Here is a 72,089-nt window from a genome sequence, read left to right on the forward strand (position 1 = left end):
AGTGTAGTCTTCTTTGTGAAGGATTTTGAGACGATTCTTGCAGTTATCTTAGGAGTGGCAGGGTAAAAAATAAGGGTTTAATGATTGAGCCCAATGTGCCCGGATCATAAATAGATACGATTGCATGTAACGTCAGAAGTAGCTAAGTGATAATCCATGCATAAAACAAACCTTCACTAATAACTGCAAGTCATTGCACATAATTATAGCACAGTGCTTGAGACTCGTCCGGTGCTGTACTTCGCCACGTTGTACAAGCGGCAGCCAGCCACAATAGAATCCTGGTACCCCGAGTACACAGTCTGCGGACTCTAGCATTCGCCTACCTGCAACAATATGCCTTTGGTATTTGATTACAAGGACGTTAGAGGGGTCGTGACTGCCATACGTGTAATGCTATTTTGTATACCCTACACCCATTTAGTCTGTACACAACATAGAGATATACTGAAGGGGATGTAGTTAGTGTACATCTCTATACGGTACACAATGAAGGCTGCTATTTGTTATTCACACTTGCGATTTTCTTTAAGTTGCAAAAGCTTGAGCTCTTCCAACATTAGCCTCTTTTAGGACCCTACATACCTATAATGAGTATAGGGAACAATTATTGTTCGCCGCTGTTTTAATGCAAAAATCTACTCTTCATATAGGCACGACTGATAAATTGCTATATTTTGTTAGCCGCCTTCTTTCGCACAGAACATACGACAGTACAGGCCAGATTCTATACAGCAGTAGTGTTAGGTGATGCACCATCAGAACTCGACTGTGTCCATAGCAGTACTGTCGTTTTCAGTAATGAAGGGCCTCATTTCTTGCAAAAATAAAACAAAAATGACCCCCAAAACAAACAAACAAAACAAGTGAAAACATCAACATTTGTAGTGGTTTGCATACGAGTTGCAACTTTGTCTAGAAAAAAACAACAACTTTGAAACGCTGTACAAATTACTGTATAGGCTTTAACACCTCCGACACAATAATACGCGTTTCAGAATATAACAAAGATACTGTGCTGTAACCGGAGTTCTTACCTTCAACATACCATTCACCATACCATTACTATTTTGTTATATACCTTACCTGTATACTATAGTAGAAGTAGAATTTCAATAGGGAGAACGTCAATTCGATGATTTCGATGGTTTAAAGTTATTGGAAGCCGAGATGGAATGCAAGCTTAACATGGTGAGCTGAACAAAGAAAAAATGAAATGGATATTCTCATGTCAGAAAGTGATACTTAGTGCAAATAATTTATGATGACATTGAACGCTTCGAAATTGATATCTACTGAAGATAGTTTGTGGGGACGTGACATCGAATGGGCCACTAGATACCGCCCTCTTGTGACAGATCACGCTATCTCTCCAGCTACTTCCTGTAGCTGTTGCAACGGTGAATCGCAAAATGGATTGGGGGGGGGGGGGGGGGGGATATTGCGACGATTACTTATATGTATTCACAATCATGTCAGTAACCAGGCAAAGAGGAAATGGTACGTACGCGCACGACAGTTTGGGGCTGTTTTGTCTTATGTTTGAAAAACCAGTAAAGAGAGCAGTCTTATCGTACTTAGCATACAATGGTCATTAAAACTGATTATTCAAAGAAAGCGGAACTCTTGATCCTTTAGCTCTGTTTCCTTCTAAAGGTGGGGGAAAGCGGTACAGTAAGCGAGCAGAATATTTGTTTTTCTCCTCTACGTCCAGGTCTCGCGTTGAATCCTAGAACGACATGGCACGACCGAGCAAGGACATTTTCCGAATGTCATGTTTCGCCGCCGGATGCACTGGGAAATAGCGCCATGCACATTAACCATCTTGGCAGCAAGACTTCGAAACGCCATTTGCAGACTGTGCAATGTCACTGCCGGGGTCCGTTTCATGAAAGTCTTAGGAGAGACTTTCTCTCTCCTAAGTCATACTTAGGAGAGACTTTGCTAAAAACCGTTTCATGAAAAAGCTATCGCATAAAGCTATCACATAAACTCAGACTTAGGAGAGACTTTTTCTAGAAACCATTTCATGAACAAAGCTAGCACATAAAGTCTCTCCTAACTTGGCAAAGCTATCACATAAATCTAGGAGTGGTCAGGAGCACTCCTAAGTTTATGTGATAGCTTTTTGAGAGAGCCATTGTATCAAACTTTTTTCTCATTTTGGAGCAATTGACCCTAAATTTGGCATGTGTGACCACTGTCAAAGGTAGATATGCAAGATATCTTTCGTTGATATCGCATAATACGTTGTCATGAATGGCAATGGCAAATTTTCACAAAAACATACAAATTGTTGTGGATTGAACTACTGCCCTCAGTTTTAAAGCAATGCTGTTGAAATTCTGCATAGAATCAGATAAATGTAATATGTAGTTGTGCAAAACACTTTTTTCATGTGTGGTGTGAAAAAATCTGTTGCCATGGCAACAAGTTTTTCTATACCAATCACACAAAGAAATATGTGAATTGACCTAACTTCCTTAAAATTCTTTTAACATTTGACCAAAAATTTGGCACATGACCATTACAGTATGTAGATGTGCAAAACTAATATTTGGTTGATGTTGAACAATCTGTTGCCATGGTAACAACATTTTTTCACTTAAAAGCATACAAAAATTGTGAATTCGCTAAATTTGTCAATCTTTGTGCATATGACATGAAATTTGGCACACATGTGACCGGCAGAGTACGTAGATGTGCAAACTTCATCTTTCGCCATTGTTGAACAATGCGTTGCCATGGTAACAGCAGACTTTGAATGAAAATCAATCAAAAATATTGTGGATTCTGCTATCTCTCAGCTTTTGAGCATTTTGCTTGAAATTTGGTACATGTGACCACCATGATATGTATAGTTGTGCAAACTTCATCTTTCACAGATATAGAACATTGTGTTGCTATGGTAACAGCATTTTCAATGAATATAATAAAAAAGGTGTAGATTCAGTTTACTCCTTCAATATTTAGCATTTTACTTGAAATCTGGCACATGAGACTGCTAAAGTACATAGACTGATGTGCAAATTTCTTCTTTGTTCTTTTTCACACAATGTGTTGCCATGGTAACAGATTATTTTGAATGAAAATCATTCAAAAATACTGTGGATTCAGCTAACTTCCTAAGCTTTTGAGCATTTGACTTGAAATTTGAAACATGTGAAAGTTATACTATGTACTTGTGTATATTCATCTTTCGTTAATACTGAACAGTGTGTTGCCATGGTAACATCATTTGTGAAAATCATAGGACTTTCCAGTTTATTCATTTAATTTACTCAGTTTTTGAGCACTTGACTTGCAATACATATATGACACATGTGACAAACAGATTTTTTGAATTAACAAAACACTTTATTCAATGTTGAACAACGCATTGCCATGGTACAGCTTTTTTCTTTTTTTGATAAAACCATATAAAGTTAGCGCTGGTTGAACGAACTCCCTCAGTTGGAGATGGGAGTAAAAATCACAATGATACTTCTAATTTCAGCAGGTATTCTTTGTTTCGTACTTGGATTTGATTTCACTCATCAATTGCCACAATGGGAAAACATTTCATTGAAAGACGCAGTGTAGGCCGACAATGATTCAATTACACTGTATTCAATTCATTCACTGCTATCAATTTCATACTCATTAATATCAATTCCTCACAATTTAACTACATGTCATGTGACAGATTATGTAACTGCACAAACTATTTCATGTATTTCATTCTAGTTGCCTGATTCATTAGAAAATCTGATCTTGAAAACATTATTTCATTATTCAATGTCATCATAATGACAGCACAATTATCACAACCACATTGGTGATACTGGTAAGAGTCCTTGTGAAATTATTATCACTCACAGTATTTTCTGGTATTACATTCTACTTGATTTCTACATTATAAGCTATGCTTGATTTTATCTTTCTAATCAAATAATAATTGCCCGCATAGACATAATTTCTATCTAGGTTACATAAATATTGCCTTCACATGCCTGGAAATAATAACAACTAGAAATGTCGCTATGGCGACTGGTATGCCTCCGCCATGATGCATGATTCTCCTAATAGGTCTAGATAGTGCATGTGGACGATGTGTGATTACATTTTCACAAAAATGGCTAAATATTAAAATGACAAGTTTGTCACAAATGTGTTGAATGTTCACCTTCCTTGACCTAGGTTTAATTGGATGAATAGGAGAGCATGTATTTGGGATTTAAGGACTTTAACTTGACTTTGACCAATTCATACGTTTATGCATTGAGTAATTTCCAAGGTATGGAGAAAAAGTTCAATTTCTGTATTGAATAGTAAATTGTTACCATTTTCATCTGGCCTTTGACCCTAAAATTCATAAGATAATCCCTGTCAGGCAGAACATGCATAAATATGTAGAAAGTTTAAAAATAACATGAGCCACTTCCGAGACATGGAGGAAAAACTTAGTTCAGCAGTTTCACTTGATCTTTGACCTTTTGACCTTTGAGGCAAAAAAAAGAAAAAAAGATCTTTCCAGAGAAGCTCTATTAGGTTATACATGCATACACCAAGTGTAAAAAAATAATCCTGCTGGCATTGCATAAACATGAGGGAAAAAGTAAAATTTTGAAGTGTTGCCCTTGACCTTTTGACTCCTGACCTTTGACCCCATGAACCCAAGATTGTCTAGATAATCACTGCCAGTCAGTACATGTATGTTCCATGAAGATACCTCGAATAATTTCCAAGGTACGGAGAAAAAAGTGAAGTTTTGATATTTTTGATTGACCTTTTGACCTTTGACCTTTGACCTCATGACCACAGACTTTCACCAGAGAATCTTAATTGGGTAATACATGAATACAGTAAGTTTCCAGAAAATATCTTCAGGCATTGCAGAGATATGGTGGAAATAGTTAAATTTTATGTATTTGACCTTGAACTTTTGACCTTTGACCTTGAGCATGTGCACCCAAAAGTTGATAGGCACAACTTCACCCCCTAATACACATACATGCTAAGTTTCATTAGGATACCTCAAAATGTTTTTTAGTTACGCTTGCCACAAAATTCATTACGGACAGACAGAAGGACGGACGGACAGACGGAAGAACAGACGGACGGACAGAAGGACAGACGGACGGACAACCCAAAAACATAATGCCTCCGGCACCACTTCGTGGCGGAGGCATAAAAACAATGCACTGCAATGTTCACTGATGTATTTATGTTTGGATCACTTATACATCGACAGATCTTTCATAATCATTTGTATTATTTTCATGCTTTATTAATCAAATTATGAAAGCAGCTGAACTTCACACAATGCTATCATTGCAAATATTTTGTAAGCATAAAATAATATGTGTTGCAATCCACCTTCTTTGCACTCTAAGGTTTCCTATATCAGAATATTAATTATGATATCAATACTAATAATAATGACCTTGTCTACTGCACAATAGCTTTTAATCATCAAAGATCAGAAATCAGACTCTTATGTGCTGACTGATACAGAATTTGCATTTATCCATTTTAAAATGCTTTCTTACATTTTACAAGGCCTATAAATCTTTTTTTTTTTCAGAGTGCTTCAATTCACCCATTTGCTTTTCACTGAATCGTTTGCACGCTTAATTGTTCTGTTCTGTTTTGTATTGTAATGTTTTTGCTTTTTCTTTTGAAGGGGGATTTTTCTCATTTCTGGTTTGGTTAATACATGTACCTGGCAAAGCACTTATGCCATCACCTATGGACTCGTCTATGACAAAACTCAGTGAAGTTCAGCAGTCAGACTGCAATAGTCTGATTGCAGCTTCATATCTAACACTGCAATTGTGACTCTGTATCACAATATCAACAGAAAGTCACCAAACATGGATTTCTGGTTAAAGGGCTGGTAAAGTTTTGGTTGAGACCTGGTTTCAGATTGATAACATTTCTTCTCTTTTTTTGGGGGGGGGGGGGGGGAGGAGGGGTGATATAATAAGAAACCTCTTATGAAATATGAAAGACCATTAATTCAAAGAAGAATTCAATGTTTATTTGATGAAAATTGGTTTTGAAATGTTTGAGATATCCAAAATAAAGGAATTCTAATAAAAGGTGGAACCAACCTTTTACTAGAATCGCTTTGTTTTACTCTGCTTTTGGATATCTCAACCATTTCAAAACTAATTTTTGTCAAATAAACATTGAATTCTTCTTTGAATTAATGTCTGTAGCACTTCAATAGTGGTTTCTTAGTATCTTGCAAAAAAAAAAGGGCCAATCCTGTTTCTGAAAGAGCACTCTCAGTTTTAAAATGATGTACAACTGAATTCAGATGGACTCTCCTATGTATTTGAATATTAGAAAGAAAGCACACACTCTGCAAAAGCATAGCTAGCAAATAGGTTCTGAAGTATGTGGTCTATCTTACCTAGCTATGTTCTGTGCAATAAATGGGACAAAAACCAGGATATAAAACTCTAGAGCAACAATAATGAAGGAATTATCAGATAAAGTTGAAATTGAACATGCCAATTATGTGAACACAAAATAGAAAAGCAGACAGAAAACAATCAAGATGTTGTTAGGTTCTGTAACATTACTCATGTCATTTGCAGCAAGTGCATAAAATTTGAAAATCTATCATGTGTGTAGGTCTAGCGACAATAGACCTATTCTTATTTTCCAAATGATGTCCTGAAAGACATAATATTCGCACTCCATTTTAGGAATTTTTGTTGTGCAAGAAGCTTTTGTCATAAGGATCTATTACAAAATCACCATGACATTTGCATTCATGACTTTCATTACAGTGCTTCAGGTACATGTCAGATCCTCACATCTAATGCAGCCACCCCCCCCCCCCCAAAAAAAAAATGTATACATTGCATACCATTAATTTTTGAAGGATTGAATCCACAGCGGTCAAAACCAACATATGTTATATTCAACCTGTCTGCATCACCTTTGGTAAGCTCCATGCCTTGAGAATCTATATGAAAGAAAATAGAAAGAAAGGACAAAAGAAATAGAATATGGAAAAATAAACAATACTGGTTACATACTGAAATATTGTGACATGCAAATCACATCCCCTCACCCTGACATTATACAGAGTGGGTACATGTGGGTGTACAGTTGAATGAATACACACACGACTACCACACATATCATTACACAGAGCTGCTTGTCAGCAATTTCATATACAGTATATTAGCAACAGTTTAACAGCATCAAGGAAAAAAAAAAACAAAGAAAATCGTCTGGGTTGTCATACACAAGAATTAGTGTATCAGATTCTTCCTGATGAACAAAAAAGGTGTGACACAGACTCAAAATGAAAATGTGATTGTGACTTAAAACACTCATCTGACATAATGTCATTCATTCATGTCAGTAGAGACTTATTTGACTTTTTTTTTAGAAAGGATTGTAATTTATGTCAGGCAAGCTGGGAATTCCAAAATAAACAGAAAGATGATTCAATGGGTTATGCAACAAGTCAGCTGCATTGCTATGTCAGTGCATTAATCAACTCTTGTGAGCTGTACTGAATTCCCAATTGTGGCTGATATAGACATAAACATTAAATCAACTCCCAACTGGGGTGTATGAATGCACCAATTTCTTCATTTCTCGTGTGGAACAGTTCACATATAGAGGTGACATTGTTTGTCCACCAAGTCTACAATAATTCCTAAAATAAGAAAGACCGAATTACCTGTAACTGATATGTCATCAACAGAGGTTGCCTTTTTTCAACTGTTACTCAAGTTGTTTATTTTGTAAAATCTTTATACTTTCAAGCTTAATTTGAGAAATGCATACCTGTGTTCTGTCGTAGATAAGATGCTGCTATACAGTTCGTAGTCCAATTGCAGTCTGACTCTGACCTGGGTGAAGTTCAGCTGCAGTTGTCAGTCCCAAGGGCTTGGTGAGGTTCAGCTCTCTTCAGGCCTTTGGGTGTGCAAATATAAGAACAGTTAAATACCATACAAACAGAAACATCGGATGCACAAATGGGATAGTTGGAAAATATTTGAGATGACTGTACATCTTTATTAAAACAAGCAATAACAACAAAATGTTCATTAATGAATATCAATTTTGTAAGATATATTATGTGAACGACAAGTTGTAATTGCCAGTTTTCAAAGTTTGAATCACTATGTAATGAGCCCCTGTTAACAAATTGTAAGAGTATGAGGTAATTTTAGTAATGAATGAGAGGGGAAATTGATAACAAGCATTCACTTTATTCAGTTGGCAGCAGAATTATGAACCCCCCTTGCATTATGGACACTATGGCAAAATAAATAACATTACAATTACTAAATCATATACAAATGGTGAACAGATAGTTTATGACAAATGCCTACCTGATCAATAATCTTTGATTTGCATATAGTTAGAAACTTTGATCATTCATGCATGAAGAGATAAGGTCAAATGAGTGCATTATGGTCATTTCAGACCTTTCTGTGATCACTGAAGCATGACATGATATGGTCTGATGATAACGATTAATTTCTTTTGTTCTTATGGAATTTTAAATAGTATCTTGCCATTCTATACATAACTCTTAGCATTTCATTGGGTTATATTCATTTTGACATGACTTAAACTTTGAATTATCAATATCATGGCTTAACCTCTGTACAAACTCTATGGTGGCAACTTTCACTAGAAATTAGTTCAGTTACATATTTTTGTACAATGAAAAATGCCAATTGAAATATTAAGAATCCTACATCAAATTCCATCATATTGTGTCACCTATCAAAAGATTGAGTGAAACCATATTCAACGAAGCATTTCAGTGATCACTGAAAGGACTGAAAATGACCATAAATGTGCCCACTGGACCATATCTCTTTATACATGAATGATCAAAGTTTGTAACTATATGCAAATCAAAGGCTACTGATCTGTTTTTTACTTGTAGCAAACTATCTGATCACCACTTGTATGATTTAGAAATAATCTCAGTTATAATGTAATTCATTATGCCAGAGTGTCCAACATGCAAGAGAGGGGTTGAATAATTTTGCTGCCAAGTGTAGATGATCAAGATAACATGATTTCTCAACTTGCTTCAATAGCTAAAATAGCTAAAAATAATCATTTAACACACCAGATGAAGATGGTGGAATATCCATGACACTGTCACTTGACTTTTCCATTTGCATCTTGCCCCCAGTCCTTAACTCTGAAGTGGATGAAGTTCACATGTTGTCTGGTCCTTGGCTGTTTGGAGTTTATTCAATATACAAGAACAGTTTACATCTTACAAACAAAACAATAGTGCAGGACATGGGACATTAGAAAGTATGTTAGAGATGGGTGCTTTGCCTTTGCTATAACAAGCTATAGCAATCAAATTGAAAAGCCCTACCATTGATTTTGAAACACTAAATTCACTAGTATCTACTGATCCATAAGCTGTAAATAGGACTTTTCACAGTTTAAAATGATTAGCTATGTCGAATATTCTTGTTTCAAACATTGTAAGAGCATGAGGTTGTTTTGATACTAGAAAAGGGAGAGGGTAAATAAACAATCATAGTAGGGCCTACAATATTAAGATAACGTGACTGCTAAAGTTTGTTTCAGGAGCTTGATACATGTAGACATGCAGGTACCCCCCCCCCTTCCATGAATTATCTCTTTTCAATTGGATCAGTATGTAATATTCTACAGATAGTGAAATAAAAAAAAAATGCAAAAAACAGTTGTTTCTAGAAGGGTCACTATTCACTGGATAAGAATGTTTGTTTTCAATTACCAAGATGGACATTACAGCAAACATTGTTTTCAATATTTCCTGTCTAACACTATTCAACTAAAAATCCAGAGACAATTTGATGTCCAAATGTAAATAATGTTGCAATTGTAGTATTTGAAAATATACAGATATGTTGTCTGCTAAAATAGTATTATAAGCTAAAATACTTGCATTCTGTTGAAGGTGACCATGCTGGTAGATAAGTCTCGACGAAGTTCAGTAGCAGTCTAGCTGTGGAGAAGATGGAAGTTCAGCAGTTTGGTTTTGTGTTCAGTGAAGTTCAGCAACTGACTCTGGGCTTTATGAGATGCAGAAGTCTGATTGTAGCAGTCTGACTGATGTTCCATATCTAACATTATAATTAAAAATGTGAATACAAAATAGAAAGTGTGTTTTCAAACTGTTGTTTGATTATACAAGATTTTACACACAATATCTAGAATCTGCATGAAATTTGAAATCAGTTCACATGTTTTTGCAGTTTAAATATATAAAGGACCTTATATTATTATTTTTTGGGGGGATGATTAAAAGACATACTACTAGTATTTGAGTTGTCTCAATTCAACATGTGTAAGCCTATAGTTTGGGGTATTATGACATCTTGAGGTTCTAGATCTTGTTGATAGGCATCCACGTTGCAAGGTCTACATCTACCTAAGATCTGGTAGGACCAGCTGTACTGTGGCTTCACATTCGGGTTGATCACAGTTACAGCCTGAGATGCAGCCACAGTCTGACTCTGATCATCAACTGTTGTCTTGTCATCATCATCAATTAAATTGGTAAAAGAAGTTGTGTAAGCGATACTAGCATCGGAGTATGGACCTATAGAATCTACTAACTGCCTAGATAGATAGTGCCACTATTTAGAAGACCTATTAACTTCCTTACTGATGAGTGATAGGCCTACTTATGTTATGATAATATGTTTAAGAATACCAAGGCTATAAAAGGGTCTAGTCTGGTTATACTTTTGGTATACACTGGTTAAGTAGTATCTAGGTCAGTAGGTGCTACTCGGGATCACTATACCACTGGATTCTAGATCTATAGACACCTGGTAGTATAGCAGTAGAATTCTAGAGGTTCCATGCCAATGAATTTAGGTAAACATCATTCTCTATCTTATTGTGACACATGCATTGCGATTACAGTGCTGTATGCATTTAGAATTGTGGAAGATATCTTTCAAGTCTGAACCAAGATCTGAACCATGGTTTCCAATTCATATTCTGTGTAGACCTGGATCTACGTACTACTACTAGGCCCTACTACTACTACTAGATCTAGTTAGTCTAATCACTGTCGGACTCTCCAGATAGTACTACCTGCCCTAACCCCAGGGCACTCCCTGTTATTGTTGTACGAAGTGCTTCGCGTTCGGGCTGGTCGCTGTTATTATAACCCCTAACCCCTAGTATTTTACAAGTTTTTGTTGTAGACCTATAGTAACGTTAGATAGTAACATTAGGACTTGTAAACGTGACAATGACACAGGTAACGTACAGCTGGTTCTCTGAAATGCTAACGCTATAAGTTCACGTTAGGGCCTAAAAAACATTAGGCTTAGGCTAGGCCCATAATTCTGTTGGACAAAATAACCTAGATTTTCTAGACTGAAAAAAAAACAGATTTTTCCTGTCGATTTGACACAAAACGGAAAATTTGTATCACTTCTGAATACTATCCACACAGCTAGTGACAGTGTAATTATTCAATGTTAGACACGTCTTCAAAAATATAGGCCTAAAAATATTAATAATAAAATGCAGACCAATTCTTATGAAATTTCCGGTTTCTTCTTCGCTCCCTTCACTATTCAGGCCTTGGTAAGTTACCTGCAATTGACCCACACATGAACAAATCGGGCAATTGCTCTCATGAAATATCTGCACGCTAAATATATCATAAAAATCAACCCACAAACATTTCACTATTTAATACTTGTAGAAGTTGTAGTAGTAGACCCTATGCCCTACCATGCTAAGTAACAAACTACCTATTGTAAACTCAGCTGGCCATTTGGTCATTCAAACAAACGGCGATGTGCCTACGTGGGACTATTGTGATAACGCTACTACCGGTAAGATTAGATCTACATCTAGCTAGCCCTTGGAGAATTGTAGACGATTCGAACAAAAATATATCCAAATAATATCACATTATGAATCCACATGCATTACTCTTCAATTGTAGACAGCTTTAAATATACTCACTAATAGAAATATGTACTGGTAGCGGTGTAGAATGCAACTTAGCCTCTAGAATCCTGCCTCCGTCGTAGATCTGTTGCCTCTGCGCTGTATACACTGTGTGTATACGTGCTATGTCTATGTAGCGAGTGCTCAACGCATGTACTAAGGGAGAAAAAGTTAATGATATGCTAATGATATGTTAATTAGTATTACCCTCGAACATGACGATTGAAAAAATTAAAGTCTCTCCTAGCCTAGGAGAGACTTCGTGAAATGGTTTTCACTTCTCCGTGAAAGTCTCTCCTAGCTTAGGAGCGGCTTGGCCATTCTAAGATTTATGTGATAGCTTTTATGTGATAGCTTCATGAAACGGACCCCCGGTGGTAGTAACCCACTTTAGGTGTTGCATGTAATGTGACTTTTCTTGGGGATGTAATGACAGCTCGAAACGCGGGTAGGAGAAACTTCTGGCTTTGGAACTAGACCGAAAAGTCGGGTAAGCAAACGCGGAAAAAACTGGGAGAGAGAGAAAAAAAAAATTAGGTACACAAAGAAATAAAACGCTCTATCGATATCGAGACACAGATCTTTAACATATCAATTCTTTTTATGTACCCGGAAATAACTGGATACTCCTTACAGCCAGCGGAGATTGAACAGTGTTTATTGAACACAGATTAGCGACGCACTAACCAACATCAACGGGATGTACGTATAGTAGGGTGTGGCAAGAGATATCAGGAAGAAAGTAGAATCCGTCTCCGAATCAGATGTTAATACATCTGATCCCGGTCGAAAGGTACGGCACGTTCATTCTCGTACGTACTATACAACATATCTCTCTCACTGTTTTACGTACATAAATATAAAGTGAGCTGTATGTTCAGTATTTCATTTGTAAGAAATTGATCTCAGATTCAAATCTTCGTAGAATTATCTAATCTAAATAAATTGTCACCACAGCAAAAGGTGAAGAAGGTATCAAATTATCACAACAGGCAAGACAACAGGACGATCAAACTGCTCTCTACGTTCAGACTGGCAGAGTCGCTTGGAATATTAAATGTTCCGGAAGTCGTGTGCTTGGTCTCAGCTAAGCAAGGATAGTAAAATTTGACGGGTCGGATTATTATTAAACACAGGTTCCGTAACCCGCTTTCTAGGAGAACGATATTAAATCTGACTGCTCTGATATAGACAGCGACACAAACCACACCCCCTCCCCCCCCCCAAAAAAAAATAAATAAATAAAATAAAAATAAAAATAAAAATCGGCTTTTTATCACACTTGCGCAAAAAAACAACCAGACAACAAAAGTTAATGTCATTCTATTGCAAATGCAAATCTGCTACAATACAAGTACCTGTAGTTAATGATTTTTGTTTTCGCCAGTCGATTTCTATGCAGATAACAAATCATGTATAATTTTGTGTGTGTGTGTCTTGAGTCTTTTGTACATGTTTGTGGTTTAAGGGACAAGACCAGTACAAGGGTGCAGGGGTGCAGGAAGATAATTGGGGTGGGGGAAGTAGGGTGGAGTAGGAGGAAGGGAGGAGGGTCTATATACGTGTACAAAGTGTACATGTAGAATGATACAAAACAGAACGGAGAGATTCTTAATATGGATTACACGCGTACAAACTGATGTTTATTTCGTTCACTTTAATGACTGATATGATTATGTTCGAATGGGAATATTTCATTCATCGATCTGCTGATTAGTATCAACGAAAGGTTTTGAGTAGAATATGTAAATTTGGGCAGGAAGGGGGTGTAATAGTTTTATAAAAGATTCAATTACCAATCTTATTATTGTATTCTTTGACAAGATATTCTATGATGTGTATAATCTCAAGTGTAAAGTATACACATGTACTAATGCATAAAATAGAGGTGAAAAAGCCCCCCCCCAAAAAAAAAAACAAACAAAAAGTGTTCATACAGTACTGATAGAACAAGCACCGATGACAGAGGTAATAATGCTGGTGACGTCCGCAGGCTTTACTTGACTAAAACGAAAAAATGCCCCCCCCCCCCTTTCCTTTCCCTTAATCCACGAGCATCATGTTGGACCCTCTTGTTTTTCTTCATTGTATTAGTGTTATTCATTATTGGCTGCCAAACAGTCAAGCTTTGACCTTATTCTTGGCAATCGTTCTATGTATATGCAAATTAAGATGTAACTCATGTGATTATATTACGGGTGCATATACTTGACGACAATTGTTGAAAATGCATTGTACATGTAGTCATCTTACTGTTATTTTGAACAATGTTAATAAAATTGCAGAAAATTGGCTTTCTCGTAAGATAAAAATGTCACACAGAAAATAAATCAAATCAAGTCAAATCAAAATGTTGAATGTAGTTGTTCGTCCTGATGTAATGCAAAAAATGAAAATACACCTGTACATGAATATTTCCATTGTCACTGAAAAGTCCAACCTGATCAGGGTGCTCGAGTCTCATGACTAAAAACAACACCAAGCATGAGACACTATAAATAAATTTCTTCCATTTATTACTGCCAGGACTCAAAATCATGGCTACGATTATACATACACAGTTTGTGACTCCAGCAAACCAATTAAGAGACTCAACTATTGGAATAAGGGACCTTCTGTAAGTACCGGTAATAAAAACAAAAACAACATTATTCATTATTGTAGAGGGGCCGGTGCAACCGGGTTTGGGGGGGGGGGGGGGGTGGGGGGTTACATAACACATAGGAATACATTGTGTCTTATAAAAAAAAAAAAAAAACATGACAGGAAAACTTGCATATCCAAGTTCCTGCCAACCTTGAAATGCGTGACATAATGCCCTCTCATAAGAACTGTGACACAAACTTCCGCACAAAACTTCACAGTAGTACAGTTATACTTGTACCAGCAGATTCGCGATACATGTATTTGCATGTACGCGTGCGTGTGCGTTCCCCCATTAACACGGTTTCATATGTATCCGACACAGCTTTAAAACCCTTATGGGATGAAAAGTGCCACTGACAAACATCGCTACACAGAAACATAGACCCGGGAATATATAATAGTGAATATTTTGCCGGCTGATGTGAGCTCTCTTTTTCTCTGGCACTGCGTGGAGGTTACATTAAAAGAATATAATTTCAGGGAATCGCAATTCTCAGTATAGCTATTGCCGTTAGGAGCAGTGCAATGCTTTTGGTTGAGAAGCTATCTTCGGGTCTTCTGTCTCAAGTTAAGGGGTAAATCACTTTCTGACAAACAAAAGATAGAAAATATGGAGATTAAATGACATGAAATATGCAATCTACTTCACATTCCAAATTTATGATACAGTGCACTGCCTTTATAACAAACAGGGTTGCAAGGAAATTCTTGTTACAACAAAGCAGAAATTCGGGGTACCATTTCATGAAAGTTGTCAGCACTGACAATTGTCAGTCTCTGACAATAACTGTAGTTACAGTCAGGGACCAGAGCATCTCAGCCAATCAAAACCCAAGGATTTGCTGAAAATTGTCAGAGACTGACAACTTGTCAGCACTGACTAATTTGATGAAACACCCCACCAGGTCCCAAAATTACCATCTAAACATGTGTATCTTTACATATATTACTGTTCGGCTATAACAAAAAACAAAATTTCGATATGATGAAAGAAAAGCACCAGTCCCGACGACTTCATTATAACAGGAGTGCACGGTGTTTACACCATAGGAAAAAGTGCTTCCTTTTCTTGATGCGAGTGTATTTTATATAATGGAAGGAAATGACCTTATCTAAACTTCAGAGCATCAGCTAGTCAGAAAAAAAAAAACCAATGACCCACCCTTAAACAAGAAACAGACAGACAAATTAACAAACAAAAAATATGAGGATTTGTCTGAGGGTCTCTGGCATTTTTAAGTGTGTGAACTATTTGTGATCCCTTAACCCGTTAAGAACGGCCTGATTTTGCCATAACACGTATTTCCCATAGACATCTGCCCGAGTATACTCAGGACTCTACCTCAACGGGTTAAATTGCTGAAGACGCATGGAGGCTGGGTTTTGGCAGGCAGTGAGAATGACGGAACAATTCGTTCAGTATTACACATGATTCATGTAAGCCTGCAACATTTATGTAGATTGCCTAATGAATGACCTAATGCTACATCCTCTGGAATTTACATGAAAGTACAGTGTATGCATATAAATATAAACATGTACACAAAATGCTATTATCAAATACACATTTGTCACCATTTACATATCTTAATACTCACATTATTTCTCTTGCTTTACAATGGCATCATCATTAACATCATGCTCCCATTGTTTGACCTTATCAGTACATAATAACATTTCAGAACATACCTGCCCAGTGAGATAAATATCCTATCTGCTACGTACAATAGTCTCTGCAATTTGGGGCATAAAAGGTTACATCACACTTACTCTGGCAATGACACACTTTCTTGATGAGTGCCTTTTAAGAGGAGAAACATCACCATTCAAAAAGAAAAAAAAAATCCCAAATCACATAATTATAGCATTCCTTGTAAACGCTTGCATGTATCAATTTCATCCAATGATCACATACAAATTGGAAACACAAAGCCTTACGAGAATTGAAGGAATTCTACAGGATTACTGCAACACTATACGTAAGCGCTTGCTTTGAGTCATTCATAATCATAATTTTTCATTATTGTGAAGACCCATTTTGTATCACTTGGAGCAGAAAAACACGATGAGACATGAAGAGTTGATGGATCGGTAGAATGGTGTCTGCTGATGCCATGTCTCCTTCTTGTCTTCATCCTCGCTCACATATGACTTCTACAATCTGTGGAAAAGACAATACATACGAAATAGAAAACATAACAAAACAAAACAAAGACACATGGATTAGGAGTATCTAATTGAAAGATTAATCTAATCTATACATTCATCCTGTATTTGCTCTGTACTATAAAATAAGACATTTTCACTTTCCCATCAAGCAAACTTCCAATCGTACAGTACATGCACCCTTACTACAATCGTGAATACTTTTCTATACAACCCTGCTTACAAAACAAACAAACAAACATATATATATATATATATATATATATATATATATATATATATATATATATATATATATCATATACATATATATCATACATTTTCTGTCATCAATAACGGAATAAAGAAAGACTGTATGAAGTTTTATGCACAAAGCAAATGGAAGGTGAGCTGACATGCTACACTATGGGGTCAGAATTTGGTTGTTCCCTTCATTTTTCTGGTTCTATTCAACAAACTGATTTTTAGGGCGGACTTCTCCTTTAACTTTAAGAAAACAGAAAGGAGGCCAGGGGAAGTGTTTTCTCACTTCCTAATAAAAAAAGGCGAGCAACTGTGTTACATTAAAGTGCTATTAAATGAATATCTCACATAAGCAGAGTCTGGAATAATTTGGTGGATACATGATTATTTGTGTATACCCACAGATGAATCACTTGTACATGAAATTAAATTCACACACACACACACACACACACACACACACAAACACCAGAAATATATTTCAGCTCGCAGAAAGCCATGATATAATTTATGGTGCACTGAGATTTAAGAGTATGTGTAACATCACTAAATTTATTTGAATTTTCATAGATATAAAGACAATTTCTTATTTTCTTTGTCTGAACCAATCCACAAATGACATCAGATTTCCTAATAAATTCATACAGCTAAGAATATCAACAGGTCGATGAAAGTACTGCCACATGTATTACATCTTTTTTTATTAACATCCGGCATATAAAATAATATTATGCTTTTAAGCTGCAAGCTACATAAGATTCAGAATGAGTATAAGAAGGTTCTAAACATTAGACTGAATTTGAAGAGACTAAGCTTCAGAATACTGCATGTGGCCACATATTTAGCAAAGATTTTTATTTTTCGCTAACTATGCGAGTTGAGGGCTATGTGCAGATTTTTAAACACATGAAAATATCAATTCTAATCCCAACATGAATGCGGTGTGCACGTGTATATTTCTCTGTCCACTGTTGCACTCCACAACTGTGAATATAACAACTTATAATACTGTTGAGAAGTCCCAATTTGCAAAAAAAAATTAGACTCGCTAAATATATGGCGTATACATAAGACACAAGACTTTTTAACAAGGAAAAGGTCTCTTTATATTCTATTTGTTTGTTCGTTTATTTTTGAAGCAGCCACAAGCTGATATCATGGCAATCGTATTAAGACACCCGAACTTGCCTTAACACTACCATCACAAAAAAAAAATCTACCTGACATAAAATCCCTCATAAACATTTGTGAACATCAATTATGTAAGCTATGACTCCAGGTTGGTGCTGTTTTTGCTTGTGAAAACTATGTGCCATGACAGCAGAAAATGCTCTTTAAAAAAACAGAAAAGAAAAAAAAAGAACAAAATGTCCTCTTCGAGGCACCAAGGAAGCGCTTGGTGGTAAACAAGCTAGTATGTGTCCTACTTTGTCAGATTGAATCGCACAAAACATAATAAAAGTACATGAGTCATTCTTATATGTCAGGCCATTTAAGTATGAAGTATCGTCATGTATCGTCATACATGCCTGTATAAATAGACGCTTGTAATCTTTGGTCTAGAGCAGAAATACTGCCCATTCTACATATGTTCCCCTTCCGGGTCTATCATGGTTATCAATTACGTGTATTATAAAATGATGCAGCAGATCCCAACCACATGATTGGTTGAGAGCGTACACACGACCAGTCATATTTTTTTTGTTGCCAAAAAAGTAATTTTGCTTACGACCGATCATTAGCAAAGAATAATGACTGGTCATTATCACTTTCATATCATGATGCATGGTGGGTCTATGTAAAATGGCATCATTTTGTTTATTCGCGAAAATGGCTGGCGCACCGCAGAATCTTATAAAACCACAAAAATCTGCCTCATTACTCAATACACATAATTTTGTTTGGCATTAGTATAATTACCTAAACCTGGTACCATCGAAACAGTCAAAACACCCCAGCTATGGCCTCCTACGTGTTCGACTGTTCCAAAGGTAATTGGAAAGGTGTTGGTAATTCTTACTAATGCCCTCACTTATGCATATTTTTCATATACCATTAGTCATGGAAATTGTCTTTCATCTCAAAGAGACATTCATTTGGGTTTATATTTATTGGGACACAAAGAGTCCACAGTTTTGGTGTGACAAAATTAGGTGTGGAATATTCATACACCACGCTGACATATCAATGCTCCAAAAGACTATTGGAGAAGCATGTGAATGCGCATGTGTGTCTAGTGTGTATAAATGCAAACATCTGGATACACACACTGATTTGTGGGGAACTGTATTCTACACCCCATAAGTGTGACTGAATGAAGGCGATAACTGCACATTTTTGTTCTCAGTACCTCACAAATGAATGTAGTTAGAGTATGTTAGTACATACCTATGTGTACATGTATGTGTAAGGGTGTGTGTGTATATATGTGCCGATGCATGTGTGTATCCATGCATGTTTGCATGTGTAATTGTATTATGACGTGTGCGTGTGTATGTGCTAAACCAGTACTACTCACACTAGACTCCATGAGGGTTGCGTCCAGACAGCGGTGGACGGCACTGCCAACAATCTCATCCAGCAGGAAGTGGACCAACCTGACCGATGCAAATCAGATGCAAATTAGATGCAAATAAATGCAGATGGAATGGCTTTTTTAGATAATGGACATGGCAAATCAGATGCTAGTGATGTAGATGGTATAGTTTGACAAAATGGGAGGGGCAAATCAAATGCTACTGATACCAGATGGCAAGTGAGAAACTGTGCTATGCTAATAAGATGCAAATAATTATACGATGCAAAATATTTTACATGTAGATATCGAAAACCATTACACACAGATTTCATGTGTGCAGAAATTCTGCACAACCAGATGTATTTTCGAATCATCCTCCCAATTAATTTAAGGGAAGCTTCAATAATTAACAATGTGATGTATTTTTTGCAGTGCCTGTATAAGGCAGCTGAGATCTATATGATGTAGATAGATAGTTTCATATCATTTTTATTTTTCTTTCCTTTGTGACTGCATTCCCTCTGTAATTATTCTCCAAGATGTTCTAAAATCTTTGACCCCAGGCCTTATGATCTGACACAGTATTCACTTCCTTTCACCTGCCTTGATCTTGACACCAAGGCCCGAATTCACGAAGGTGGTGCAAATGAAACCATGGTTTAAACCATGGACAAAAACTATGGAGCGCCAAATGTCGCATGGAATATTTCTTTACGAAATTGGTCATTTTGTGGACAAAATGACCGTTTCGTTAACGAAATTATCATTTCGTGGACAAAATGTTTATTTAGTTACAAAATGTTGTCATTTCGTTAAAAATAATCATTTCATCGATGAAATGACTGATTTTGTAACAAAATATTCCATGCGACACTTGGCGCTCCATGGTTTTTGTCCATGGTTTAAACCATGGTTTCATTTGTACCACCTTCCTGAATTCGGGCCCATAAGTCCACAATAACTGAGCGATAACTCTATCCTCAGAGCATGCGAAAGTAGTACAGTAGAATGTCGTTTTAAATGAATTAAATATCAACAGCAAAACCCTCTGTACAACAGGGATATTTTGCAGGTCCTGGGTCTTTATCGTCACTGGAACCACAAGACCTCGTATCTCAAATTTTGGTGAAAATGACTCTTTTGGATTAATGGTCAGATAATCAGTTAAGTGATGTCCTGTCCAAATCCTAGGTGTCTTACCCTTAAAATGAAGCCACCACGGCATGTCAAAGGAAAGGCTCTCCCATTTGATACAGTGCTTTGGCTGCCATGTTTTTTTTGCTCTCCTGAACATTTGACATTTTGTAGATACGAGGTCTTGTCGCCCCAGCGATGTTATGTTTCTTTGTTCTTTGTGTTCTGATACAGTGAGGAACCTGATACAACGAGATAATTTTCATGGTTTTTCAGGTCCTTGTAAAAGCGAGGTGCCCCTGTTATGATGACTCGTTCTGGTCCCACTTACTTTTCGTCGGACACAAACCGCCAGAGGTAGAGGTTGAGGTAGTGTGTGTCCACCTGGATTTGCTGCAGGCCGTACCGTCCAAACGTCTTCAGCCTCACGCACTCCAGAAAAGTCTGCCAAAGGGCGAAAAGAGGGAAGACAGAGAGAGAGATACAAACAATCATACATCACAGGACAGATCATTAACATCATTCTACATAGTCTGGGTGCCAGAGGTTGAACCTTGTTTTACTATCCGCCCAATGTTTTTTGGTGAAATTTCTCATAACCCTCAAGGATGCAAGAGTTACATCATCCAGATTTGCATTCAGCACCCTCAAAATAGGATGAAACAATAAAAAAACACAAAGAAAACAAACAAAGCAGAACATTGGACAGACAGTAAAAACAAGGTTAGGCCCCCCAAAATGACTTTCGCACCCAGACTAAAATGTTCCTTGATAACTGGTGTACTTATGCCTGAAACAAGCATTAATGAAGAAAATTCTATACAGTGAAGAATCCTGCATTCTACAATAATAGAAAGCATCATTTATTTCCAGTGACCATCGTAAGCCCCATTATCTCGTGTTCACCACTCGTTTCTCCAAGATGGTCATCTGGTGTGAAAACATGGTGATATTCCCTATCAAATCATTTGTGTTTGTGCTGTCTTTCTCCATAATCTTAACCCGTTGAGGACGGACTGATTTTGCTACAACACGCATTTCCCATAGACACTTGCCCGAGTATACTCTGGACTCATCCTAAACAGGTTAAGCACTATCACATTTAAAATAAGAAAGGGTATTGAAAACTTATTTCATCATGAACAAGGAAAAGTAGAAATTACGCGGTGCGTAATACAGGGCTCGACACTAACGGTGGCCCGGTGGCCCGGGGCCACCAATAATGAAAGTCGGGCCACCAAATTTTAAAAAAGGGCAAATTTGGTGGCCCGCCTCGGGCCACCAAAATTTTTTGAAAAGTATGTCAATAAATTCGCAACTTTTTGCGCCGGAAATTAGCACTTAAATTTGTTTAAAGGATGGATGAAAAGGACTGAATGAGTGCCTGAGAGTGAGTGTTGCAAGTTTGTTGAAGTTTATTTATGAGCAGATATGTCCAACTTCTAATTCTTACTATCATAAAACTTAAATATTTGACTCATTAGAAAAAAGGACTTTTAATGTTTTTTATTGTTTTTCTTTCGGGACACCAAATTTTTCTCTGGGGCCACCAAAAATTTGAAATTAAGGATTTTGGTGGCCCCATCGGGCCACCAAACAAAAAAGTTAGTGTCGAGCCATGCGTAATATATGTCCCCGCCGGAAGTAGCATTTTGTAGCAAAATATACAATATAGGTAAAAAATCAAGGTCAAAGGTCAAAATTCTGTGTAGAAGTTTTGAAGCCCTCACCTAGTGCCATCACATAAAGCAAACGGAATCGAAATCGGGTTAGAAATGGTGAAGGAGTAGCATTTTGTAGCCAATGTACAATATAGGTCAAAAATCAAGGTCAAAATTCTGTGTAGAAGTTTTGAAGCCCTCACCTAGTGCCATCACATAAAGCAAACAAAATCGAAATCGGGTTAGAAATGGCGAAGGAGTAGCATTTTGTAGCATTTTGATCACACACGGACGCACACACGCATGGACACACGGACATACACACGTACGGAGCCCGTTTCATAGTCCCCTGCTCGAACTCGTTCGGCGGGGACAATAAATTATGACATTTACATTGTTGTACAATCAACATACTACATCGTATATCAAAAAAAAAGAAGAAGAAGAAGAGCTGTGATGAACATTCATTCTCTTTTAAAGTAATATTGCTTTGATGCAAGTTATGTTAAAAGAATTCAGAATCACATGATTTTTTTTTGTAAAAAAAAATATATATAATGAAGTCTTTTTATTAATACAAAGCTAACTTGTTACACAAAATCCACAAAACAAAAACTAAGAAAACCCAAGAAACACCTTGAAAGTCATTACTAGGTAGAATGTAGACTGTATGGCAAGTTTCCGATCTCATTCTTCTTTATAGAGAAATATTTTGTCAAAAGCACACGTTGTAAGTATACAACATATTAATGACCAAAATTATATTACAAGGAAGAGACAAATGCTGAACTGCTTACAAGTATTTTTGTAAGTGGTCATCAAATCAATGGGATGGGTATTTATAGAGGTATGGGGGGGGAGGGGTGGTTGGGATGGCATAACTTTGAAAACTGGTCACAACTGCCAGCATTTTCGACCCCGAGACCTTGTGGTAAAGATAATATAATTATGCCACGTCACATGAGCTATAGCAAGATGGAGGTCGAGAACCACATATGAGGGCTTTCGGACGACAAGAAGATCTCGTTTCTAATCGTGCCTCTGAGAGCTGTTCCAGAGAGGAGCTGGAAGAAGAGCCGGATGTGCCACACCCCATGATCATTCAGGCATGCATCTCTTGATATACATGAATGTTGAAGGTTTGTACATACACACATGCAGCTTATGCAGTATCTGATACGAGAACAGTTTAATGGTTGTAGGACAAAGATGGTCGGGCAAAGCTCTGCCTCTGAAAATGTGTTTTAGATGTCACCAGGACAAGTAGCGTGCACCGAAAATCAAGCAAAGATTGATTGGAAACACCTCCAGACCACAAACTGTTACCATTTTTCCCCCTAAAAGCATCATTACAGTAGTATGATTCTCTTATTTGCCATCAGATGAAAAAAAAGAAAAGAAAAGAAAAGTGAATTGCATCAGATGAAACTTCAACTCGTTTACGAGCGACATCTTTTTGCTGTGTGAAATCCCTCTCTGTCTGAAGAGGACTCTTACTGGTGCTACCAACCTTTAGGCTGATCTTGATGATCCCCGTGACGACGGACACTTTGGAGAACTCCACCGTGCTGAAGATCTCGATCCGCTCAGAGAAGAGCTTCTGGATATTGCTCATCAGGCTCGTGTCAAAGGTGGTACTGCAGGGTCAAAGGTCGAAGGTCAATGGTCAATAAGCTCAAAGAGAAATTATATACACAAGTTGTGACTGGATATTGGTATTAACAGTTCAGCTGCAATTCACTTGTATCACACCCAATTTCACTTCATTTTTTTTCACTTTTCATTTTTACTTTTCGGACATACACTCATGAGCAGATAGATCCCTCTTCGTAGACAAATATATGACACGCAAACATGACAGCTCATTACTTCTACGTGGACGTTCGTTGATATGAATGATCATCCCTTTGCTACCAGCATATTTTTTTGTCAGTCAAGACGCTGACCAGCAATTGCAAACTGTTCATCTGGGCAAGGAGGTTAGCGATATCCAGGATCCAGCTTGTTGGTGAGTCATCATATTTCAACTGTGCAGTAAACTGCAGTTTATAGTAGTCTGTGGAATTATTTACACAGACTCCTTTTCAAGCTTTTCACTGCACTGTGGTTTTGGATGCATTTCAAATGCACACCAGGAGGTAAAGCCAACAAATTAAAAAGCTGCTTCCTGTTGACATGGAAAACGAAATGATGGACACGACAAAATTCCTCAAACGTACAGTGACCCAGAGACTGACCCTTGATCTAACTTGTGACCTCCAAGGCGAGTTATTGTCTATTCATTTCTATCCTTGTCCACCACATTACACAATAACTATACACTCCTATCAACTGATGTAATGGCTTTGGATATGGCATCTTTCATTTATTTTTGTTTTGTTGTTGTGGCAAAAGTACAGTGACCTCTGACCTTGACCTTTGCACTTTCATCACTCCCATTTCAAGTAAATACTTACTTAATTCTGTCCATTCAGGCATATTACAATACCACTGAACATTCCTGTCTGAAATTACAGCTGAAAGTGCCATTTTCAACCATAATTTTGTTATAACAATGAGGGACTTGCCTACAATTTAATCAGTGCATCTAGACCTCATGTAACATCCACGGTCCAAAATCCATTGAATATGATATTTTTTAAAAAAAACAAGATCTGGGACACACACTGACAGGTAGACAACCTGAAAACACAATGACTGAGGCACCCTTTTGGGTCAAGGTATACAAGTGGGGTTTACTATTTCTGTCACATTTTGCCCAGGGGTATTGGGATTTTATCATCCAATTACTCTTTGGGTTACCTCTCATCAGTTCCAGTAATGCTGGCCAGTATCATACTTCTAAAAAGATTCTTGATACCCGATTGGTCAACTGTTCATCATGTGACAGTTGTTAAAATCTACCATTGCACATTGTCACTGTTTGGTGCGCAACTTTTTGTTGAGCAGTTTTGCGTAGTGTGCTCTGACATCATCCATTTACTTAATGCTGTTCTTTTCAAGAGGGTTTAATTTTCACAAATTTTGCGAATTACTGTGGGGCCATGAATCTAACAACATGCTAAAAATATACCCACTTCATTGCATAAAGTGGCGGAGTGAACAGACAGGCATTTTAGTGCCTCAGTGTCAAATAGCAATAACAACAATATGCGAAAATGTCTGCGACCTCCTCACTCGCGAAAATATCTCTACATGAAAATGATGGCTTTTACAGTATATTTACTCCCATAGTCCCACGAGAGACTTAAACTTGCAGTTTTGCATCACTGCACCATTGCACTCCTCTGATGTTGTAATATGCATTTTCCAGCATGCACTCAATCAGTTATATCAAGCTCTTCCGTTCTTTGCTACTGAACTGTTTGGCGCTCCTGAGAAGTGGTTGCCACTGCTGCAATAAAATAGTCAAGTCTTGGCTTGGACCGCACTCTTTGACGTCCAAGGTGTTGTGTAAAAGAATGGCAAATGGCCTTTACTCGTGCAATGAAACAAGATTCCACAGTCATGATCTTTTATTATATAACACCTAGATAGATCCTTGTCATTTGATTGGTTGTTTAATTTGCTATTGATCATTCGTTCCATTTTACTATTATGTCATCATTCGTGCAACTGTGGCTCCATTTACTGTGCAATCTTGGATCCATACGATTCGCTTCATGCACAAACGCTTGTGTCTGCATTGTGTATGCGACAGCGTGCTAGCGTAAAGCGCTCAGTGAGCACTCTCTCGATCTCAGATCCCGTACCTTCTCTCTTGTTTCTAAATTCATAAAACATTAAATGACAAGGATCCATTTTTAGGTGTTATATAAAACAAACAATAAATGTTTTTCATTCATGCGACAGATAGCTTATTTCATTCAGTAAAAGATGAAATTATTGATCCATTCAACTTGGCTGCGCCTCGTTGAATGGATCATTTCATCTTTCACCTCATGAAATATTCTGTCCATTGCACTCACAAACATTCATTAGTAGTATACTATTTGTATACATATACAATCCTAAATTCGGTGGGGCAATACGTGCCTTGGGGTGTAGTTCCTCTGGGTCCTCTGTTGCCGAGAGACGCTGAAGCTCTGAAACGTGCGCTTGCTGGAATCGCTGCTGTGCGCCTTGCGCGTCCCCTCCTCGTAGAGGGAGCCCACGTTGCTGTCAATCGCCGTGATGTCCTCAACGACACGCTTCATGACCGCACGCACATTGCGCGGCTCGATGGTGTTCAGCCAGTCTCGAGTCTCAACACTTTTGCGTAACATCTGAAAAAGAACAGACATTTTAAATGACTTGTTATTGCTTTTCAGCTACTTAACTCCATGTAGCGCGGGGGATAAATACGCCCCTCCTTAGCATTTTTCGTGGTAATTTTAAATTGCAAAAATTTGGGGGGCTAAAATTTCATGACTTTTTTCTTTCACATTGCGCACATTTCGAGACCTTTATCGCAAAAATTGGGGGCATGCTTGCTGAGATATAGCAAGTTTTTCGTGACCAATGTCACCCCAAAAGGCAGTTTCCAATGACCTTTGTGTGTACAATCAAGTATAGGTGTTACTAGATTAAGAAAAGGCACAATGGTTGAGTTGTAGGCACTAATCTGAAACACTGTCCTCGTTGGTTGTGAGATGACAGCACTCAGTGAGAGTCAGGTGAACGTGGGAGTGAAGCGGCAATTTACCTGAGATATCTGGAGGCCCTGCGCCTTGACGTAGTGGTTCAGAAGCTGTTGAGCCCCCTCTTTGGCCTCCGCACACAGAGTCGAAGTCTGGGACAACCCCCTGCTGTCCTCTATCATGAACTGGGCATTGCACGTACCAAGCTGGTGACAAGAAAATACAGTGATTTCCCTCAAAGAATTCATACAAGAAAAGATAAATTAACAGCTTCTAGACCAACAATTATTGATTTGAAATGTCTGTGTAACAATTTCTTCCTTTTTTTTGTTTGATGAATCTGTTATAAGGTACAAGTCAATTTGTTCAAGCACGACCAAAAGAAATGAAAAGCAAACAAAACAAGGAAAAGTAGAAATTACGCGGTGCGTAACATATGTCCCCGCCGGAAGTAGCATTTTGTAACAAAATATGCAATATAGGTAAAAAATCAAGGTCAAAGGTCAAAGAAGTCAAAGGTCAAAATTCTGTGTAGAAGTTTTGAAGCCCTCACCTAGTGCCATCACATAAAGCAAATGGAATCGAAATTGGGTTAGAAATGGCGAAGGAGTAGCATTTTGTAGCCAATGTACAATATAGGTCAAAAATCAAGGTCAAAGGTCAAAGAAGACAAAGGTCAAAATTCTGTGCAGAAGTTTTGAAGCCCTCACCTAGTGCTATCACATAAAGCAAACGGAATCGAAATCGGGTTAGAAATGGCGAAGGAGTAGCATTCTGTAGCAAAATGCACAATATAGGTCGAAAATCAAGGTCAAAGGTCAAAGAGGTCAAAGGTCAAAATTCTGTGTAGAAGTTTTGAAGCCCTCAACTAGTGCCATCATATAAAGCAAACGGAATCGAAATCGGGTTAAAAATGGCGAAGGAGTAGCATTTCGTAGCAAAATGTACAATATGGGTCAAAAATCAAGGTCAAAGGTCAAAGAAGTCAAAGGTCAAAATTCTGTGTAGAAGTTTTGAAGCCCTCACATAGTGCCATCACATAAAGCAAACGGAATCGAAATCGGGTTAGAAATGGCGAAGGAGTAGCATTTTGTAGCAAAATGTACAATATAGGTCAAAAAATCAAGGTCAAAGGTCAAAGAAGTCAAAGGTCAAAATTCTGTGTAGAAGTTTTGAAGCCCTCACCTAGTGCCATCACATAAAGCAAACGGAATCGAAATCGGGTTAGAAATGGCGAAGGAGTAGCATTTTGTAGCAAAATGTACAATATAGGTCAAAGGTCAAGGTCAAAGGTCACGACTGAAATTCTGTGTAGAAGTTTCAAAGCTCCCATGTAGTGCTATCGTATAAAGCAAACAGAATCAAAATTGGCTCATAAATGACAGAGAAGTAGCAAATTGAAGATTTTGATCACACACGGACGCACACACGGACACACGGACGGACGGACGGACGGACGGACACACGGACGGACGGACGGACGGACACACGGACACACACACGTACGGAGCCCGTTTCATAGTCCCCTGCTCGAACTCGTTCGGCGGGGACAAAAAAGGTGCTGAAAACGTTTTAATCTTACAAAAATGTTTTATGTACAGTGGCATCAAAATCTATTTCCTTTAAAATTGCTTTGAAATATGTTCATTCTCTTTGAAACCACTAATGTTTGAAATGTAGCGACATCAGTGTGCATATAGGTGGGAGGTTGTGAAGAAAAATTATGTGCCTTAAGGTGTCCCGTGAAGGCTTACCAGCTGGACGATGTGAGTTGTCTCAAAGTCCACCAGAAGTCTGGATAGGATGAGGATGAGTGTTGGAGGAGCCGAACCCTTTTCTCCTCTACCCTCGCACAGATTCTGTAGGAGGAAAGAGGAGTAGCCATAGCAACAAACATTATGATGCTGATGAGAGATAGCTGTAAATTACTGTACCCATATTTGCCATATATTTTGCGAGTGTGACATTTCTAAATTTTGTTAGACAATTTGCGAGTGCTTGAATTTTGCAATCAAGAACCACACTAATGGAATGTGAAAGAAGTCTTATCTCTCTTTGTGAGAAAAATTGTGAGATCCTACTTCCGATATGATGCACACTGTACTTGCGCTATGGGTGGCCGTACTTCTTCGAGTTGTTAATTTTGGACATATCAGTCTACTTGCAAAATTCATGGAAACAAAAATGTCGCAAAATATAGCACTTTTATAGAACCTCCTATGAAATATGTGAAAGAACATGATTATAATTCTTAGAGGAATTCAAAGTTACTGTAAAACATGATATATTCGCGGTATGAAATTTTTGCGAATTGGAGCCGACAGCCTTTTTCGTGGCATGAAATTTTCGCGAATTCAATGCATGTAGTGTAGACAAAAGCTTTCGTGTGCATTTTAATTTAAAAATTAAAATGCAAGCGAAAATTCCTTGTTTTAAAGTAATTTGATGAAAATTTATCTTGACGTGGTGGAGATATCCCCCTACCCCCCCCCCTAAAAAAAAAGCAGCCATAATAAAAAGCGACAGGCCACAACTTTTATTAGGATCACTTTGTTAGATATCCTAAGTGACTGGAAATAGGGTAAAAAGGGCATTGAATAGGTCCTGCTGGATGTTGGAACCGCTCACCCGACATGTCTGGAAGCAGTGTCTGAGGAAGTCCACCAGCAGACCCTCGCGCACCACCTGGGAGGGGTACGTGGTCACAAAGAAGGTCGCGTTGGCGAACGTGATGTCCTGCGCCAGGAACGCCTGTGTGAATGCAGCAAATATATATGTTGATGGTCATAAAGGCAGTCCAGATAAAGCAGGAATGTGTCTTGTGTGAAGGGTCTGCGATGCAAAATATGAAGCTTATGTTCTTTAATCTCATCAAGGGGAGACAATAGTGTCATGCAGTACTTACGAGACAGGTGCAATTAGAAATCTGTAAACATATACAATGTATATACAAGTTTGTACGACAGCAGAAAGGTGACAGATTTTACAGGTTGATGTTAATTTGCACAGAAAAGTAGATTTTTATTGGCATTAAAAGAAGGTAGCTACAAAAGAAATTTATGACTCATTAAGCAAGAGCTATTGCAACATTTAATGCATGGTCAAAAGTGATAGGTGGTTTCATGGTACATAATGTATCAAGCTGTTATTAAGCTGTAATTGTATTAATGTTTGAGTTTGTTTGTATATTTGTTTTGGTGTAGTGGTTCATTTGTAGTATAAGTTATTTCATTGTTTGTACTTTACTTTGATGATCATGACATTTTTATCTGTACATAATGTAAGCAGGGCCCCTTGGTAGAACAGTTAACCAACTGAAAGGGCTACCCTGCTAAAAGAATATTGAAATAAATAAAATAAAATAAATAAAATGTATGCTCTCTTGAATGTAAGTGTGGTCCTAAATCGGGCCAACTAAACTTGTTATTTTGGTAACCATAACCTTACAGTCAATCTTGCAAACTCTAGATTGAGTGGGTCTTTTTGAGGACCACATTCACATCAAGAAAGAATACCCGGTGTACCCAAGAAACCACGCCCCCCCTAAATTGGTAGGTTACTGCTGCAGTTTTTAAAAAAAAAGAACACAAAACCCAACCTAACAAACAAAGTCCATACCTTGAGATTGGTGAGTACCAGCTTGACCTGGTCAATCACAGAAGACGAGGTCACATTGACCAGCTCTGACAGGTTGGGGGCGTCCTGCTTTCCAGCCATCCTCGGTGCGCAAAGCGTCTGACGAATGTCGGTGATGCATTCTGGGATTCAAACGCACACATAATTAAAACACTAAAATAGAATGATATGTACAATTTTCATCTTTTCACTGCCTAAAAGCCTAACATTTCACCTTTTTGTCTTTTCTTTTTGTTCCTTAGTCCTTCCCTTCTTGTTATGGCACATCAAACCATAAGCAAAACCAAATGCACTTGATGTTTAAATGTCAAAAATATAAAGAGAGAATGAAGGAAAAGTACTGGGAATTACCTCATTATGAATAAATGTAATAGAGTCCTCTACATGAAAGAAAAAGCTGACTTGTTCTGTCAGAATCCCGTAAGCTCTATATTTAGCACTTGACTGCAAACGCCAGTAAACAAAACAAGTAACGAACAACATGCACCCACCCAAACTTTGTTGACAGTGTAGGCTATCTTTATGTGGTGCCATTGAGGATGAGTCCTGAGTATACTCGGGCAGGAATCTATGGGAAATGCGTCTTGTAGCAATATCAAACTGTCATCAATAAGTTAAAAACCCTGCATATGGCAACTGCAAAATTTGTAGTCAGTGGTCGCTGTTTGGATGTGTTAAAGGTACTGTTTACTGTTTGGAGCAGTGATTTACAAAATGTTCCAGTTATCACATTTGATGCATACTGTATGTGTAGGTCAGTTGTATCACAAAACATCCTACCACAGAAAAACTTCGCAATAAAGCCTAAAATATAAGGAGATATCACTATTTTTCTCACTCAACCATAACTGTTGACAGTTTATTCTAGAAACAATCTTATTATAACCATTGTTCACATTATGTATATTCAACAATACTTGACATTGATTACACTGATTAACATTTTCACATTGGCTATTTCTATCCCTAACTCCGTTTTAAATGTATTTTGAAGCGCCAAAGCTGGGTTTTTGTTTCATCTGCAAATGGTAAGGTATGCCTTTAACGGTGACTGACGCCTTTCCAGGGCTAGCCAGAAAAACAAACATTCAACACACAACATGACTGATATTGCTTAAAGATAATATAAAGTTTTGGTACCTCAAAAGTTTCCCTGAATTTCCTTGTCTTAGTTTGTGTTTCAGGTTAAAGTACCTTTCATATAACTAACACTGTGAGACTTACTCGCCCCAAAGTGCTCTCATGTCTTAGTAATCATGCAATTAACTGCGACCAGCAGCCCCATACGCATAGCGCAATGGGGCTGCGCGTTGTAGCATTCAGGATTACGACAGACGTATTATCGCGGGTAAATATCAACTTAAAATCTAAAAATGTCTTCAATTTGAAGACTCACCAGTTAAGTTGAAGTATTGAAAACAGGCTTCGGGCAACGTTTGGTTCTGCCAATAGTCCCTTTCTGTTCGAATTGATGACTGAATGTGACTCGGTCAAGAGGACTTTGGGAGAGCTACACGGAATTGACGGTCAGCGCAAATTTCAAATCCATGAACGGATAAGATGTCTGTGTGCGCATGCGCTGGCCGTCGATTCAGTGTAGCTCTCCCAAGGTCCTCTCGACCGAGTCACATTCAGTCATCAATTCGAACAGAAAGGGACTATTGGCAGAACCAAACGTTGCCCGAAGCCTGTTTTCAATACTTCAACTTAACTGGTGAGTCTTCAAATTGAAGAAATTTGTGGATTTTAAGTTGATATTTACCTGCGATACTACGTCTGTCATGATCCTGAATGCTACAATGCGCAGCCCCATTTAGCTATGCGTATGGGGCTGCTGGTCGCAGTTACCATGCATGCAGTAATGGTTTCGTATAATACGTGTACTGTATATTGATTCTCCGGCTCTGGTACGAAACCATTATTGCATGATTGCTAAGACATGAGAGCACTTTGGGGCGAGTAAGTCTTACAGTGTTAGTTATATGAAAGGTACTTTAACCTGAAACACAAACTAAGACAAGAAAATTCAGGGAAACTTTTGAGGTACCAAAACTTTATATTATCTTTAATTTCATAATCACATGATCAATCTTTCCCTACATCTACTTCTTTCAGAGGGCATCTTGTAGTTTTTCTCATCCATCCTCACATTCTCTAGAGTACCTAAATGTGGTGTCATACCATTTATTGCCACGGAAACTGGCTCTTAGCAACCTCGCGTAGTCTGAATATCTGTGAACACAATGGTTACTAACCATGCTCGCACCCAGTTGCAACCACTGCCTAAAGCCTTGTGCAACAATATCTTGTTTGGAACCAGCACTAAAAGCTGTAAGGAAGATTGTGACATTATCACTTTGGTACTCTCTCACCCTAATATTCTGTGTTAAGTACAGTAATTCAGGCTTTTCCTGACTTAACCCTGACTTAACCCATTGAGGACAGGCTGATTTTGCTTTAACATGCATTACCCATAGACACCTGCCTGAGTATACTCTGGACTAGTCTTCAAAGGGTTAATTAACTAACACACCTGCAAAATGCTTTTTGAGTCCCTCTCCGTAGTACAGTGCCCTGTCCCTCGCTGCTTCAGCAACAATCTTGGCCCCCCGCTGCAGGATCTGGAGTTCCGGCAGCAGCCGATGGACCGCCTGGAGGCGTCTGAAAAACCTGTCTAGTGCCCTCACCAGGAGAGAGTTCTCAACAGACGCCTTCTACAAAGTCAACAGTGATATTCAGTTTGAGTGCTTGGCTTTTTGTTGTTGCTTTCTTTCTGCCTTGCACAGATATACTAGTACTAGAGATAAATTTTGCGAACATTTATGAAAATTCCATTAGCAATTCAAGGAATCACTAATGGAAAACAAAAGCAGAGAAGTGGTGAAAGATATGATTTCTGAAAATCTTACAAAAATCAAGAGCTGTTGAGTATTTGTGCACATCTATTACATCTGCACACAACTAGCGTGTAGATATTGCACCCTTGATGTGACAGATATCCAAAATCGAGAATATCAAGAGGTTTGGAGGGTTCATGATGATGTTGCATAAAAACCTATAATAAAGAAAACATGTCCTTTAAAGCATTACAATCTTGTGTGATGTTCTCTCTACACATGTCAATCCTAGAAAGTAACAATCACTTTCATTTCACGGTGAATAGCATTTGTCTGACATTGCCCTGAAGACCCCCCCTGAAAAAAAAAAACAACACCAAAAAAAAAAAAACAAAAACAAAAAACAAAAAACCCCAAACAAGTAACTAGCACAGAGATAAGAGGGAAAGGAGAGTGAGTTAAAATAGGATGCCAGGAGGAGAGCTGGGTCAGAATGTCCTATCAAAATATTCTTTGGATGGATGGGCACAAAGTATGCTTGACCCTGTTTCATAAAGCTGTTCGTAAAGTTACAAACAACTTTAATATTGCAAGAAGAGTGGATTTCCTAATCGTTGTTATTTCAATAGCTAAAGTTGAAATTTGCAGATGATTATAATGATTATTCTTACATTTTAACACATTTTGTTTTTCAATTGAAAGTGTATTTTTCCCCCAATGCAAATGAAATATTGACATACAGTCATACTTTGTTACAATGTAAGAAAAAAAAAAATGGGAACACATATTGGTATTTCATATTCCTGCCGTTCGTAAAGTCATGCGTAACTTTACGAACAGCTTTATGAAACATGGCCCTGGGTTGAAATTAGGAGGTATGTGCATGGGAAGGACTGAGGAATTGGGGTAAAGGAAGGGGATGGGGGGGGGGGGGGGAGGGAGAAAAAGAGGAGGGACTACGAAAAGAGGGTGATCTATCTTAGTTAGGATGACGTCACCAACCTCTGCCTGGATGCGGTCCTGGATGCAGCCAAAGTAGTGCTGCATCCTGGAGTCCACAAACTCTCCAAGCTTGGTGTGGGCCACCTGCTGTAAGGCCTCCTGGTCCTCGGCGCTGTGTCAGACAGGGGACATGAGTGGTATCAAAGAGCACAGGATTGACACAATGGCACTATCATTAGGTAGCAAGACAGAAACTTGGGGATCTACATACCCTGGTAAGAGTAGGACAGGCACGCGAGGAGATATCATTACATAAAAGGAATATGATTACTACATTGCGATAAAATTTTCTTTTTTTATAGTAGTCTCAATGCTGTAAGTATATAAACTTAAGTTGAAAAATACATACATACTGTATTATTCATAGTATTTGCCATCAATGGAAATGACATTACATGGATACAAACATGACTTGGAATAGACAACAATGGTATCAATGTCATTGCAAATTTACACTCTAACATGTTCACCACATGCACATGATTTTACAATGCTTCTTCATTGTTCTTTTCAATATGTATATAACTGGAATGACATTTTAAATCCAGCATGCAAGAAAATTATCACAAATGTCCACTCCTCAGGCGCGGCGCCGAACATTGATAAATGAATATTTTAGGGTGTGTGTGTGTGTGAGAGTGTATTTGTTGAAAATAGACATTCTAGTTATAGTTACAGTTATAGTTATGGTCATAGTTACAATCAGAAGTCATAGTTTAGATACGAAAATGCAAGAAGGCAAATAAAGTTGCTAGACTCACTTGCCAGCTTGTCTATTGACAAACAGATCCTTGAAAGAAGCAATCACCAGACAAATATTACTCAGGAAACCATTGCAGCTACTGTCGATAAACTCTAGAATGTCCTGCATGAGAGAGGGGGAGATACCAATCAAAATACAAGTAGAAATATCACAATTTTTGCACAATGCAATATGCTGGATAGACGTCTAATATTGTCCATCTCAGTTGATACAATTATTACGCTTGATTCCCATTTAGAGCCAATCATGTGTTTGAGCAAACATGCTTGCACTCAGCCTCAAAACAATGACGAAAACAACAATTAACTTTGAAACAAACCAGCGGAATCTTGATCTAAATAACTGATCATGTAAATTCCACTATAGTTTGATAATGTGGACAATTATGGCAAAGCAAATACTTGCTAAAGACCATGTAATCTTTGTGATACAATGAACTGAAATCTGCAGGACTATGCCATTCATCTTTCATTGTGAAAAAGAATTGTAAGAAAATCTGGTAAAAGAATTTAATCCAGAAAACACTGTATATCTGGATTTTTATTTTTCTTTCACACATGATGAAAAACATTTTTCTGTGATGGTGAACAAAAGGGAAGTTACACAATCTATACAATTTCTCATCATTTCTCACACCTGCTCTCTGATTCTGACGTGTAATTCACCATCACTCTATGGTTGAAGATTTACCTCAGGAACTATAACAGTTATGCCCTTCAAATGATGGAAACATTACACAACATCATCTTCATTTTGCTGAAGGAATTGAATAAGAGTTTGATACAACATATACCTTTAAAAAGAGGAAAGGGGGAGGGGGGAGTGTCCCACATACCATAGGCAGTGTTCTCATGATCCTTTCTGCTGGCCTCTCTCCCTCCCTGTCGCCATGGTTACCATCATCTGCATCTGCCTCCGGGGTGGATGGGGTCCTCAACCTCCCGGCCACGAGCTGGGCGTGACACGCCATTTCCTTCAGATTCTCATCCAGCTTGTGTCTGGCACTGGGGGTGAGGTACACGAGGTGGCCAAAATTTGTAACACCAGACTGTGTTTAGTACTTCAACACTTCAACTGTACCCTACCATTGAGGACTTTGTGTCATACGCCATATCTACACCCTGTGGCACTCTATCCCAACACCTGAACAAACTGGTGTACAGGATTACATACATGTACGGCAACATTAACAAGCAATTAAGATTTAATTTGGTATAAGGTGGGATGAAAGTTCACACGTCAGCGAGTGTACTGCCTCCGTTTTAGACGAAGCTTAGATGCTGTCACTGTAGAAATTGTACTTTAAAGCAATAGACCACTTCGGAGTTTGTCATGGTTCAAATGGCCTCAAATTAAAACAGTTGCAAATCTAGATATCAACCACTTTACATGTAATCACACTTGCTTCTAATATGCTAACAAGCTCCCTTGAATGCTTAAGAATGTTCTGTCACTGCAACGCAAGGAAACTGTTCCAAGTGCTCTCCATGACATTGCTCATTACATCTTTATGTCTCATTATGTTGCTTTTCTCAGTGGGCCTCTACCCACTCATGCGCAGAATGTAACTTTCACCTGGCTTATTGGTTAATTCAGGACATAATAGTAAAATGTTTCATGCAAGGTGAACACTTGTGAATATCAAAGAATTCTTAGACTCTGAAATTTTGTTGCAAGGTAATCAAATCTTTTGATTTAAAAAAATGTCACACTGCTGCTGATTTAGTCAAATTATCTTACTTTACAGTTTTCTCAGTCTGCTGCCTCGTTAGGCTGGTTCTGTATTGACAGTTTAAATGCAGATATGCAGCAATAGCCATTTTTAATGACACTTACTGACCAGGTACTTGTTACAGATTTGACAGTATGCATGGTTATTTGTTTGGAAGCAGCACTATGGTCTTGTAACCATAATAATGACTATCACGAAGTCTGTGTCAGACACCTTGTAAATATGACCTTGATTTCAGTCCAAACGTCATAGTTTTCTTGATTTTGCTTTCAAGTCTCATTGGTCCATTGATTTGACCTCAACAATTTCATCCAAACTTAACTGGAATCCACATCCTTACTTGCACATAAAATTTTTTAGTGGAGAATGATTTGTGGAGAACTCACTGTGACAGGAACTCATCACAGAGCTCATCTGGGGGATCTTTCAGCTGAAGCAGAAGGTCAACGCACTCAGCAAGCTGCTTGGGGTTGGACTGCCGAGGGCGACAAACACACAGAACAGCCATCTTGGGTTATTAAGGATTTACTTCAGTTTGAACACTACACAATCAATTACAACACACTGTCATTTACACAGCTAATTACGGGCCCCCACGAAGGAGAAACTCCAGGGGGAAAAATCCAAATGGAATGCAGATGTAATTTCTGAATTTTTAAGTCAAACGATAATAACAAGAATTATTTGTCAATTTAATTTCTATGAGACAACGAATGAGGGAGGCAAGGGAATTCACACCTTAATGAATCAATAGGATTTTCTTTCACCTTAAAAATATTTGTAGTACTACTACCAACTGTGATCAGCAGTAAACAACATGCAATCTAGTTTTGTGTCCCCATCTCCATATTTTGTAGATGCTAACTGTAGTGCTTAAACGGTAGTACAATTTCAGTCTGACCATATATATGACAGGTAGTTGTCATGGTAACAGACAGCAAAAGAAGGAAGGTGGGCAAATTCACTCCTGTATTGGTTTACCTCCTTGTCTCTGAACTGCTCCCTGAGTTTGAGTCGCAGCTCGTTGACGATCTCGGTGCAGTCCCGGTGGATACCGTGGAAGGAAGGCATGTGTTGGTACTGGAGTAACACCACCCTGGCCTTGGAGTAGTACCTTAGGTAGGCATGAAGCACAATATTAAATGTGGACTGAACTTATCATTTCTATCTTGCAATGTTGCATATGGCACGAATATCATGTCTAAGTCTACAAATTGAATTTTATTTCAAAAGTCAAAAAACATGCATCAGCAAACCCTCTTCTGACTCAATCTCATCTCGGTTTCGACAATCTTTGAAATGTACTATTCAAAGTTATATGACACATTCCGTTTCTGGAGTGATGACTGACAATGTTATGAACACTGTACTTTTGTAAAATTTATAGTGAGTCATATTTTCTACCTGTACCACAGCATCAACCGGGTAGATCATTTGTGGTGAAAAATCATCATTACCAACAATTTTACAAGGTAATAGGGCACTATCAAGTTATGAGATAATTTTTTTTTTCCAAAAGAATTTTGCCATTTCTCACCTGACAGCTTGACTGTATGAACCCATAGAGATGCACTTTTTCAGTCTCGCTGGCAGCTCAAACAGGAATTGCAGCTATTCATGGGACAATGAAATCATAATTCAAAGTAAAAAAACACATACAAACACACATCTTCAAGACGAGATAGTACTTTTGAAATGTTTACTAAAATAGTCTTTGTCCTATATGAAATGTACAACATGACATGTTTTAACTCACTGGAAGTAGAGATGGCACATAAAGAAAATCTTCTGAGTTCCATGCAATCTGTGCAACTCAAAATAATATAGAAAAGAAAAAAAAAATCAATGTTTCCCGTATCTAAATATCAAAGCTCAGTTTAATCATACATGTACTTGGGAATCATTTCATCTTATTGCACTGTTCTGATATGCAATTTTTTTTTTTGTCTGGAAAGTGAGGACACTTTATATGCCAAGGCTATCAGATTTGAGCGATACAGTTGACTTGTGGTTGTTTAAAGGGACTGTACAGTACTGGTTGAGGTGAGGATTCAGGTTTATAACATTTTTTTGTGAGATAATGAGAAACCTAATTATCAAATATGAAAGAGCATGTGATTTCAAGAAGGATTCAATGTTTATTTGATGAAAATTGGCCTTCAAATGGCTGAGATATCCAAAAATGCAATCCCAATAAAATTGACAGCCACGAATTTTAATAGATCTCTTTGTTTTTTCCTTGTTTTTAGATATCTTGGTCATTTCAAATCCGATTTTCATCAAATAAACTTTTGATCCCCCCTAGAATTGTATGCTCTTTAACATTTTATACAGTGGTTTCTAAATATCTCGCAAAACCTTACAAGCTGAATCCTCACCTAAACCAGTACTGTACAGTCCCTTTAAGGATGCAAAATCAATATTGTGCGAAGTTTCACATGGCTCCTATCTTTTGATTGTCAAACAAAAACGCAGACATCATAGTTTGTCATGAAAGAAATGATCATAAATTTCTTCACCTGCAATTAATGCAAACATCATATCTTTTGTTTAAAAGATTGCACTCCTTCTTCATCACTGACTCTAATTACCTCATTGTCCACTTTCTTGTTCACTAGAGACTACAACCATATCAAAACTCCATGGTACTGTACCTTTTTAAGAAGAGAATGGACCCCACTCAGCTTGGTAATCTGCTCTCTCCTCTCTTGCAGTGTGGAGCTGATCTTCTCGCTGAAGTCGGCAATGGTGTCCATGTTGGTTGCTAGGCGATCCATCTCCTCACCCATCTTCTTAAAATCGCTTTTCATCTTAAAAAAAAAAAAAGTGTGATGATGATACGTTAATCCACATTCTTGCACCACTGATTCATCTTGAAATTACACATCCTTGTTTCCTGATGAAATTCTCCATCTTGCAAACTGTACATCACACAATTTTGTTTCTTTGGATTTATTTCAACATGGCTACAAAGGAAGCTCTTAAATTCGTATGAGCAAACTACGAAGCTAAGTACCCTTGGAGGGACTAGGCGAGAGCATACAACGCCTTGCTTATGGGTACAACAGCTGCTGCCAGGGGATTTGAACCAGGGACCTCAAGATTATGAGTCTATGGTCTCATCCATCAAGCCACAATGATGGCTCTTCCAACACGCCTCAAATTTCTCTACAGCACTAATGCCTCACTTTTGCACAATAGAACTCGTATGATGTATGACAGATTTCAGTTTGAATTAAACCCTCTAGATCCTTCTGCAGATTTTGCATGAGAAGTATGTATGTGCATGAACATTTGTTTTCTTTGATAAATGATAACCATCTATCTGTTACGTCACTCAGCATTTACAAGCTACAACTTGTTTAATATCATTTTGTATGTGTTCAGCCACTACAAGAAGAGTATGTGCAGTCAGCAGGTGAAATCTTCTTTCTTTCTTTCTGTTTTTTTTTTTTTTTTTTTTTTTGGGGGGGGGGGCATTTATTCTAGTTGTAGCTTATTAATAGCAAAGTGAAGTTGAAATAATTCTTGATAAGCATCATTTCCTTTACGAGAGAAGGTATAATTGCTGATTGATACGAATGACATCAGTTTAATTTGTCAGAGTCATGTACACTACGCATTACTGCAATAGCATACAGTGTCACTAATCCGTTGAGGACAGGCTGATTTTGCTACAGCACGCATATCCCACAGACACCAGCTGCCCGAGTATACTTGGGACTCGTCCTCAACGGGTTAAGCAATGAACAATCAGTCATGTAAGAGACAGCCACATACCTTGCGTATAGTGTCTGTTGCGCTGATGAATTTGTTGTAGTTCTCATAAACCAAAGTCTGCATGTCACTGTCAAGGGATCGGATTTCTGAAAAACAAAGAATATCTCATAAATTGGTCATCCACCATGAATGTGGTACAACGGCTATACAACAGAGAGGTACAGTTTCTACTTTCTGTCTACCTTTTGTAACTGAACAACTTGTGCTAAACCTAAGTTGTAGGAAATGCATACAGCTCCCATGAAGGTTTAGCTAGACCCTAATCTAAAATGAGTTCTGGTTACCTGGACTACTCTGTAATCACATGGCAAAAAGGTACAATTGTTATTAAAATCAACATACAATAAAACAGGTGATAATTAATGATTGCAGATAAGTTTTTGAATTGCATGACTGTCTCTATGCAACAAAACTCCAATACTTTCTACAAATCTTAGTAAACCTAGCAGGTTAAAGGCTTGATACGTGTCTTCATGCTTAGGGCATGATGTTCTGTGGGTTATCACATTAATGCAGTACAATGCTGGTTATAGCTGAAGAAACCCAGCATCCAAACTACATCAAGTATGAAAATTCATTCATTCATTTTAATTATAAAAGCAAGGCAACAAGATTCAGCCAAAGGCTATTTTTCAACAAGTCTGTGCTCGGACAAAAACATATAGAAATATATACAATACAAAATTACCCCCCCCCCAAAAAAAAAAAATAAATAAATAAATAAATAATAAAAAAAAAAAAAAAAAATATATTATATATGAAGACAAAAAAAAACCTTAATCAGATACAACAAACAAATTCACAAAATGATGAGCATGGTGAGTAACAAAATACAATGTGATGATTAAAAAAAAATGAATATAGAAAAACAAAATAGGTCATATAAAGTCATACAATAAGAACAAAAATATTGAATTTTGCTATCAAATATTAATGACTAAGTTACACTAAGAAGTCTGTTTAAAACTTTCATATGTGGGTATTAATTAAGATCAGCTGTAAATCATTCCATAGTTTTGCCCCATAATTACTCAAACTATTCTTCTTGAAACATGTATTCTTGAAACCGAAGTAATGAAAGGATTTGCAAATTGTTTCTTAAATAACATACGGAACCTTTAAGCTCAAATTTACTAATGAGGTACTCTGGTGCTAAATTCACAACTATTTTATACATCAAACATAAGCCAATAGGATAAGGGATGGAAAGGCAATTTACGTTTCACCATCTCTGCCTCTTTGTCAATGAGATCATTTAGCCGCTTCTCTTTCATTATCTTGGTAAGGTAGACCTCGGGGTCAAAGTGGGCTCCATTGATGTCTGTTGGGTCAAGCCGAGCGCCCTTGTCCGGCTGGTCATCCAGACCGTAGTACATCTTGAGCATGCCATGCTTCCGTCTGCCCCTGGCAGCTGACCCTTGGCCTTCGTGGTCACTCATGGTCGGTACGACCACAAGGAACAAGAAGCCGACGCTCAATATAGATTACACCCCTGAAGTGTATTGCCTCCTAATTCAAATTCTAAAATTAGATGGAGAAACAAGACAAAAATAGAGAACAAATGAACACAGAGAACACATTCCCTACAAGTTAGCAGCATTACATTATCACAATAGTCGGGACATTACATCTGTCATCGTAGTATTCACACTTCACACTGAATCATTGAAAGAGTTGTCCATAAACTGCACTGTGGATGGAGTGTGGGCTGCAGACAGCTGTCCCCTTCTATATCCTAACTTTTCAGTTTCGACACAATCACTGACCAAAGCAAGTATCATGCGCAATTTATTCTACTATTTTTAAGATGGTATGATCTTTCATTGAACGCAGTAAAGAGGCCTGACATTGCGCAATAGCCTTCAACACTCTAGCTGGAGCACAGAGCGGACATTCGCCTGTGGCTGTGGAACCACCTGCCTCAAGATGTAGTGAACTCAATATCACTTGACTGTGTGACATATAAGTTTAAATAAAAGATGTCACCTTCATTGCTTCAAGTAGTCACCCGGGGCAGAACACTTTCTGAACGATCTCAACTTGTACAAATTGTTTCAGAAATATGGTAAATTATTGTGCCTCGACTCTCGAGTCTCAAGTCTGCTACATGTGAGAGCCTACAATGTGCAAGTATACCCTCCGGAGGTTCTGCACCTCTTTCACCTTCCTGCAGAAGCTATCACAATCACACGGTCGTTAGTGCAGCCAGTGCAGTGGGCGTGTGCACTGCACGAACGTAAACAGTCTTGGTTCATTACCACACAAAAATGAATGAGTGGGACCTCACATAAGCGAGTTTCTGCACCAACATTGTTACACTATACAAACTCTTACTCTAAGAGGTCGTACAACAGTACACATTCAAAGGCCATTTCATTAAATACAACAATTTCTAGTCTAAGCAGAACTGGACTTCATTCATTTACAGTAACAGTACGTACGACGACGAGCGCTTACCTTTAGCTGTCGCTTCTCAGGAATCACACGAATGATGAGGTGATGACGTCACAAGAGCAAACGGGGAGAAGGGGATCGGAGGTCGAGGCAGCTCGCTCTGCGTGAAGCCTGCCGCTCGTGTGTCCTGTGCCCTATATCATAGTAAAAACAAATGATAATCCATTAGGTCTAATTCTTGGGTGAAATATCAATTTGTCGTTGCTCATGCCTTTTCGAATCTCTTTTTAAGAAAGAATGATCAATTCAGGTTAATTTGATGAAATAATTCAGATGAACATAATGGTAGACATTAAATTGATCAATAATATGAATTGAATAAATAAAATGAAAAAAAGAGTTCATTTAATATCAAGCTTTCACATGTTTTCACAGAATTATGATGCTCGTTGCAACTGCATCTGCATTTCAGCGGAAGGGATAACGTCATCAGCTCTTGATATTGGCTTGTAGCCTCGTACACAAACAATCGTTCACAGCCTGCAAGAACCTTCAGCTTATTGAAGAAGAAGAAAAAACAAATCAGAAAAGTTATGTTTTTGATCGAGGAATTAGCATCTTCAACCCTCCCCCCCCCCTCCTCACCTCTAGCAATTGCTCGGATATTATATATCTCAATTGCATAGAACAGAGTGATAGTTGGTCGTTTTCATTTCGTGTGAAAAAAGACAAATTAATGCAGCTTTGTGTGTAGGTCAAAGGGATATGCCTATACTTGGAGGCTATGAAATTGTCATCCTCTCTCCTTTACGACTCATCACTGTTTCGTGAAAATAATGTGAAAGTTTCCACATCTCTATGACTGTCCTATAGTTCAGACAAAAGCTCTGCCATTCTATTGAGGTGATTTTGCTCAATCCATTAAAGGACAAGTTCACCTTCATAGACATTCGGGTTGAGTGAATGCAGCAATATTAGTACAACACATCAGTGAGAGTTTGAGCAAAATCGGACAATCCGTTAAAAAGTTATGAATTTTTGAAGTTCCTGCTCAGTCACGGCTGGATGAAAAGACTACTATAGCTTGTGATGTCACATGAGTACAACTATATAAAGAAAGAATAAAGAAAATTCAACATATTTCTATCTTTCTCCCATAACAAAAGAACTCTCGACTTCTCTCTTTCAGAAGGCAGGGGGAATAATATTACCCTTAACATACGTCAGTAGCAAGTCGAAGAACTGTGCACTTTATTCAAAAAGTAAAGTTTTGTGAAATTCTCTTTTTATTTTCCTTATATAGTTGTACGCATGTGACACCATACACTGTAGTAGTCTTCTCTTCCAGCAGTGACTGCGCAGATACTTAAAATATTCGTAACTTTTGAACGGATTGTCCAATTTTCCTCAAACTTTCACTGATGTGTTCTACTAATATTGCTGCATTCTCTCAATCCTTATGTATATGAAGGTGAACTTGTCCTTTAAAGAAAGCTTACACATATATGGTACGCGCAAGTTTCCTCCTTCCCATTTGACTCCTGTTGTTTGTGCTGCCTATGTTTTCCCCCAACGTCGGTCATGTGAGCCAGTGTGCTTGCTTCCGTTTCTTCACTTTTCTTTTACTGCAAGTTCAATTTGTTGAGTGGGCCACGTCCGTACAAGCTTGTCTTCTACGTGGGTTTCTCTTTTCCAATAATACAATTATTTTGAACAAATAGTTTCATATAATTGTGTATGTTTATATATTGTTGTAATTCATTGTTTGTTTGTTTTCCTTTGTATCCGAAAACAAAAATGTGGTATTGGAAATAATAATATTTGATTTGATTTTTTTTTTTAAACATGAATTGAAGTACGCTCTGTAAAAACCATCTTGCGTCATGAATATTCTCCGTTTTTTGTGCTTTGGCTATGACAGGCAAGAACTGGAGTGCTAAGCCATGCGTGAACGTTGATAGATTACCATGCATCTTGTTGGGTTTGGTTACCATGGATACAAAACAACAACAACAACACAATCACACTCACGCAATCACACAATCGTTGACATTGAAAAAGTATTAAAATAATCTATATGAACAGTCTCATTAAATAATCATGATTGTTCTGCTCAGATGCAGGTTAAGGTGACTTGCGAGATGAGCACTTAGGCGCCAATTGCCAATCCTGTCATTCTCCCGTTCAGTTCTTTTGTGGTGCAATAAATGTTTTTTGGAAATCGTTTGATACAATAAACCACTTGAAAGCTTGGTATGAACTGCACACAAATCGTAGAATAGGTGAAAAATGCACATTAGTGGGCATCAGTGTCACCCAATCTATTTCAAAAGTGAAAGTAAACGGAAACATGGGTAAAAAGTATGAAAAATAAAAGATTAAGCAGTCATGATTTTTTTTTCGCCTCCTAGCTGCTGGTGTAGGTCTGCCTACTAAAATAGGCAAACAGTAACCAGTTAGTACGAAAAGTATTGTCACCTGTAGGGCCTATATATCACAAATTCATACTGACTTTTAATTCTGTAGAAGTTATAGTCTTGCGATAATCAATCTATATAGTAGTGATAGATGTATCGATTGTTGGTGGGTGAGTAAGCAGTGTATGTTGTTGTTTTTTTCCCGGTGCATTGTATATTCTTTACGAATGCACTGTTTCTGCTGAAAGTACAGCTTGGCTTGATTTCATTATAATTGTGTTTTGTTGAATCGTAAATTTTGTAATACATGTGATTCGATTTATCATGAAATTGTATTGAATATGGAATCAACAAAAGATTATGGAAAAAAAATCGGTTTGATGTAGACAAGATTTATCGAACTTGTTTTCGATGGGTATACCGACTTTACTTTTGACTTGACCTTGACACTGCCAGGTATGTCTAAATATTCTTGTTGCTGAATAAGTCTCTGATTAGGGAACTTTAGACTTTCGCTACGCGGACGTTCAGAGGAAAACAAAAACTGTTCTACGCATGCGCAAAATCGCTCATCAAAATAAATCTACATGTATTTACTGTATATATCTCGTGTCGTCTGAGTTTTCACTATGCGTTCTGGGCTATTTCTGCGTCCGCTCAATTCACGTCGCAGATATCTTATTCTAGTTGATGCACTGATCATAATATATTAGGAGAGAGGAGAACGGCCAATGCTATCGTCGTCTTAAACGTCCGCGTCGTAAATCTAAAAAGATGGAACGTAGGAAGCATTATTTTCAAAGGCGTCTGAAACGGAAGGAAGTGACCTCCACCTTACAACTAGTGGACCGTGTGTGGACCTTGATAACAATGTCATTTGTGATTTAATTAAAATGATTAGCACTTCAAATATCAATTCATCAATCCAGATGCAACAGCTGTGACGTCTCGATTTCCTTTAGATGTGAGTAAACGTGATTCGTTGTCTCGTGTAATAGTATTCGTACTGCATTCACTGTACTGGTGAATAATCTAAAACTTTTCACATGTAATGCCTCGTGGTGTGAAAATTCCGTCATGTGTTTGCGTCTTGGGGTTGATTTTGAAAGGGCCTACTAGTATCTCACTGGGGAGACGTCGCGACGCGGCATGCAGTCGCTGCTCGGGCTACGAGGAAGACCAAAAGACATCGCGGAGACGTCTCCGCAACCAACGAGACTCGAGTTACCACCAGGTCGTCACCTATAGTCTCTAAGCCATGATCATGGCCGGCGCCACGTTTTCAAAAGTGTGTGTGTGTGTGTGGGGGGGGGGGGGGGGGGGGAGTTCAGACTTCTGACTTCTGGTGCCACTTCCGGGTTTCATCAGCTAACAAGCAAAAAAAAAAAAGGGTCTTTAGCGCAACTTCTGTAATAGGGTGCCACTTCCGGGTTTCTTCAGCTGACAAGCCAAAAAGAAAAAAAAAAAAAGAAGCTTTACCGCTCTCACACTTTAAGATTTCTATCTATTTCTTTCTAGTGCCGCTTACACACTTCCGAGGTAAAAAGAGTGGGGGAGGGGGCCCAAAGTGGTGACACCTTATGCATTCGTTTGTATGGTGTAAAAAAACGTGACTAAAAATTTATAGCCACTTTGCTAAAATTTTGTGAAGATATCTATACGGCAAAATTTTGAATTATCAAATTCGTTGCTGAGAAACGTCATCTTTTCCTTTTTAAAAAAAAACAATGTCTCTACACTAAGGAAAAAGCATTGACAAAAACAAACATAGACCATAATAGCAACACACTGACTGAAGATATGCTTTCATAATGATATATAGTTATGTTTATTTATTTAATGTACAAAAAAATCCTCTTAATCTTTGTGATTATACTGTGTATATTAATATGTATGTATACTACTTTTATATCACTGACAAGGTACAAGAACGTGTGTTATCACTTTTGATGAAGGCCCTGATATCGATAGCTATAATCTTTTGCTTCCCCTTCATTTTCAACATTATGCAGTAGATAACATGTATACGTTTATTTATTTCTTCCTTAATTCATGGTGTTTGTATGATATTTTGACGTATTGAGAGCATGTATTTTTATTTTCATACCATTTGTTCTTTTCTCGTGATATGTTTGTACATTGTCACTCTGCTGGAAATGAAATAAACGAAACGAAACGATATGTGAAAAGTATGAAATAAATTGAGACTTGAAACTGGTAAATCAAATTGATCTGTTGAGTCATGCTCGAGTGAACACACATCAATGACAAAATGGTTAGTTACAAGAGTAAATTTTAGGATTCTTGAAACAAGTTAAACATTCAGTGCTAAAATGAACAAATCCTCACTACTTTATAGAGCATGATAATTTCTTTAACACAACTTTTTTCATCTTCACTCAACCACGTTTACACAATATGGACCGAAATCACATGTCGGTCACATTGTCTGATGTCAAATCTTTCAGGGGATTTCTGAAGGGATTTTGCAATGTTGGGAGGCTTGAATATAAATGATTTTTCCTAGCACTGCGCTCTCTCAACCTTAAAAAAGTGCAGGATACGTGTGAGAACGTTAAAACAATAAAAACACTGAAACACAAGAATCAAAATATTTATCAAAATTTCGTTCCAAAGACCCCCCCCCCCCCCCCAATGACTCTGATGACTGTTTTGTCTGATGTAGGCTCAATGCTCATTCATGCATGATTCATGAAATCATTTTCATTTTCACGCAGAAGTTTATCAATAAATGTTGAATCAATTCTGCTCGATTATTTTGCACAAAACCAGCATTTTCATTCAGATATGACACCTCATTGATAGAGGAAGAAATACTTCTTTTGTTGTATATATGTATCACTGGTGGGAGATTCTGAACACTACAAACCATTCAGATTGCTGGTTATCACATAATATCATGATATCATCTTTAATTATTAAAAAAAAAATAATTCAATTTGAAGGCCCCTGACCGTCAGACATGAGGTCAACCTTCGGAATATTTTCATTGAAATAAATCCTCAAAAAACAAGAGGCACTGAGCATCTTGCCTCTTTTTAATTACGTGAAAGCTTTTCGCATGGGCGATTACGCTATGAAAGTAGAGAGTAATTTGCTCCTTATATAACCATGACAATGACAGGTATACGGTTTGACTCGTCGATGAATGTTGAGAACTGCCGAGGTCTGGGTGAAATTCAGAAATAAATTCCCGAATGAAGTCTCAGCCACTCTCATTTCTTTTAGTGACCATCGAACACACGGAACCTCTTTTGAGACCGGAAGAAATAACTCTTGAGTTGAAACTTGCAAATCAGAGAATCGGTTGAGATTGCGAGGGGTGATATTGATTATGCCAGCATGACAGGTGTGCTGAGTTTATGCCTTCACGTCTTCTGCTTCGGTCTAGGTAATAGGATCATCTATATAAAAGATGTTGTCATTGTTTCCGTACTCGCTGAAAGGCAATACATTTTGAAAATAAATCGTGTCTGTTCTTAACAACGGAATGAGTTTTAAAAAAAAAGTCTTAACAGACATGATGATAGTAGTATTAATGAAAATTAATACAATGATAATCAGAGTAATAGCATGATAATAATGATAATAAGCAGAATAATGATAGATATATTGTAAGAGTTATTCTATTATTATTACATGTATTATCATTGTTATTATCATTATTATCATCATCATTATTATTATAATCATTACTATTATTATTATTATTATTATTATCGTTATCATCATCATTATCATTATTACCATTTTATTGTTAAGTCATTGTTGTTGTTGTTATCATTATCCTATTTAACCAGGATATCAGATGCCTCTTTAGGGGGTCCTCACACGAGACCAATATTTAAGAGTCATATGTAGGACCCACAGCCCTCGAGTCCGACATCGAAAAAAAAGGTCCATGAGTCAAATACGCCCATGAGTTCGACACTAGTCAAATACCAAGGCCCATAAGTTCGACATTAGGTAAAAACTACCCACGAGTTCGACATTACAACACGGGGTTTATTGTGTAGGTGTCGTGGGCATTTTTTGTTCAAAATTATTTGAGTTGTCATGTTCGGGATATAGTCATCTGACATTATAAACTAATTCAGAAAGAACCATACTTGAAGATTGCACCATGTCGGCATTCAGCTGAAAAGTGGTAAAATCGGCTGTCCATGCAGGAAGGTACAGTTTTAAACACTTTCACAATAATACGGCTCTGATTCTACATATTTGCATACATACCTAGACGGGACTGACTTTGGTTTTATATGTTTTATTATATATTGGTGAAAATTCATTTCATTTTTTTGAAACAAAAGCGAGTAAAATATCCGACATTCTGTTAGAGTTCAAAATGAATCTTCAGATTGTCTAGAAAAGACATCGGCTTCAAACAACTACACAGCTGTTGACTTCTTTTGTCCATCCACACAAAAGCGACAGCTAGTCGAATCACTATAACCAGTTGGAACTCTCTAGCTCTTGAACCGCCTCAATTGCAATCTGTTACGTTGTCAAGGTCGAATGCAAAGGAGGCTTGGTCTTTCATCGATAATTCTACTATCACATCGCATCATTTTCTTCTCTTTAACAGGGAAAGCAAACGGCCTTATGTTGGGACTGATTCTATTAATAGCTCTCGTCCTGACTTCAGGTGAGATTTCAATTACGTGATTCATAATCAAATTGCTGTAGTTTTTTTCCAATATCTTTTAGATTTTTAAATAAATTCATTTGGGAATTTGACACTGACTATGACCTCGTGGATTCACAAGATCTCTTTCAAATGGCACACCAATGACATTTCAGCAATGAACTCTGCCAAACTTGGATACTACAGCTGGTCGAATGTTAATGAATGTTCATACATGGTGAGGCGCAGAATCCCCAAAGCTACTGTCTCCGTGTTAATCTGACTGTAACTTGGTTTACAAAAGTATCCCATTTAAACCTCCGACACGGAAACATTTAAATTATTTTTTTCTTGGTTTTAAAAAAAATAGAATCAATGAAATACTGTGACAAAAATCAATGTGCTCAAGTAAGTTTAAGCTACAATTTTTGCTGATTAAGTTCACCTGTTTTTTTTTATCTCTGTCCTATTCTACAAATGGAATAGCCGAAGGCAACGAACGAGAACATTCGTGCCAGCAAAGCGTTGACTTTCAGGATGGTGGTGTGCATACATCACTACCTCTGATGTGCGCGGGAAGGAATTGGCGCAGTGAATCGCGGGTTATCATGATAGCTAAGCTTGTACGCTTTTCACCCTTGGTGCAAAATACGTGTCCGGCTGCTAGACGTGTGAATGGCTACGTGATATGTCGTGTGCCTGGTAAGTATTGTTATGGATGCACCCGCACGTAACAAAAACTATATAGATTTTACATTTCACACTCATAAATTAACCATATGCATAATATATCTTATGCCAACAGAGATCAGAGAGAAAGAGAGATAGCGATAGATACATACATGTGGATAGATAGTAAGAAAGGGAGAGAATGAGAGACGTTAAATTGCACAAAAGGAGTACAAGAAAAACGTCAAATGAAAAGTTTATGCAAAATTAAAAGAATATCAAGAGAGTCATCCTGAACTGAACGACTATAAATTTATTCTTTAATTATTCGAGTTCGGTCCCTTTGATCACTCACGTAGTCCACCTCATTATGATGTCTGCATGCAACCAATATAAGAGTTCAGTTTGCTGCTTGCATGGGCTATGTAGAAATGCTTGGTGCAATGCAGAGATAGTCTAAAGGGATGGTACAGTTTTGGTTGAGATGGGGCTTCTGGTTTCCAACATTTTTTATGGTGATCTTTTGAGAAAATGAGAAACTTCTTATGAAATATGTAAGAGCATATAATTCTGAGAGGAATTGAATGTCCATTTGATGAAAAATGGTTTTGAAATGGTTGAGATATCCAAAACATCCTAATAAAAGGTTGGACCCACCTTTTATTAGGATCGCTTTGTTTTACTCTGGTCTTAAATATTTTATCTATTTCAGAACCGATTGTCATCAAATAAACTTTGAATTTCTCCTAGAGTTGTATGCATTGTAAAATTTCATAAAGTGGTTTTTAGTATATCTCGCGAAAAGTTAAAAGCTGAATCCTCACCTCAAACAATACTATATCATCCCTTCAAAATCACTGAACTACGTAAAGGCTTTGCAAGATTACTGTCCCCCTCCCCGCTGCCCCCGCCGGTTAAAATCTGCTCATTTGCGATGTTACTGCAGATTGCCATAGCAACCCATGCCCCCGCGAACAACGGTGCGAAGAAACGCCGGAGAACTACACCTGCCACCGTTCACCCGCCGATCGAAACTCCGAGTATGACACAGGTGGGTCTTCCATTATGGTGTCGACTCTTCCTCGGTTATCATGGCATGAGGAACTGATTTGGCGTACTTTCATGGTTCGAATCCCCTGGTCGCAGCGGTTTGTGCCCCCTAGGCAAGGCACTTCATTCTTATGTAACCGAGGCTCCCGTGATTGCTTGCTTGCGAGTATTCATTCCATATCAATTCAATACTTTGGCCAAAGGAGCAGAGGAGTGCAGAAGAGCAGTTCCCGTAATCAATCGAATCACAATCCTCAACTGTCATGTACGATAATGATGCAGTGTTATGACGTCTTGGCAATCCTTGGAATTGGTGCTTCTGCTTTAAAGAGATATGTTGGTTAGAAATGCTTTGAAAATGATTTCCGATTAATCGATATTTGGATTTACAATACATGTGAAACAATTTTCCACTAGCCATCCGAAAGTTCCCCTTTTCTTTCCTTTTCTTACTAAGGCATTGCCTCATACTCAATGTAGAACTATGTGTGTGTTTTTTCTATGTATTTTGGAACGTTTTGTATGAATAGCCCTATTTGCATAAGTTACGTAAAGCGAGGGTTAATTTGCATAGATGAAGTGTCCTTGTGGATGAATGTTCTTTTTTTTTTAGCCTAGGGAAAGGTTTCTGTTTCAATTTGTTTCATTTCTCCACGTGTACAAATGAAATCATTCTGACAAGACAGCAACGTTCTCATCAATACATAAATCAGTGACTAAAGGTACTTAAAGGACAAGTTCACCTTCATAAACATAAGGATTGAGAAAATGCAACAATATTAGTAGAACACATCAGTGAAAGTTTGAGGAAAATTGGACAATCGATGCAAAAGTTACGAATTTTTAAAATTTTTGTGTTGGAACCGCTGGATGAGGAGACTACTACAGCTTGTGAGTCATATGCGTACAACAGTATAAAGGAAATGTAAAAGAAAATTCTACATATTTTCACTTTTTTCGCATAATAAAAGAGCACTTGACTTGCCTCTTTCTAAAGGCAGGGGGAATAATATTACCCATAACATTTGTCGGTAACGAGTCAGGGGAATGTGTACTTTTTTCAAAAGATGGAATTTTGTGAAATTCTCTTTATATTTTCCTTATATTGTTGTACGCATGTGACATCTAAGTTATTCATACACTGCAGTAGTCTTCTCATCCAGCGGGTACTGCACAAAAACTTCAAAAATTCATAACTTTTGAACGGATTGTCTGATTTTCCTCAAACTTTCAATGATGTGTTCTACTAATATTGCTACATTCTCTCAATCCTTATGTTTATGAAGGTGAACTTGTCCTTTAAGGGGAACAGAAATAATCACGTGCATACACAAACAATGAGTAAAGATACTATTAAAGGGGAATAGATAATAATCACATGTATATATATACGCGAACATAATCATTGTATACACCTCGGGTACAGGTGAAGGGGCTAGATCTTCGTCAATAAGCAGCTTGTTTGACTGGAATTACTGCTTCTGGGAGATATGGTGTGCTGCAATATTTTTTTTTTTTCAAGTGAAGGAATAAAGATCACACACACACACACACACACACACAAATAATAACACGAACGTGGAGTACTTCCAATAGCGTTAACCCAAGGGAAACAACAGACAGGTAAAATTAATTATGAGGGGACATAGTATAGGGACATGTGCGAAGCAGTACAATACTAACAAATGCAGTGTTCAACCTATTATTTAACTTACTAATTTATTAACAATCAATTCCGTTACACTGCCGTGGAATTCCACAAGATCCCGTTGATGAATCACGACCGGCTGAATACATGGGCACTACAGTATCGAGTTCGACACCGTTTATGCCACCTACTAAACCGGTATCGCGTGAAAGGACTGAGAAAGGTAAGAATGCACATTATTCATTAATTCAGTAGGGATATTCATTCAAAGGGGAAAAAATATCAGTTGAAGTACTGTAAGATGACGGGGAAAAGTGTTGCCCTAAGTAATTCATATATCCAGTGAGGATATCCATCTGTTGAAGTACCTATAAGATGACGGGGAAAAGACTTACCCTATTTTCAAAGTCGGTAGGGTGACCACATGCCGACTTCTTGCATGTTGGCAGGATTAATACCCTAGTAACACAGCCAGGATCTCTCTGTGCTCATTGACATCTTTTGACATAAATGTTACGCGAACATTGTGAAGGAGACATAACAACTTTTAATGGCCGGAAATGGAACGTTCTTCTTAAAATTGTTCCCGAGCCTCATGTGCAAATGCTGTCCGCCATTCAAGAATTTGTCGATATTGTGTCACAATGTTAGGATATCCACATGAATCAGAGGGTGAGCCATCACAGGCTGAAAGAACCAGTGCAGCATCGGCATCGGGTTCGCCGTCGTCTGTACCACGCACCACGTCGACATCACTTGACACGACCGAGTCAGGTGAGGAGAAAAATCACGCAGAAAATTAAACCCAGCGTGCATGGTTATTCAGCCCGTAATGTGCTGCTAAACGTCAGGTGGGGTACGGTCCCGGGGGTAAGGTACAATAACAGTATAATGGGTTAGTTTAGTACAGTGGTGTGGTTGGTAGACCATTAAGTCGATGATATCTCCTCGTTTGCTGCTATCTGTAGGTGTCGTGGACTTGGATGAGGCTGACAAGTCCTGTTCTGGAGGCTTACAAGCGGATGTAATGTTACGGCTGGGAAAAATGCGGTTTCACTGCACATGGTGCAGAAATGGAAGTCTTCCGGTGTTCTCTGGCACTGGACCATTTTCTCTTCTTTTGTCAGAGCACGCCAATGCTGCCTATCTAAGGCAAGCACCTCACGATTTTCTAGAGAAATGTCACTGAGTTTGAGAGTGTCTTTGATGCAGTCTTTGTATCTCTCTCTTTTTCTTTTTCTTTTTTGGCCGTTCTGTTCGCCTTTGGTGTAGAAGGCGGATGCTGTTCTAATGCGAATTACATGTCCAGTCCTGCGGAGTTGGGCTTTCAACATCATAGGCTCAATGTTGCATGGACCTCCTCTAACCAAGACTTCTAAGTTTGTTACTTGGTCCTGCCATTTTATCCTTAGGATTAACAGTAAGATAGTACGTGGAAACGCTCAGACCATTTCACGTGTTTTCTGTAGAGGGTCAAAGTTGCATAGCCATAAAGCAGGCTTGTGAGGACTAATACTGCATCATACATATTGATATTCGTTTGCCAGCTTGATGTTATTGTGGTTCAGCACATGTGAGCGAAGGCGACCCAGCGACTGATTTGCTCTGCTGATACAATTAAGCAGATGTCTCTTTGCCCTGAGTAGGCCTACTGTCGGAAGAAATGATGCTCCCAGGGTAGTTGGACTGCGCAACAGCCTTCACTGAGTGCATTCAATGGAGATAGTTGTAGGGGATGGTGAAATTTCTTGTAAAGGCTGATGAAAGACTTCCGTCTTACCTAGGCTGATTTGGAGACCAATGAATGGACCAACCTCAGCAAATTTGTTAACAATGCTGGGCTTGGAGGTAATAGCCGTGAGGGCACAGTCGTCAGCAAAAAGTACTTCTTCCAGGCGTCACTCAACAGTCGTTGCCGCACTAAGCCACCTCAAGTCAAAGAGCGAGCCATCCATGCAGTCTGTATCTCAGGTACACCTCTGTTCAATGTCCTGTGCAAGATTCCGTGGTTCAGTATAGGTTCCTACGCAAGTGAAGATCAGGAAGAGGTTAAACAGGACAGACGCCGGTACAAAGCCCTGTTTCAGAGACTTCGAAGGGAATTCGAAGCTCTGCAGTTGGAGAGGATGAGACACTTCCATTCCATTTCAGAAATGTCGGATGAGCTTCACTTTTTTTTGGCAGCCAAGCTTTGAAAGGATCATCAAGAGGGTCTCTCTATTCACTCTATCAAATGAGGTCAATGAAGACAACGCACAGATCCAAGTTCTGCTCTAGGCACTATCTCCTGGACTGAGGTGTCAACAGTAATGGGCCTATCCGGGAGTGTGGAAAATTACTCCCTCAAACGATAAGTGATATTCTTTTGGTCTTGAGCAATGTTCAGATGTTTGACTCTGCATTATGCTGAACCTAGTACTAGTAAGCTTTTCAGTCCTACCGGCTTTCCTGTATGACACGAAGTTTTCGTTGGGCCTTCTGTGGATTCTTGAAACGGTCTTTCTTGAGGTGGAGTTGATGTCATTTTACCATTCAATAAAGTGCGCTTTTCTTCCTAGGCTCTTACAATCTTCTATTTTCATCGAGCCAGTTTTTGTGAGCTCGTTTCTTGTATCCAAGTACATCTTTAGCTGCTCTAGTCACCATCAGTTTGAACTGATTCTTTTTTTTTTGTAATTTCTTTGTTATATCTATAGCTAGAGGTCCGTGAACGGCGAGTAGTTCATCAAGGTGAACTTGGTATCGCTCTCTCACAACTGGCGCACTCATCTTTGCTATGTTGAACGATGGACGAGTGAGTTTTGGCCTCTCACGATGTGGGTATATGGACACTGAGTAGCCTGGGGACGGCTTGACCATTCGGTGATCTGTCCAGCACCCCCAGGTCCAGCACTCTGCTCCCCTCATAGCTCTAGCAATCCAGACGTCTTGAACACGTCAATAAGATGCAAATGCTTGGATCCAAGTTCCATCCATGTTGTCTTGTGTAGTTTCACCCATTTTGAACAGTGTGTTCAGTTGGTTCTCAGGCCTCAGCACACTAGTTAGAAGAAGTAGACCGCTGAGCTGTTCATTTTTTTTCTCTCAGTCCATGTCTGCAGATTACTGCATTCCAACTATCAAGATCTTTCCCAACCCTAGCATTGGAGTCCCAGGGATTGGAGTCCAGAAGTGTTACAAGCTTACTGCTTGCAGGAGTAGACTTCAGGATGGAGTGAAGGTTGTCGTATAATGCTTCTTTTACAACATATCGCTGCCGGTGAGAATTGCGCTGATGACTGTGATGCGCCGAGAATAAGAGGGTGGTAAGCGGAGCGTCATCAAACGCTCTATGATGCCATCTTGATAGTGTCGGTCAGGTAGCTTGTGAAGGAGGCCGTTTCTCATCCCAAAACCTACCCGAACCTGCTCCGTGTATCCTGTCTTCATTTTCTGCAGTTCCTTTTCAAGAGAAGGCATGTCCTCTGTCTAGTTCACAGATTGATCTTTCATTGATTGCAAAACGTGTTTAGCTATAGGAGTTATAAGAGCTGCAATATTCAACTTCAAACGGGTTATAGTTTTCTCGCTATGAGGGCTCTTCCCCTCTTAGGTCTTGGTGTTCCCAGTCTTTCGAGATGGTTGTGTACATTAAATGTACCCAGGTGTATACCCTTGTGTTGCTGTTGCTGTTGTTTTGTTTTTTTCGACCGCCCAAACGGGTTATATAGGCTTACTGTCATCCGCGGCAAGCTGACCAGTTACATTTTTATAGGTATACAATGTAGTATAGTTTTATAAAGTGTAGTATAAAAGTCTTGCCCAAATTCTGAAATCCAGTATGGTTCAGGTACCACATTTCAACCTCTTGCTTGTTGGCAGAATTGATTATAAAACATAATGCCTTAAGAGGTAAAACTACACGGAAATACACTTCCTAGTTGACACACAGCCAGTACTGCAATGCACTTTGCGACAGACATTTTATGAAGAGCTGTTGTGATTCAGTGGATAAGAGCATGGACTATCAATCGCAATGTCCTTCGTTTGAGTCCCTAGCTGGCTGCGGCTGATGAGCCTCTTTTAGGAAGGGCACTTTTAAGATCGTCTTTGCCTAGTCTTTCGAAAGTGACTTCAAGACAAGGGACCGTGGCTGCTTGTTTATAAGCACTTAATACTCTCTTAGCAGGCACATCAAGTAAAAGTCAATTCAAATACAGAAATATAAGATGACTACATCCTGACTTCTTGCACGTTGGCAGAATCAATACATACATGATATTATGGAAAATGAATATAGTATATAAAAAGATAAAATTCCTGAGAAAGAAGTTTTCTAGTTGATACTGCCATGAAAAATTTCCTGCCATATTTTTTTCCATTTGATACTGCTAGGATTTTCTGTGTCCGGTGACGTCTTTTAGCCATGCCAGTATATTAGGTTAACGCGAGCAGTTTGAAGGAGAAAAGCACCTTTACATGACCGGAAACGAAACCCCCTTCTGATTTTTTTTTCCAGGCCTTATGTTCAAAGCTTCCTCGCCATTCAGAAATATATTCATATTCTTTTTACGCTGCTGTAGGAACTACGCAAGGAGCAGTTGATGTGTCAACACCGGCTGAACACATTACAGTATCAAGTTCGACACCGTCTGTTCCACCCACCGTCGTGACCTCATTCGAAACGATCACGGAGTTACTGCTTAATACGATCACGGAGTTACTTGTCGATACGACCAAACATCCAACGACGGAAGATGCTGTCACGGAATTGATTGGTATGTCAGAGGCTGCGCCATTCAACAAGACGGAACCCCCAGTCTCTCCTGATGTATTGAACGCGTCTGAGGTAAACATCACAGAGGAGAGAGATTTGCCACCAAGAAATGGTTCCATGACAGGTGTGTAAGTGTAACAATTTGCATTTCATGCGTGGATGTTTTGTTTTTGTTTTTTATTTTTTATTTTTGTTTATGTTTTTGGTTGGGTGGGTTGTTGTTGTTTTTTGCTTCTTTGTTTACTCGTTTTGTTGATTGATCGATCGATTGATTGATTGACTAATTGATTGATTTTCCAACTTCAATCCTACGAACCGTCATGGGTATACAACATTGGAAGGGGGCCTATACAAGCGAGCTAAATTCCACAAAATTGTAGCTGTATGAAAATCGCACATTCCTTCCACATGACTTTTCTTATATAATCAGCTTAAAGTGATGATATAGTTTTGGTTGAGATTGGCATTCAGATTTTAATTTTTTGCGAGATAATTAGAAACCACTTATATGAAATATTAAAGAGCATACGATTCTAAGAGGAATTAAAGAGTTTATTTGATGAAAATCGGGTTTGAAATGGCTGAGATATCTGAAAACAAAATACATGTAAAACAAAGTGGTCCTAATAAAAGGTGAAATCCACCTTTTATTAGGACCTCTGTCTTTGGATAATAAGTGGTTTATAAAGGGATGGTAAAGTTTTGGTTGAAACGGGAATTCACCTTTTAACTTTTTGAAAGATTATGAAAAACCACTTGGCATTTCAGGTTACATGAACAGTTTGAAGTAGAAACATATAAAAGGTACCTTGTTCATCGTATGGTTCCGCAAGTCTGATGTTCAATGCTGTCTGCCAGTAAGGAATTTGTTGATATTCCTTCACGCTGCTGTAGGAAATCCGCAAGGACCAGTTCACGTGTCGACACCAATAGGGAGCACCCCCATGCCATCGAGATCGACTTCGTATGTTCCACCCACCACCTTGGCGTCATTTAAGACGACCGCGGAGCTACTTCTTGATACGACCGAGCATCCGGGGACTGAAGGTGCTGTCACTGAATCGACTACCACGTCAGAGGCACCATTCATCACCACGGAACCACTAACCTCTCCCGAGGTAACGAACTCGTCTGAGGTAAACACGACACAATGCAGAGGATCACTAGCAAGAAACGACTCCATGCCAGGTGCGTTACAATTTGTAATGCAAGTTTGGCGGTATTCGTTTGTTTTCTATTAGTATGTCGCGTTTGCGCTTGTTTGCTGAATTCTTTGTGATCGGTGACGTCTTTGACATGTGGACTCACGTGATAGCAAACAATGATGAACCTGTTTCCAAGCCTAATACGTGCCTGTGATATATTCTATATCAGATTTAATTGTTCAAAATCTGTCTTCTTACCCACAGAACCAATCAGTTTCCATACAGGTGGCCTCTTTGAGTATCGTTTCGAGCTACCCGCGGTTCCGCCAGAGAGGGCGCTCGACTTACGCATCGTGTTCGACGTCAAGGCAACGAATGATGCCCATATTGGTCTAGTTACGACAAAAGGGGTAGTTGGTGACATGTATGAAGTGGGTGAGCCCGAAATTTTATTCAGTTTAATGTGCTGCGGTTTATACAAGCTAATTGTGAGATAATTTTTATTGCATCATAATTCCATTGTAAGTCTTTAGTGGGTAAAAAAAAAAATCATAATAGAGTTGATAGCACATGTTCATTTGTGAGAAGAGTTAAAGAAGGAAAAACTTGTAATCAATTTTCATGATTAGCAAGGTTCCGATATATGATAATGGAAATCATTTATTTGGATAGCATACAATAGTCATTAGAGCTGATGAAAGGGGCTTGTGACAGATTTCACTGACATAGACATTTGTGCGGGATAGCTATAGGTGAGTCATAGATGACAAGAGAAAACGGAGATCGAGATTGGATAGCTAGATAATGTTAATGAACGACATATTCTTTTGAATTAATGTATCGTTCTCTCTGTCTTTTTATAATCTTTCATCTAGCTATCCACCTGAATGTATATACATATATCATATATATATGTGTGTGTGTGTGTGTGTGGGTGTGTGTGTGTGTAGGCCTACATGCCTACATATCACAAACATAATTATTTGAAGAAAAAAATAAATTTTTGTTTACCTGAACATTCAAGCGGAATGATTGCAGTGTACTCCTTGGCAGGATGTAATTATTATCTTCCCTATCTTAATTTTTATATAATCATACGTTCAAGTGTAGTGCAATAACGAATGAAATCGAAATAGAATACAATTTTGGGGAAAAAACAAATATACCTACAATGAGAAAAAGAAAAAAAAGATGGTGGTCTTCTTTTACTTTGCGTTGACTGATTTCACGTTACGGAGAAGTGATATCTTATATCAGCCTTGTGATTCACTTGCTATTCCTCAGTGATAGGCGAATGGGGAAACTCAAGATCCGCCATTCGGCGATGTCACCAATGCGCGTCTCTGGCAACAGCCTCGGGTTCCATGCCGCTGAGCAGCACCGATGCACGCAGGTTCGAGATCACCTACAGGACCGGGGAGCTCATCGTAATGGACCTCCGTTACTTGAACGACCCGACCGTAATGATGAAGTACACGGACCAGTCTCCTCTTGACGTTAGTTCTGTCGTTTTCTCGACCGGGTATGGAAGTACGGGAGAATTCACCTTCATTGCGTGCCACATGTATTGAAAAATTAATGCGTAACTTGAAGAATGCAAAAAAAAAGAAGAATATAAAGAAAGAAAGGAATACACAAACAGACATGCAAATATGCCAACAAATGATGCATTAATTATGGATTCTTTGAATATGTACCGCTAAAAAACTTCACATGTTGCGCATCAATATCGTAATAGAGGAAGTGACCTGTTGCCGTTGCTGCTGTATCTACGTAAACCTCACTTCTTTTCCATCCAAATTAGCAGAATTCATTACAAGTAAACCCATTGAAACCTTCGTTTTCGTTCGGAACTATTTTAATCAACGAAAGAGCCGATCAAAAACTCGTCCTATTTCTTTATATATCTTGGTCTTTCAGGTCTTTAAAATGTGATGTCATGCCATCGTCAATTTAAAAAGAAAATGAGCAAAATCAAACAGAAGAAACAGACGTTTTATAACAATCGGACATATTATAAGAAAACATTTTTATGGAGTTTTCACGTTTTTATACGAAACAGCGCCCTCAGTGGCAAACAAACAACGACATCAAAACGGTGATGACGCCATTGTCTCACAAGCCCAGCGACTAACCAGCATATAAATCTTCTCTTTAGCTGTCATTAAGAAGAAATAGATTAAAAGACAACACTTGTGTAAAAAAGAAAAATGAATAAAAAGGAAACACTTGTAATTTGTAGAGCCTATTAGAATATCCTCGTGTTGCAATTAGTAATGATGAATTTCAGTAGGAAAGGGTCATGTATAGTTGTCACATTATTCATAAAGAAAGTTAATAATTTTGTTAGTGTATGTGGGTTCAGTCCCTTGGGATGTTGTGCGTTTATGTACCTGTATGTGAATTATTTCTACATCCGTGTTTCCGTCGCAGTAGCCTACAGCTTTCCACATTTGAAGTCGTTCTTTCCTTACAAGTAACTACACTATACAAGGTCTTTAGGAAGTTCCTCCCACAGAACAATCTTAAGCTTCTTTAACCAAGTAAGGTTACTTTAATTATTTTCTCACCCTACCTTCCGAACACTGTATTCATTGCGTTATTTCATGTAAGCCCTAGGCTATACTGCACAACGAGTATACCCTACTTCGGGGGAAAAAAGTGTTATAGTTGTATTCTCTCTGTTTGAAACTGTATTCTGTGGAAAATGTATATCTTCTCAGTGCCTAGCTTCTATGTTGATTCTATTTGTTTCAAGTAGATTTTTTTTTTTCATACTTCAAATACTTACAGATAAAAGATGCATTTTCTATCATGATATAATATATGTATTCAATATACTGCAATCTGCAATACTGCAATATAGCAATCAATATATTCAAATTCAATATTTATAGATATTGAATAAATCAAACCTCCGACCCCGCGTCTTTGGATTTGCTTTGGGGTTTGCTTTAATCGTTAAGTTAAAAGCTGAAACTGACAAAAATTCTAGTAACTTGTTTTGCATTCAAACTCTTTATATACTTTCCCAAGATTTTTTGCATTGTTGCTTTCCCTCATATAATTATGATTTCAATTTTCAGGGTGCGACCCTTCGTTTATTACTTGCTGATGTTCAAGGCCTCTATAATAACAGAGAAAAATTTCTATACACATTGAATACTTTCAGATGATGAGAGAGACCATCAAGAGTGGATGTGGAAAATTGGGGTTTAAATAGAGTTCGCGTTGTGTTTCCTCGAAATAAGGAGACATTAGATTAACCTCCGTATAACGAATGATCTTTCATACAGAAAACGAGGTGGTTATTAAGCGCATTAAACAATATAATACAGAAGATAATTGCTGGCCTGTCGTGATGTATGGGGAAATGAGAATATTAGGGAGAGATATTTCAACTGCTGCTGTTCCTTTGTTATTACCTTGATTTCCCGCAAGCCACTTTAAAAAGCCGATTGAACTCGAAGTTGAAAATGCGACCCGCTCTATGAATGGTTGTAATCTTTTCTTTTGCCTCTCCGTTGCAAGCTCATTCGTGAGAAAATTGAACGGTCAAAGGTGGGAAATGGATGATACCGTAACAAATTTCCCCGCATTCAGAGTGGATAGTGCCTCGAGGATTGCTTCTCCCCTTTGCTTTCATTCGGATTTAACTCAACTCCCATTCAGCACCACATAATTTATTGGTTTTAGTTATAGATACTTCAATTCTCTTCTTGAGTGCCTTCGCTAACGTGAATCGCACCCAACAGTGACCTATATTAATAAGCTCTCAAAGCTATTGGGAATATGATATCTTTTTTTTTTTTTTTTTTGCTTCCTCCTATCTGGATTTAGCGCAGGCAAAAAAAGTAGGATATATGGAGTGCGGTAGTAATGACTTTGCGAATCGGGGTAATTAAATTACAGGCTGTTGTAATAATGCATTACCAGCCCTTGCTTTGTGCGTGCTAATAAGTCATCAGAGCTGGTTTTCAATTGACGGAATGGAGCATCTGATTGACTTTGTGACATGTCAAAGGATAAGCGTGTGATTCATGGCCACCTGTAATGACTTCTCCCTCTCCCATGTAATATCTGCCCCCGGGGGATGGTGGTTCTCTCTCTGATAGAAACGAAAAAGCCTCCTCCTTTTTCCTTCATACAGCCCCCCCCCCCCCCATTTTTTCATTCACATCCGCTACTTCGAACCTCAACGAAAAAGAAGAAGTGGAAATAGAGAACGATTGCGCGCCGATCGAGTAAACGCATCTCATCAAAAGCACAATAACCTATCTCTTCATTCAAAGCAATTACGATTAATCATCACTTTTTTTTCCAAGCAGAGCGACCCATTGGTATTAGCCTTCTAGCAAATCGTCAGCTCGCACTAACAGTTTCTCTAGACAAAAATGAAATTGTGTTAACCTCTCCTGCATGCGAGTCATCAGCGCTCTTTGGGAATAATTCGTAAGGCGGTGGAAGATAACAACATCATCAACAACCCAAATACAAAAAGGAAAGAAAAAAAAAACATCAAGGAGGACACGTCAAGTCTACGTTATTATTGAGGTCCCCAACAGATGCGCCCGGGGCGTACCGAATGTACTCTTGGCGCCCATTACTAGAATCTCGTCATCCGTGGCCAATCTCATTGTGCGCTGAATCAAAATAATTGTCAACAAATTACAAGGATACTATTAATCAGGGGACGCCTCGGTGTAAGACATCTCTAAAACGTCATAGTTTGTCTTCCATATTTGAGCGTCTGCCGTCTATTTATTTCCCTCCTTCTTCTATAATATAAGCATTATTTTTGCTTCGCCCCCCCCCCCCCCGAATTCATGTACTGTGTTCCTCCATTACATTCTGTTGAGTAGTGTTTTGTCGAATGTTCCCCGGTGGATGACGATGTGAATTATGATCCATCGTGCTAGTTTTTGACCCTGGCGCCGGAGCGAGTGTTCAGAAGAGAATTCCCCTCGCTTTTCAGCATCTTAGCCCTGAAAAACAACAACGTGAAGGGAAAGTTTGCACAAGAGTTAAGTTGCAGAACAAACGTCTTTTTTAGATTTCCCCCCTTGGAGTGCTTACGAATCATGAGCTGCGTACGGGTTAACCTGACGCTTTCTCTTTATAGTTTTGTTTTTTCGCTCCCCACAGTATATTCTGATAATGGAGGAAGTCTGTATCACAGTATATACACTGAGTGCATGTGATAGGCAACATTACGAAAATGATGACTGCTGAGGAGAGCAATGTTGCATTTGAAGAATTTAAAATCCTATTGAGGAAGGCTGCAAGTCCCCAAACCGAAGTGCATAAAAGACCTCCCTGAAACAGAATTGTAAACCCCAAGGTTAAAAGTTTATCCTGCAGAGTATATTTCCGTCAACAAAAGTCATCATCTGTTATATGATACGGGTTAGTCAGGGGACTTTTTAGAATAATAATAGACTTTCAACTTGAGTTTTCCGTGGGAGCCATCGATATCGAGTCCAAAGAATGCGCGGCCCAACTTTTGTGCCTCATGCACGGAGTGCGTGCCTGATTCGAGATAAGGGGCTGCTTTTCTAACTCACATTTCCCTTTACAGGCCTGCTTTAGCATCGTATAGAATACTAAAGAGTAAATGTAACGATTGCATTATTAAGAAAATCGTATAATTTAGTAATGTGTGCCATAGGTCGACATTTGATCTCAGGGTGTTAAGTCCATGCAAAAACATAATAACTAAAGTTCTCCCACAGTCACCGTGTTTATCGAATTGCTGACTGGGATTTGCCTATTATATATATTCCATATTATATGTAACATTACAGATAATATCTTTCCAGAGGTGTACGTCTTAATAATAACACTTGACATCTTTGCGGGAGTTATGTTTTCCCCAGAGCTTATATTTTCGCCCGAAGCTCGCACTGTGAGAAAATATTGCCTCGGGGGGAAATATAACTCCCGAGGGACTGTTATATCACAACAACGATATAGACGAAGAAATATAATTATGTTATACCATTATGGTCTACATAATACACACCATTTCTTTCTAGCTTCGTCGGCGGCACGTCAAATTATTTTTGCATAAATGTATGCACAAAATAGTTTATTTTCATTTTGCATTGTGTCTTGGGAAAAAGTTGAATATTTGAATTAATCATTTATTTGTTTTAACTGTCAGTTCAATTTATAATGTGCTCAATTTGTTTGTTTGATGTATGAAAAAAAGAAATTCAGAAATAAAATCAGAATCAGAATCAGAAATTTGTGAATTACTTTACCTAACGTGATGACACTACTTGCAGTAATAACGATTTCAATTACAGCTGAATTAGTCACGTGATTGATTCCATACGAATAATGGTAGTTATATTAATTCAATAACAGTCGTAACGATGCGCGGGGCTGACAAGGCAGAGCAATCTCTGTATAATGTGGCGTAAATCATTGCTTTCATACGATCCAAAACTGAAAACAAAGTCTTCACCATATTTAATGTTGTCTCCTGAAGTATCTGTTCATAGTTATATTATCAGGGCCTGAGTCTTTGGTTATTTCCAAAGTTTCAAAAACCTCATTTTCTTCACACAGGAATCAGCGTTGCCAACAAGTTCAACAACAAACATAATTTCAGTCACCTATATTATGAGCTAAGCTCTACACTTCACCCGCAAAACTCTCGCAGAAGTTGTCAAGAATTTGCCTGACCACTTTTTTTCTTCAAATAAACAGAAACGAGACCCGTCTTGGAATAATTACTTGATGAAGTAAACTAAAAGGGTGATTTGGATGAAGTTAAACAGATTTGATAACGAATTGTTTGGGTGACAGAGAGGCGAGCAGGAATTGGAGTAAGTGGTTCAAGGCTCTCGCCTCAATCAAGAGAGGTTGATCCTTGACCATGAAACTTGGTGACCCGAAGAAAAAAGAATCATGTCTGGTAACCCTGTTTGAAGAATAGGGTGAAGTTGACTTTGATCTAATTCTTTCTCGGTGCACATTAAAGGTCACTCGAAACGTCAATTGGGGCTTCAATTATTCTAGTTGAATTACGCTAGAAGACCCACTTCTTCCAATTCTTCAGATGTTCTTACCTATACACCTGTTGATGTCATCTGGGTCAAGGTGCAATGCGTACCTGTATTTGATGACATCAAATTCTGTTCCAGTTTAATGCAACTATACTATTACAGGGCTTGTTTCTGGAACCAAACTATCTTATCCAGTGAAAAGCCCCTCCATGTTCAGGAAAATATTTGATGAATGGAGAAAAATGAAGATGCAGACGTTTCATTAAAATCAGTAATGAATTAGAGAAGATTCAGTATTTTTTAGTTTCACATGATTGTGAAAAAAAATGATCATTAATTTTGATGTCCGTCTAAAGTATTTTGTGATAAAGGGATGGTACGTCACCGCCTCACAACTTAACATGTTGGGTGTCCAGAAATGTGAGAAATAGTCTTGACTTTGGTCATAGTTAACAACTTTATACACGTCCTTTCCTTTCAAAAGTCTTCCTTGCTCACTGCAAGGTTATTACGACATTGTTATGATTTGAATCGAAGGAAACAAGTTACATAATAAACTTCTTTTCGATAAGGGGAGTAGCTAGGATTTGTGGTAGGGCATTGGAAGACTTATGAGCCCATGGCAGAGTGCGTATCATCAAAAAGTGCGATTTTCCCTGAAAAACTGTATTATGCACACTTTGGTCAGATGTTTGTTTGTTTTGTTTTGTTTGTTTGTTTGTTTGTTTGTTTGTTTGTTTGTTGGGTTGTTTTTTTTGGGGGGGGGTTGCTTTTGTGAATCATTAACAGAACGCAATCAAGGGATGCTCGTAATTCCTTGCGTCACTGGTTATAGTCAGTCATAATGGACGGAGATTGACAAGTACTGGCAACTGGCATCAGTTGAACTTTATCAGTTTATCATTTCTTTCAACAGAACAGAGAATACTAAAACTATATTTAGGTAAGTTTTAGCCGCAGTAATAAGCAGAAGTTGGTTCTGTTACAGAGTACAAACATTAATTTTGTCGATGTTAGAGGAACAAATATGAGGTTTGCAATACATAATGTTCTTCGTAGCGGTCAGATGGAGCTATATGATCAGTTTTACGCAATAAGCTGTGTAATGAGATATGTGATATTCGTTTGAAAATAATAATAATAATAATACATTCTGCTTATATAGCGCATGTTACACTTAAGTCTCTATGCGCTTTACAAAATTTTCTATAATAACAATACAATTAGAAAATACATATGTAATACAATACAACTGACTACAACAACAATAAAGAAATTAAGAAAAGTGATCAAAGTATTGATTAAATAAATACGTCTTTAGTTTAGTTTTGAAAGTCTCTTGTGTTGGTGCGGTGCGAACAGAGTTGGGTAAGGTGTTCCATAGGGTGGGTGCCATGACAGAAAAGGAACTTGAGCCATAGTATTGAGTGTTGAAGCGGGGGACTTGAAGAAGTAGTTGGTGTTGTGACCGGAGAGCACGAGGAGGTGTGTAGACGTGGATGAGGTCAGAAATGTAGGATGGAGCTTCACCAGTGAGTGCTTTGTATGTGAGAAGAAGTATTTTGTATTCTACACGCTTGCAGACAGGGAGCCAGTGGAGGTTTCTGAGGAGAAGTTTGGTACTGGTGTGTGTGGTCGCCTTTTCTGTGATTCTTGCTGCTATGTTTTGTACCCGTTGGAGCTTAGCGATGGTTTTTGCATGTGCGTTACCGAGAAGTGCATTACATGCGTCCAGTCTTGACGTGACAAAAGCATGAATAAGTCTGAGGGTGGTGCCACGATCTAGGACAGTGCGTATTGGAGAGATCTTCCTGATAGCTGCCATGGCGGATCGGCAAGTACTGTTCATCTGTGATTCTCGTGATAAGGTGTTATCAATGGAGATTCCCAGGTTCCTAACCTCACATTTCTTCTCAATGACTGTGTCGCCCACGGTCAGTTCGACTCCTGGGGGCCTTTCGAGGAACTTAGAGGATAGATGCAGAAGTTCTGTCTTATCATCATTGATGACTAGTTTGTTTCGCATCGACCAGGACCGAATGTCAGCAATGCAGTCGTGGATCTTTTGTAGTGCCGATTCCCGCTCCGATGGTGAAAATGACGTGTACACTTGGACGTCATCTGCATAGATCATTGATTGCAGACCATGAGTGGAGATGATGTCATAGATTGGTGTCTATGTTAACGATTTTTATGAACGAATGAAAAAATTCACATAACAGCAGAGATTAGATGCATGAGGTGATATCACACACACACACACACACACACACACACACACACACACACACACACAAACATTTCTTGCATGAATCTAATCAGAAATAGATAATCAGATAAACGAATGTACATACATATATACATATATATTTACATGTGTATTTATTTATATGATGTTATCCATAAGATACATCTCTTACAAAATGTAAAAATGGATAGGGCATGGACCGGACCCTATTAATATTGGACCGTATTGAAATATCATAAAAGACGGAAATGATATATCACAGAGCTATTACAACCGCAACCGACCAAGTTCATGAAGGATCCATTTAAAATGAATTTGCTCTTTTCCATCATTAAGTTACCAATATCTTGTATGAAAAAGAAAAATTCTTTATCAGTCTTTTCATCTATAAACCGTGAGAAGGAGGAAAGCAATCGATAAAATGTCCAATTTTATGCTCCTCCATTTTGTAAGAAACTCTTGTACTTTACGACGTTTTAATGCGACTGAATCTATGGAATAATTCCGCCACTAATAGTTGAGTCATGGAAACGGACTAGGTGAATATTCGAATGATGAATTGCAAATTATCCTGCGTTAAGACATGCCCTCTGTATTTCTTCGACTCCTGCCAGCAACGAGAGAGAGATTCAATCAGACCTAAAGAAATTTCAAGGTCATCCGAAACGAGCTGTAATTTATGTTTTTGAATGGCCAGAGCTGATTTCCTTCAAGCGAGTTTCTGATGGACGATTGATAAACCAAGTTTAACTACCACGACACAATAGCTATAGCTGTGATGTGGTCGCCGAGTGCCCGGAGCGAAGCAACGATATACGGGGGGGGGGGGGGGGGGGGGGGGAATAAATAACGCGACAGATTAACCACATTTCGTGCATCTTTCTCATCGCAAACTATAATGAAAATTTACTTTGTAGAATATTGAGATCTATTGTGCAGGTAATATCCCAGATATACTTCCTTTGCAACATCACAAACCGTTCCTGTATAAATATTGGCTTCTCTTGCTTTTATGAAATGAACATTATCAGTATACTAGTAGGCTGCTGAAAACTATGTGTTATACTTTCACACGATATAGCAGTTTATCGCGCAATATCATTTATGAAATTTATGAAAATATCAGAATATAAGATCCTTGTAGATGATATGCATTACTGAAAAGAGATATGAGTGTCAGGATTAACAAATAGGGCCTAGTTGATGTTTTGCTGGCTAATAAATGTATTATGTACGAGATGATTGTTTCTTTTTGTTCACAACAGTTTGAAAATATAGATTAGGAATTATTTGCTTGGAATGATAATTTGCTGAAATAAATTACGAACTCTAGTTAAACACCTTGCGTTTATATTCTCTTGTCAATTAGTGTCTTTAATTGTTTGTGGCTTATTTGTTTGTTTAGTGTCATTTTTATGAAGAATAGATAATTGGTGATGTTAAAAGCAACCATGACATTCATGCTAAGTCTGGCTAAATTAAGTTTACTTCAATTTATTTTTACTTACGTACTTATTCATTTATTAAATCTCTCATGTACTGTTGTAATCTCCTCGGAGAAAATGATGGAGTAACATGTGTTATTTCGTAGATTAAGGTCCTAACTTAAATTTCTCCAACCAAGTTACAAAGGGGATCGGATAATATGAGGTGATAAAAACACCAAATGATTATTACAAAAATTATAATGAACAGCATTACAGTACGAAAATGTCGGTCAAGAGTTTTACATGCTACACATGCTAATGTCGTCTGATGAATCTTTTGTTTCCCTTGCATTGTATGAACCATGGTCTATTGTACATCCATTAAATTGATCTTATTCTATCATCCAGTTGGTCGAATGTTTATTGAGTGGACAGAATGGTCCATTAAAGATTTTAATAACCCTTTCTACTACCGCTAAAAACAGCATTGACAAGAACAACCGACGTTTCTTGATTATTGTGTGTTTGTGTGTGTGTGTGTGTGTGTGTGTATTTTCTCGTGAAGAATATACCAGTAGGATTGATTTTATATCTGAAGTTTTATCCTTGTTGAAGAGAGAGATTTTACAGTATATTAAATATTGAACGTTTATTTGTTGTTTTTTTATTGAATTTGTATAGTTTTTGTTCATTACATACCCAGAATGGGTTAGTGATTCATGAATGATTTGAATGAAATAAAAAAAAACATTGAGGAAAAAAGTGTGTGTGTGTGTGTGTGTGTGTGTGTGTGTGTGTGTGTGTGTGTGTGTGTGTGTGTGTAGATATAAATACCAACACTGTATCATACACTGATCTCCTTGTGGTCAGGGAAGAGGAGATCAAACTCGTTGCACCATACCCGCTTTCTGGACCACGTTTTCTCTTTCATTCACATCTTTGCAATAGCGTCTGATGTAATCTCTCGGGAGAGTTCAACCTGTGATGGAGACGGACTCAAGTTTCCCAAAGTAATCTTAAAGGAATGGTATAGTATTGGTTGAGATGAGGATTGGGCTTTTAATTTTTTGCGAGATACTATGAAACCATTATGAAATGTTACAGAGCTAAAAAATTCTAAAAGGAATATTCAAAGTCAATTTGATGAAAACTCAATTTGCAATGGCCGAGATATCTAAAAGCAAAGTACAACAAAGCAATCCTAATGAAAGGTGGTCCCATCTTTTATTAGGATCCCTTTGTTTTGGCTATCTCAGACATTTCAAAGCCAATTTTCATCAAATAAACTTTGAATCCCTCTTAGAACAACATATGCCCCTTCATATTTGATGAGCAGTTTCTCAATATCTCACAAAAAAGTTGGAAACCTGAATCCCCATCTCAACCAAATCTATACCATCCCTTTAAGAGCTATGTGAGATTTGTTCTCACGGCACAGAATTATCTATTGGGATTAATGATTAGGCAGTAAGAAGCAGAGAACTTTTCCGCATGAGAGGTGAACGTGGAATAGAGTTAAGACCACAAAGACACAGAGAGAAGGGGGTGATGGGGGAGGGACGGAGAGAGTGAGGGTAACACTAGACAAGGTGAGGCAAAAATGACAGTAGGAGATAATTCATTTGCTGGCGACTTTAGGCATAAACCGAAAGATGGAAACTATGTATATTGTGGATAGATGCAAAACGGATTTTTCTGTCTGTTGTTCAAGTAATGATTATTGCCTCAATCCAGACCATGAAGAACACATCCCGTTGAGAATAATTGTCCTTACTATAGCTGATTACAGCCAGGGTCCTCGGAATTGATTGCTTTCGGATCTCTTAAGACATTGATACATTGTATTCTTTTTTGCTTATATGCTTAAACGATTCCAGTTTCCATCGCATGAAAGTCAGAAAAAAACAAAGGTTCTGACTGTTCTTCTTCTTCTTCTTTTTCTTCTTCTTCTTCTTCTTCTTCTTCTTCTATCTTCTTCTTAT

General features: G+C 38.2%; 1 protein-coding gene and 1 long non-coding RNA gene across 2 annotated transcripts; both read right to left on the reverse strand.

Moving 5' to 3' along the window:
* Positions 1-7,801: 7,801 nt before the first annotated feature.
* On the reverse strand, positions 7,802-12,043 carry LOC139739799 (uncharacterized). Its single transcript, XR_011711529.1, has 4 exons — positions 11,974-12,043; positions 9,926-10,103; positions 9,104-9,216; positions 7,802-7,926 (listed from the first exon to the last, which is right to left on the reverse strand). It is a non-coding gene; the product is annotated as an uncharacterized lncRNA (long non-coding RNA).
* Positions 12,044-14,743: 2,700 nt separating this feature from the next.
* Positions 14,744-43,191, reverse strand: LOC139739800 (vacuolar protein sorting-associated protein 51 homolog). Its single transcript, XM_071650393.1, has 20 exons — positions 43,153-43,191; positions 41,915-42,216; positions 40,696-40,781; positions 39,570-39,725; positions 38,453-38,526; positions 37,897-38,029; positions 37,302-37,390; positions 36,019-36,187; positions 35,182-35,285; positions 34,421-34,532; positions 33,115-33,295; positions 30,564-30,703; positions 29,574-29,696; positions 28,700-28,804; positions 27,011-27,151; positions 26,362-26,591; positions 23,837-23,963; positions 20,997-21,109; positions 19,532-19,610; positions 14,744-16,765 (listed from the first exon to the last, which is right to left on the reverse strand). Exons 2-20 carry the CDS (start codon positions 42,132-42,134, stop codon positions 16,736-16,738), a joined length of 2,412 nt encoding a protein of 803 aa, XP_071506494.1. The 5' UTR covers positions 42,135-42,216; positions 43,153-43,191; the 3' UTR covers positions 14,744-16,735.
* Positions 43,192-72,089: the final 28,898 nt, after the last annotated feature.

Source organism: Diadema antillarum, unplaced genomic scaffold (assembly GCF_040938485.1).
Source record: "Diadema antillarum isolate AM-2024a unplaced genomic scaffold, OU_Dant_1.0 seq00000819_RagTag, whole genome shotgun sequence".
Classification (NCBI taxonomy): Eukaryota; Metazoa; Echinodermata; class Echinoidea; order Diadematoida; family Diadematidae; genus Diadema; species Diadema antillarum.

Bases quoted from the DNA above. Each gene is read 5' to 3' on its own strand.
- LOC139739800 (XM_071650393.1), bottom strand. From the start codon at position 42,134: ATGAGTGACCACGAAGGCCAAGGGTCAGCTGCCAGGGGCAGACGGAAG. The intron at 36,188-37,301 runs GTGAGTTCTCCA...CCTCACCCCCAG, and splicing joins TGTGATGAGTTCCTGTCACA to TGCCAGACACAAGCTGGATG. The intron at 27,152-28,699 runs GTAAGCCTTCAC...TCTTGTCACCAG, and splicing joins CAACTCACATCGTCCAGCTG to CTTGGTACGTGCAATGCCCA.